Genomic DNA, 72,089 nt, shown 5'->3' with positions numbered 1-72,089 from the left:
CTGTCACACTCAATACTGTTGGCCGGAAGTGGTATTTCCCGGAGTTGTTCTTTTAAACAATATTTGCACGTCTTTTTAAATTTGTGTGTGACCGTGCTTGACGGCAACTGTCTCGTAGCGTCACTTTAATTTTTTGAATGGCCGGAGTTGTTTCCCGGTGCATGTACACTTTTATTTTGTATTTATTTTGTAAAGTACATTATTTCTCAGTGTGATCACCACATTCTAATACATAAGTGACTGTACTTGTTGGACGAAAGCCAACAAGAATGTTTTTTTTCTTGATTAAGCAATTGTCGGACGATAGCCGACAATAATGTTTTTTTTTTATTTACTAATGTGATGGAAATTTTCTTATGCAAGAAACATATTGGTCACTAACCGCTAGAATGCAGCGGTCTGTATGTACCCCGCTGGGCAAAGGCAGTCCCGTGCCTGCGGGAGGGGGATCATGGTCCCATTTGAGTCTCTATCTCTTCTGCCTTGGGTGCGACCGTAGGGCGGCAGCCCAAGAGGAGAAAAGTGGGAGGAATGTAGTGGGTACAATAGTTTTATTTTAGTTGTCTTTTCCTCCATATAATGTCAATGATTATGTTGCAAAATGTACGTTCTCTATATAAAATTAAAAGCAATTATATGTATTATTTGGACAAAAATAAGATTATTTTTATTCTTATATTTTTAACCTTTTTGTCACTTAGATATTATTTTAACGCATTTGTAGTACCTTAGAAAGTTACATTTCTTGTGATTTTTATTTTAATATAATCAAGAGGATTTTTATAACCTTAGAAAGTTAAATTTCTTGTGATTTTTATTGTAATATAACCAAGAGGATTTTTATTGTATATTATGCAGTCACATGCAGAGGGCGTAGGCCTTCTCATCTGGGCTGCGAGATGTATTTGTATGCAGTTATTTTATTTCTTAAAATTTGTGAAAATAGGTTGGAAGGTGGGTACACTTGTCCAATTATTGTGCAGACAAGAAAAGGAGCAAGAGTTACCGGACCTTATTGTGAACTTTTATTTTTAACTCTTTATTAACAAAGATTATGGCTCATATGCGTTCATATTTGTGCGAAGGTGCTAAACACAAATGGTCATTTAATGGAGATGCATTAACTTTAGTTGTGGTTTATGGCAGGCGTTGCGCCAAAAGAGAGGTCGGACGAAAGCTATGCCTGACTTAGGGGAGTTGGGTCAAGGTGCTTACGCAAGGGGCACTATTACTTCATCGGTGGGGGCCGGTACGATTCCTTCGCTGTGTGGCGTCGTCCAAAAAGGACAAAAGTGGGAGGAGTGTTGTGCCGGTGCCCGGTCTACAAAAATGCGCACATACCTCGTGATTGGGAACCAGCGACAAATCGGTATAGTGCATGCTGGGCAGCACGAGATAGTACGCTCTCTTATGCACGGTTGACTGATGCGAGTAGACGTATTTTCCCAAGCTGAGTATTGCTTGGAGTAATTGTGAGCCTGAGTGAGTAATTGTGAGCCTGAGTATAGGTTATATTGTATTATATTGTATTATATTGTATTTTATGTGTTCAACACGTATTTACCTGGAAGGCCATTCCCAGAAGATATAAGTGAGTCTGTGACTGTGTATGTGAGTCTGTGAGTTGCCTGTGATTGTGTAAATGACAGGCATTTCCCTGGAGGTGTATTCCCAGAAGTATATGTGTATGTAAGCCGGTGACTGTGTGTTTAAGTACGTATTTGCCTGGAGGTGTATTCCCAGAAGTACATGTATAGTGCCATTTTGTGACGTGCAACCGACGAGTATAGCCGACGAGTTCCCTCGAAGACGACGAGGACGATTGGTGCCATCCTGACGAGCATTCCAGTCGATGCCAACGTGAGTATTGTATTTAGTGCCGTTGCAAGTAATTGCTGTAGTTGTTGTGAAAGAACCCACAAAGAGCTAACCGTGAAAACACTACACAGCCATACGTTACCAAGTATTTATACGAATACTCCACAAAAATTAAGTTGTATAGCCTATCAGACAAGCACAGCGCAATATGTTCCATACAAAAAACTAAAAAGTTATCTGATAATATTTTTAGTAACATTTATTTTGCCAGCTAAGGAATCTGAACTTTTAACAACTGCTAATCTACAAAATGTAGATTTTTATCGTGGTGTTGTGCTAAATACTGACAAAGGTTGGTTGCAATTATATGTATAAAATGGGTTAATTAGATTTTTTTATGAATTATTACCTTAAATTAAGCTCCGATAAAGATTGTTTTTCCACACACGTGTGACAACCGGAAGTAAACTAACACATTGAATGGGAGGTAACTTCTCCAAAAACATGCAAGGTTACATTGCACTGAGTTTTTTTGTAGCTTGAACATTCGGTAAGAGAAAATACGAAATTGGTGGAATCATCCTTATAACATGAAATTTAAGAGATTTTTTTTCACAAACAGAACAGCACTCCTCCACCAGGTTAGTTTTTTATACAGCCTTCTGTCCGCACATCGAGTTTCATCATTCCAGCTTAAGTACTTTGAAGTATTTAAAGAAAAGGAATGTTATCTTATAAGTTTATAACACAAATCTAGCTTTTCCTATAATATTATCAAAAAATCCTAAAAAGGGTACAAGAAAATACCTATCAGAAGACATGTAATGGAAAACCTATATCACCAACATAACAAAGAAAGCTTACTCTACTCTTGGAACCTCAGTAACTGCCCTTTAGAAATGTCGCAAAAATGCCTACATAGGGATTGTCCTTTCAAAGCTAGAATATGCTAGTGTTGTATGGGAACCATTCCACCAAACAGACATTGACCACCTAGAGGGTGTCCAGCGATTAGCCGCAATGTTTATTAACAGAGACTACCGCTCCAGACAGCCTGGTGTCTCTCACCACTCCAAGACAGATGACCTGTCCACAGGTTGATGCACTTGTACAAGGTGGTAAAAAGGCATGTACGGGTACTTGCCATTTTTATTGAATGCTGCTTTTAGCCACTAAGGCCTAAACGCACCATCAGGGCTAAGCAATATGAGGGCTATATCCATCAAAACATAGTGTGTAACCTAGTACATAATGATTCCAAGTGCTTAAAAACAGTTCCAGCAAAATCTTTAAAAAATCATTTGTTGTTAAAATTGTACTTGACTGGAATAAACTCAGTGATGACATAGTGAACTCTTCAACAATAGATATTTTCAAAAACAGTGTATGAAAACATCAATAGTGTAAAATAGCGCACTCAATCACCCTCCCAGAAATGGTATCTTCGATGTACTCATCAAGAAATCCAGAGTTATTCTAAATTGGTCATTGACGACTAATGTACTACTTTAAAGTACCACAGTTCCTCTTAAGTATACTGCAATGTACCTTGGGTATGGACATTACACTAAAGGCACCCGCCCATACTCCCATGTACTTTTTAGTATATTTTCAGTATCTTGGTAGTTTGAAGTATACCAGGGTACTACGAATTGAGTGCAAGTTATAGCAGGATGCAGATTTTGAAACCAAACCTCTATTCGTGTATGACGAACCAACCAGAAGTAATGCACGTATTCCCCATATGGTGGTCTGTTGTATAAGAACTCCAAATGTTCACTCCATAGAAGCAGGTAGAGGAGTAGAAATACTTAAGATGTTGGAAATTGAACTTTATTGCTTTATAAGTTGAATCCTCTTGCCATGGTTTGCCTTGCATCCACAAACAGGGAAAACTGGCTCCTTGCTCACGTTATCACATGGAACACATACATCAAGTGTCTTTGTGGAGCTCTTTTGCCTAGGTAGAATAATACGTTGCGACCAAGTGACATCATAGCCGCGGGACAAGCCACATAATCAATAAATAAAGATGCACATACATGCATGTCTGTATGTTTTGTTACACTGTGATAAGATTTTTCCTTGGCAATGAGTAAATTCAATGGTAACATTATTCGCTACGAAATAGCCGTGTATTTATAACAAACCAATGAGTTAGCACTAACAGTCTAGTTTATTTCAAAGGCAATAACAACTTCAAATACTGAAAACAAACATATGGCAGGACTGGACAATATATTTTGAAGGAAAAAGACACATGTTAATCTAATATAAACTATCTTAATACACAGCTTGAGATATGTAGAAAAGGCTCACCAAGAATTAATGACATGAAAAATATTAGTGTCCAACGCGTAAATCTTGTTGGAGTATTAACAGAAACTCCATATGTTCTATTAACCTCACTAAGTTACTTTCGATGGTAGGATGCAGGTTTTAGTTTTCAATTATTTCTGTAACAATTGGAAATGCAATGTAGGTGTGACATCAAAAGAAATAACATGCACATTCACCATAATTTTTTATGGCTCTCTACCCAAATACCAAGTTTCATCGACCTAGCTCAAAAACTTTTTTACGTTGTCCCAGGATCAAGATTATAGTTTTCTTTTATATCTGTAACCATAGCAACCACAATTGTAGTCTGTCAAATAAAACTGAAATAACATGCATATTTTTCACATACAGAGTTTCATACACTTAGCTTTTTGAGTAATTCAAGATCCAGATTTTTTGGATTGACGGAGGAGGGATAGAGGGACAGACAGAAAATACTGAAATAACATACATATTCCTCAATTGCCTTCTATCCACATTATGGAGTAAAATCAACATAGCTTAAGTAATTTTCGTAATCTGTTGCATGATAACAATTTTGTTTTCACTAATTTCTGTAACCATACCAACCAAATTTTTTGTGTGACGAAAAACTGCAATAGATTGATATTCCCTATATGGCTGCCTTTCCACTTGACGGTTATAAGTTTCATCAGTGTAGCTTAAGTACTTTTTTAGTTTTAACGCTATCACAGGATCCAAATGATTTGGATGGACTGATAAATAGATGAAACTTAAATGACCCTCAATCCATATACTGAGTTTCATCTGGCTAGCTGAAGCACTATTTGAGGTATCCCAAAATCAAGATTTTACTGACAGAAGGACAGACAAACCAAAACTGAAATAATACATTCCCCATATGGCCGTCAATTCAAATACCAACCTAGTTTACCTACTTTTTGAGTAAATGCATGATCCTTATCATGGTGAGTAAATGCATGATCCTTATCATGGTTGTTAAATTATTTCTGTAACCACACTAACAACTTTTTTCTGATGAAAAAAAAGTGCACATTCCCAATAACGCGCACTTGTTGAATTATTGCAGGATCCATAATTAGTACTTTTATCTGTTACCATAGCAACCAAATTTTTGTCAGATAAAAAATATCAGATAACTTGCCTGCTTGCCACATTGTACTCAATCTAAACATAAAGTTTCATCAACATATCTACATAAGTACTTTTTGAGCTATTGAAGCCTTCATATTCTTATGGATAGGCTCAGAGCCCACAGACAGATCCAGGTTAAATCTATAGTCCCCTCCAGCTACACTGGTAGGGGAGTAAACATACAAGAAATTACTTACATAACATGAAAAGTATGAATAAACGCTTCTACAATACACATACTGCTATATTCATGAAGTCTGATTTTGTTCAAATTACATACAAGGTTAACATCAAGGCTTTTAATACTGATAGAAGAATACACATAGCCAGTAATGTTTACATGTATATACACATAGTTCTAAGGGTAAAATGAACTGATTTAAACAAACTCAAAAATGTCCTCACCAGTACATGGAAAATATGAACAGCCTTTAATACTGATGTGAGGCCTTTATGAAGGCTATACAGGCTACCCCTAATAAAAATTGTGTAATGATTTAAAATTGGCCATCAATTAAATTTATGATTATATGTTTTGCATTTATAACATAAATTTTGTCATTGAGATTTCTTAATTATAATTCAAGCATGTTTTATAGCAAACAAAGGAAGAAATACATGTAAAGTCAATATTCGATGAATGAAAAAAGTGGAAAACACCCTCTTTTTCATTTTTAAATTTCATTGTAACACTGTTATTTATTAAGATAATCAGGAACTTAAAAATTTCACCTATACTTAAGTGTTAATTGCAGATCAACTTGTAAAGGTGCACGCCAACAATTTCAACTGACAAAATTTGGTACATTAAGAATTAACTGTTTCACATTTAAAATGAATAAGATATTGTAATGAAAAAAGTATAATGAAAGTAAAATCTTACCCATTAAACATTAAATTTAGTGATTAATTCTGTAAACATAATGCCATAAAAGGTTTAAAAATTCAACTGCATGGAGTATCCATAGAGTGTACTGAAAATAAGGATCAGGTAGAAATAAACCTTACAATCCATTACATTTTAGCTCTGCTCTCGGAAAACTAGGCATAATGCATGTGCGTTAAGAATCGTCCATTATTATGGAATGTTTCATTCAACCCTTTACCACTTATATGCGTATTTGTACGCATTTGTAGTCCCTTAAAAAGTTAAGTTTAATTTAAGACCTTTCTTACTAGATTCAAGTTTTAAATGCTTCATTTCCAACCTTTAGATACTGATGAGCAGCAAACAGCATAAAACCTGAACAGTATGTGAGTTACTTGCAGGCTGTTCTGGTTTTATGCTGTTTGCACATAGCCATTTTCACTTTGCCTCTGAGTGGGTCAAGGAGAGTCTCTTCTTAATGAAAATCAAGACTGGGTGGAAAGTATCAACCTTGATAAGCCTGAGCAGATTTCACAGGCTAATCTGGGTTCATACTTTACCCATGTGCATTGAATCCAGTTTTCCAAGTTACTGGCTCATTTAAATGATAATTTTTTTATAAACAAATAAAATATTAACTGACCCTGTGAGTACCCTGTGAAACATATCTTAAGTATTTCAGTAATAAACATATCATGTCGTATCTTTATAAAAATAATATTACTTATGATGAAATGCATTATATTAATATCATATGTTACTAACTGGATCTACTGCAAAATTTAAACATATATTTCTTTAAAGCAAACTATTGTTCGAAGTTTACCAAGCAAACACAAATGGCAGGAAAATACAATGAAAAACTAGCACTTCTTTCTCTCATGAGTGTTAATTGTGTAGAAATTCACAATTTCAGTAGTGGTAAATAATGACTGATTTGAAAGCAATACCAGATGAACAAACAAACATTTAAGTTATATGCACATGCATTGTAACATAGAGTTCAGATCAAATTAATAATAAACAAGAGCACCGCCTTGCAGGTGCAGACCGCTCATCTATTTTCTTTTTAAAGGTGAAGGGACTCTCATTTTCAATCACAAAGGAGGGAGGGGTGGAGTGAAGAGGGGTGCATTGTGTGGGGGTGTGGACATTTATTACATTATCTTCCAAAAATGCGAAAAAAAGGAAAAAAAAATGGGGGGGGGGGGGGGGGGGGGGGTGGGGGGGGGGGGGGTAGGGGGGTGGGGGATTCTTGGTGCGATGGTTGGATGGCATTTCAAAACATAAAATAATAAAAATAAATATTTGTGTTTTTTAAACCGTTTCAAAAAAAAATTAGGGGGGGGGGGGGGGGGGGGGGGTTGAGGTGGGGGGTATAGTGTGAGGGTGTGGTGGTAATTTGTGAGATGATCTTAAAAAAAAAAAATTTAGGGGAGGGGGAGGATGGGGGGGGGGAGGATTTCGGGTGGGGGAAGGGGAGTGGGGGGGGGGTTCTTGGGTGCGATGGTTGGACGGTATTTCAAACATAAAATATCAAAATAAATAGTTTTGTTTTTTAACCGTTAAAAAAAAAAAATTGGGAGGGGGTGGGGTGGGGGGGGGGTATAGTGTGAGGGTGTGGTGGTCATTTGTGAGATGATCTTAAAAAAAAAAAAATAGGGGGGGGGATTCGGGGGGGAAGGGGGGGGGCACGGGCGATGGTTTGGGTGGAGTCTATTGTGGTATGTCAGGTAAGAGTAGTTTTGTCAAAGTATCAATCAAATCTAATCATAAATAAAGAAGTTATGGCAATTTTAGCAAAATTTAATAATTTGACCTTGAGAGTCAAGGTCATTCAAAGGTCAAGGTAAAATTCAACTTGCCAGGTACAGTAACCTCATGATAGCATGAAAGTATTTGAAGTTTGAAAGCAATAGCCTTGATACTTAAGAAGTAAAGTGGATCCAAACACAAAATTTAACCATATATTCAAAGTTACTAAGTCAAAAAAGGGCCATAATTCCGTAAAAATGACATCCAGAGTTATGCAACTTGTCCTTTTACTGTACCCTTATGATAGTTTGCGAGTGTTCCAAGTATAAAAGCAATATCTATGATACTTTAGGGGTAAGGTGGACCAAAACACAAAACTTAACCAAACTTTCAATTTTCTAAGTATAAAGGGCCCATAATTCCGTCCAAATGCCAGTCAGAGTTACATAACTTTGCCTGCACAATCTCTTTACGATAGTTAATAAGTGTTGCAAGTATGAAAGCAATAGCTTTGATACTGTAGGAATAAAGTGGACCTAAACACAAAACATAACCAAATTTTCAATTTTCTAAGTATAAAAAGGGCACATAATTCTGTCAAAATGCCAGTCAGAGTTACATTACTTTTCCTGCACAGTCCCCTTATGATAGTTAGTAAGTGTTGCAAGTATGAAAGTAATAGCTTTGATACTTAAGGAATAAAATGGACCTAAACACAAAACTTAACCAAAATTTTCAATTTTCTAAGTATAAAAAGGGCACATAATTCTGTCAAAATGCACGCCAGAGTTATCTAACTTTGCCTGCCCGGTCCCCTCATGATAGTTAGTAAGTGTACCAAGTTTTAATGCAATAGCATTGATACTTTCTGAAAAAAGTGGACCTAAACGCAAAACTTAACCAAAATTTTCAATTTTCTAAGTATAAAAAGGGCACATAATTCAGTCAAAATGCACGCCAGAGTTATCTAACTTTGCCTGCCCAGTCCCCTCATGATAGTAAGTAAGTGTACCAAGTTTGAATGCAATAGCATTGATACTTTCTGAGAAAAGTGGACCTAAACGCAAAACTTAACCGGACGCCAACGCCGACGCCGAAGTAGACGCCGACGCCAAGGTGATGACAATAGCTCATAATTTTTTTTCAAAAAATAGATGAGCTAAAAAGGTACTAAAACAGTGTTGGTTTATATACATGCATACTTTCAGTATTTATGCAACAAAATAAAACTGTAGGCATATCAGAACTATACATTAGCTGTCTGAAAAAATGATATCATGAAGTAACTAGTAGAGTTCATTTATTAAACAAAATACTACAGACCACTTAATAGAGACCATGTGAAAATTGGACTCCATGCATTGTTCTCTCATGAACTCATGAATGCAAAGGTAAATCACTCTGTTGTTTCAAATTAAGATCGAGCAGTAATTCTAGTATCCAAAATGTTATAATATGAGATTCTTGTTCTGTAAATTCATGAAACATCGTTGAAACCTTAAAGATCTTGTTTTGTTATACTTATTAGCAACACATCATGTATGTTATAAACAAGTGTTTGGTTTTATGTAAAAATCTGAGATTGAGAATATTTTGTTGTCATAGTTCTGTACATTTTTAAACATAAAACCTACTGGTATTTACAAACAAAGTGCCAAATAATAACACACTGTTTACGACCCAATACAAAATATATGTGACTAATTGGTGCCGATATCAAATCACACACATGCAAAACAAGAGGCTAAGGAGCTCATATGAGACCCAAGGGTCAAAACAGAATTATTTTGCTAACTCAGGCTAGATATTAATAGGAAAAACTACTCTCCCCCCCCTGGCAGACATGTTTCTAAAATTCCAAGAACAATTTGTGAACTCTGCCTGGATATTATAAGAACAAATGTTCTGAGCAAGTTTTATGATGAATGGGTATAAATGTAACTTATTAACAAGGGTTTATTATAGCAATACAAGAAAAACTGGTTTTCCTTCTGACAGCTTTTTTTCTCACAAAATAGAACAATTTTCAGAGAGGCCAATGCTATCATACAATAGGATCAAATACAATTAAAATAAACGATAAAGCTTATATGGGTCTAAGCTGCCTCTTAAAAAATTACATGTACCTATTTGCAATGCGTTATTGATGAATGAAAAGTTATACATGTCACTATAAAATATAAGAAAATAAGTAGACCAAGATCTATATCGACATTAAACTTTTCATAAAAAGTAAATGGCTAGTAAAATACAGCAACACATAATGTAAGAGATAACATTAACAAACTGTGAGCAAGCACACAAACAGCTGCCTAATGATTTTTGCAGAAATATATCAGTAAGTTACCATTAAATCTCAAATTCATAGTAGGCTAAAATACTTAACTTGACATTTTACAGGTATAAATGATAACAAATCTTTTCTAAATTATTTAAAAAGCAAAACAAAATCATGCCATTATACTATAATTTTACAAAGTATCTAATATGCCATCATTTACAAAGTATCTAATATGCCATTAAAAACAAGGCTTAATTAATGGCTTTCTGAAAGAAGACAGGCATCATCAATAAAATATTATAATCCTAACATAGCTAAAGTTAAAACCACTATTTTTCAGCAGCATGTTTGACACAAAAACATTTGCGGTACATTACAGGTGCATGTATAATCAATAAGTAATCTATAATACACAGATTTCAGTGTTGAAATATACAACAAATAAATAGCTAAACAGAGATAATGCCACAACACTTGACAACACAACTCCAATTGTTCACTCATCCAAGTCCTCCTCCTCCTGGGACAGTCGCCCAGAGTCGCCAGTATCTGCCACCTCCAGCGTCATCTTGATCACGTCAGTATGCTCACCCATATGCAGGTTCAGTTCTGCCTTGTTGATGGTCTCAAAGCCACACTGACAGCAGCGAAACGTAACCCAGCAGCACGCCTTCGCGCTCTCGTCTAAATCTTGTCCTGTGAGATCCAGACCGTTCACCTTCATCTTCTCCATGATGAGATTTCTAAAGGACTCCACGTGGTCTTCATTGGTGTCAGAGACGCCTTTAAGACAGTCAAAGTCTATAGCTGCATTGATTACGTCATTGGTGAACTCGTAGCTGTAATGAAGGTCTGGGGCGTGTCTCCACATGTGTGACTTGAGGGAGGGCAGATGGTGGCACACATACCCACACAGGTTACACTTGTATTGCTCCAGGGGCTGGGCCACAAAGCGCTGATCGTTAACGTGACGTTTCATGTGAGACTTCAGACTGCGTATAGAAACGGCAACAAAACCGCACATGTCGCACTTCAGCGGTTTTGATTCGCCATGAACCTCTGAGATGTGTTTCCTTATTTGCTCTATTGTTCCATCAACATAGTCGCAGTATGGGCATCGTTTTGGTACAAGAACTATTGCTTTACCCATGTGAATTCTTTGGTGGTTTTTCAGCTCTCTCCTTCCATAACTGGTAAACTCACATTCATTACACTTAAATGGGCTAAAACTCTTATCAGCACAATCTTCACGAATATGAACTCTCATTTCCTGACTACTGGTAAACTCTGCATTGCATAAGTTACATTTGTAGGGTGGTTTGGACATGTGACCCTTCACATGCATCTTGTAAGTCACCGAATTACGAGTCTCAAAGTCACAGTAATCGCACATCATGATGTCCTGGTCATTATGCATGCGCATGTGAGCGCGCAACTGACTCTTGTAGTTGAACATGGAGGTGCAGAGCTTGCACTGGTACTTGCGCACCTTGCAGTGTTGTATCATGTGATCCTGCAGTGCCTCGCTGGACTCGGCTATCAGGTCGCACAGGGAACACTCAAACTGCTGCTTAGGCTTGTGTAGCTTCATGTGCTGGCGCAGGAACTGCGTGCTCTCGCTGGTATAGTGGCACAGCTTACAACGGTACTTCACCTCTCCTGCCTTCACAAACTCCTCCACGTTCTCAATACCGGAGGCAGGAGAGTTGTCTTCCAACGAGTTCTTTCTGCAGATAAATTTTCAAGCATGTCATACTGAAAATTGTTGTCCATCAATAGTATAACAATTTGTATGATCTTTGCCACTTCTACTTTTAGATATTAATTTATTTTTTTTATTAAAAGTGGACTTGATGAATGAATACAATGTTTATCATGTACAGTTTGTAAATTGTACAACTTAAGAACATGTCATTGAGGCTTCAATAAGGTTTTTTAGTAAGGAGCTAAAAACGAAAACTATATGAACATTAAATACTTCCTAGAACCACATGCAAAACTTGTTCACAGATTAGCGTAGCAACAAACTTAGAATATGAGAACAAAAGACCCTGGTGTAAAGTAAAACTTATAAGGAAACATTTCTTAATTGTCATTCTTAATTATTAAAAAAGCCCTGACATACCTGCTTCTGCGTTTGTACTGCTTTTTTGGCAAGGGCTGCACAGGTCTCTCCTCCTCCAGGTCAGACTTGGAGCGTTCCCTGAGCTGCTCAATCACCGCCAGCAGGGATGTTGATATCCCTGGCTTCCTCATACCAACCACCACCTCAGACTCACCAAAGCTGTTTGAATCCTCGTGACCAGGGGAGGAAGCATTTGAATAGTTCACTGAAGGAGGTTTAGAAGATGATTGCTGGTTCTGTGGGCAAGCTGGGTTGAAATTGGGGCCCTTCTTTAACAAGGACAGCAACGTAACTGCAGAATCTTCCCTCTCAAGTCTGGCTTTCTTGGGTGCAAGGCTATCTAGAAAGCCATTTGCAAACTGGTGTAATCTCTTTCTGCCATTTTCCACTGCATGCTCACTGCTGGAGAAAACCCCACTGGAGGAAGAATTGTCCTGAGAGTGGGTTGCTATGGTGACCTCAGTGAGCCCGGAGTCAGGGGAGTGAGCGCACACACGGGGGCTGTTCTGCTGGCTCTGCATGCAGGTGTAGCTGTCACTGCTTGACTCCAGGTTGTTCACAGTTTCCACGACAACGTTCTGTACAACAGGTATTGCTCCAGAAAGTGTCTCTGACTCATCAATTGTAAGTTTTCTTTCCTCTTCCTCCTCCACCTCATCACATACTATTTCATTCGTATCTGACAGTACCACTGTATAGTTTATTTTATCTTCATCGCTGGGCACTTGCTCAGGCATTGGCTCCACGAAGGGTTGGTCAGTAGTTTGCTCAGTATCATTGTTCTCTGTGTCACTGTCTGAAACACACTGGGTTTTTTTTGCAATCATTTTTGCCAAAAAGGGCGCAACATTGCTCACAAAGCTGGGTGTCTTCTCATAAATAACCACAGATGGGAAGTTTACCTGCTTTGGACCCTTCTCACTGGCACCTTCAGCTTGCTGTGAGTTCTCCAACTCAGTTACTGCTCTACTGACTTCATCTATACCACTGGCATTTTTACATACTGGCAATTGTTCATCTTCATACACACTCAGCGGCCCATTCTGGAACATGGGGTAGTTGACGTTCTTGTTCCCTGTGTGCCTCCAAATGTGTGCCTTGACCGTCCTCTGGGAGTCGCAAGTGTATCCACACAGGGTGCATCTGAACCTTCCAGCAGTTCTGTCATGAATAAAGCCCGTATTAGGATTTGAACTTGCCACAGATTTGTCTGTTGTGTCAAGGTAATACACAACATTCTTTTCTGGTACTTTGGTTTGTGGAGTTTTTGCAAGAGGGACACTACTTTGTTTCTGTGGAACGCTTGATTCAATAGCTGACACGACTTCATGAGACGTGTTCTTTGCACTTGGTGAACTAACACAGTCAGTGAACACCAGTCTGGGAGGTGGGGATTTCTGGTTCTCTGGTGGCAGTTTGGCTGGAACGGTCAAGGTTGACCCACCAATCTTTGAACCTGACCCATCTTGGACAACATCTGATCCTTCCCTAGAGGCTATGGTTGTCACTGAAATTATAATAACTATGTTACTTCTATAATACTTCAAACAATTTTGTGCTTAAAATGGAAAATAGTAGATATAAAAATACAATGATAAAATTTTAAGCATGGTTTTAGATATTTTGACCTATGTCTTGGGAGAACACAACAAACCTGCGTATATGTAAAATTCTTGTTCAATAATAAACTTTTCCCTTTACCATAATTTGTACTTAATTAAATCTGATAATAGCAAATAAAATTGCCTATCAATACTGCAAAATCAACAATATGAATAATAAATAACAATAACACAAAAAAACTTGTTGCACAGGGTTATTCACAAAATTTGTTGTTGAAAAATAGGTGAAGGGTACAAAAAGGATCTTTAAAAAACAAAATGACCAAAAATTTTAACCTGTAGAGTCTGATGTTCTCGAGCCACCAGGCTGTGAAGGTGCTATTGTTGTGGTAGAAATGTTCAACTGTCTGCTAGCATTAATAGCGCTGGATTGAGCCTGTTTCACTTGGTCCAGACTAATTGGCAAAGCTGTGATGGTCTGTACAGGTCCACCACTGTGAGCAAATGGGACCACCCTGAGACCAGAGTGGATCTTATCACTATCAGTCGATGTTGGCTGCTTTGCAACAACTCCTGAAATGGTTTGTTTAAAAAAACGTTTTTGCATCTCACTATGATTCAATGACAGTGTTATTACTATTAGCGAGAACGAATATGACAAAGTCATATTAATGTTGAACAGTTCACACATTCACACAAACTTATAGTGACTTAGGTTTGACCAGTGTTCATTTACCCGCAACAACCAACTGGCTTCGGATATGGCTTTGGAAGAAAAATTCCTTGCAACTTGAGTAAGAAAATTTAATGAAAATGGAATATGACAATGATAATGAAAAATTTTCTGTTGAACTGTACATGTATGAGACGGAATTTAGATATTGTCAGTCAGATTTTTCTGAATCTGACTCGGACAGTGAGGCGTCTTTTGCCGATGCTCAAGATTACAATTCTGTTGGGAATACTTTTATTGTTTAATGCGCATGCTGTGAACAAAACACAATTTTAATTCATATTATTGATTGTAATTCTACAGTGCATTGAATACGAGTACATTGTAAGGTGACAAATTATGGACACAGAATGGATACAGTCTAACCTGCCTTAGCAACCACCTTTGAATAGCAAACCCAGTCCATAACGACCACATCGATTTTCTCACAAACGATTTCACTCTATATTATACCTGCAAATAACACCTACTTGCAAACAACAACCAGCGACTGCCATTTTAATTCCCAAAAGTCCATTTTGATAGCTTACAACAACCACTTCAATCATAACACTCAATGATTTCACAAATTCAATAAAACAATTGCCTCCATGATGCTGTGATAGTCATTTAATAAACATCTTACCAGAGCACACGTCGGACACCATGGAGATATTGGCAAGAGACAGTTTACTAAACTCGATAGTTTTTTGTCTATATAACAGACATTGCTAATTGGTAGCCATCTGCTTTTTAATGAAATTGACAGTTTGTCGAAAGTATCAGAAATTGCTTTTTTATTTTTGTGGCTACCATGCTTTCAATAATCTTAGGATATTTGTATCTATAAAATAGCATTTTTCATTATAAACATGAAGTTCACCTTTAATGATTCATTTTAAGTAAATAACAAGAGATGTGTTTGTCAGAAACACTATGTCCCCTTCTGCGCCGCTTTAAAGCTTTATATTTGACCTTTGACATTAAAGGATGACCTTGACCTTTTACCACTCAAAATGTGCAGCTCCATGAGATACACATGCATGCCAAATATCAAGTTGCTATCTTCAATATTGCAAAGTTATGGCAAATGTTAAAGTTTGACGCAAACAAACAAACACACAAATCAACAGACAGGGCAAAAACAATATGTCCCCCACTATAGTGGTGGGGGATATAAAAAAAACATGGTAGTTTAAAAAAATGTTGACTACTTTCTTAACCACAGGTTAGGAAGAATTATTAATTAGAGCAGTTGAAAAAGGACTTTATGTGCTTCAAAAAGAATGATGCAATGCAGTTTTTTTTGCTCCAGAGAAGAATAAGTTAATTGCAATTTTCTTGCATGTAATATCAGAATTATACATCAATTGAAATCCCTGCCAATGCCCAACACACTGTTAATAGTCTTCATTGCATGTGCCAACCCAGACACCAACAAAACTATCAGGCTAGTTTTACCTTTACTGGATTGTGCAGCTTTAACAATAGTTGACACCACTGGTCTGCTGGCCGACTGCAAAGCCGACGTAACAGTTGTCAACGCCCCCTGTACAGCTGCATTCTGAAGGGTTTTCAGTAAGCTTGGATCTGTCACTGGCACCAGGATAGGTGAATTCATGTCAATCTTAGCATTACCAACATTTCGATGCATTGTTTGGTTGCTGTTGGTAACAGGTACCAGAATTGGGGCCTTCGGTAGGGGTGTTAATGTTTCCGATGGTAGGTCTGTGTTGGAGGACTGAGATGAAGATTTGGTAAAGCTTTTGCTTATCTGCTGGACATATTCCTCTCCAAACTGTGTTTTCAGATGCTCCAACATGTGTCTTTTCACTACTTCAGAGTCTTGTGCAACAAAGCCACATTCAGAACACTTGATGAACAGAGGTTTCACCAAGGCAGGCTGTGAGACTGCTGACAAACTTTGGCCTGAGCTCCCATTATGTATGCTGCTGGAGAATTTGATGTTCGCAACTGACACATCAGTAAGCTTTTCACTTTTAGGAACCGCAGCCACCCCAATTACCTTAACCGGACCTCCATTGTTAATTTGGATTAGACTATCTGATAAACTATGCGACTTGGCATGATCTCTGAATGCCACAGAATCAGCTGATTGAAAGGGACATCTGTCACATTTGTATATAACAAGTTTGGACATGTGTTTTTCATTAAGATGCTTGAGAATGTCCGGTTCATTTGCTGCCACATGGTCACACAAGTCACAACCATACAGACGCTCAGTGTCATGTTCCTTCTTCAAATGCGCGTCAAGTCCGTTCTCTCCGGAATCATATACAAGCACTTTGCACAGAGGGCACTTAACAAGCCGTTTCGAGTTATGGAGCTTCACATGGTTTGTCAGGTGACCTTTCTTTCTGAAGGTTGCGTTACACACTTGACACTGGAAAGGCCGTTCATCAGTGTGTACAATTAAGTGTTCACGCAAGGCATGACTACGTTTGCCAGCATAGTCACAATATGGACACTTGAACGGGCGATCATTACTGTGAACTAGATGTAAATGTTGCTTCAGATAGTTTTTGTTGTTGCTGTAATAGTCACAAAAGTTGCACGGGAACAACTGTTCTGTAGGTTTGGTGGGCGAAACTGAGGTAGACAATTGCTTATGGCCTGCTTCATTTACATTCTTTAAACTAGTAACAGAAGACACAGTTTTTGCATTTGGAACAATCTTCTCAATGTTGTTTGCACCCATAATTGCCACTACTGTATTTCCTGAACTTACACTACACGTGGATACAGGCAAGAATTTTGCCATGTTAGATACACTAACATACCTTACAGGCATCTGATTACTTTGGTCCGAAATGTTTAAATCATCTACCATTGAGCATGATGAAGACTGAGCATTTGATGATAAACAGTTCTGAGATTTGTCATTACCTTCTTGAAGTTTTTTAAGAATAAGAGATTTTGTTTTATGTGAGACGGTCACTGAAGTAGTGCCTGGTTCTTCAGGTTCAGATCTTACAAAATTGAATTTTACAATGGATCCTAGAGATTCTTGTTTTGTTACAGAAATACCACTCTTTTGACTATCCTGACTGTTTGCTTTATCTGCTTCATTTTCTAAATCAGATTTCTCTTCATCAAGTTTTGAGACAGCATATTTAAGGTCTTCAAGCACTTTCAGGAACAGTCGCTGCTCATCTGAAGAGGCCTCATGACTCTGAGATTCAAACCTCACATGATGTGATACAGGCTCAGTTTTGGATTGGCTTGCCATTGCAGAGACATTCCACGAGACCGAACCTGGAAGTCACAACAGTCTGAAAATGAAATATACAAAGATATACATGTACCTTATTTCCTTAACTGCTTAATATTTTCGTTGGTGCTTGTATACATTTGAGTAATAAGTACTTGATGCTAAATCAAACTGAACACTTCTTTTTCCAAAATAGATGGGATGTAAAATCAATACTACATGTATATCTTGGCTTTCCAAAAGGATACTAAAATATCTCATTTCCTACTTAATTCTCACATTGGGCAAATTGGGTACCATGAATAATAGAGCGCTAAATACTGGCACTACACGATTTATTTATTATATTTCTTTACATCTGAATGGTTGGAGCATGGGATCCCAGCATTCCAGGATTGATTACTTCTTGAGAACATTTGATTTTTTTTTCAAAAACTTTGTTTAAGACTATTCCAAATACTGTCGATAAAAGTCTGTTTTTCTTAATATGACAACTATGTTAAAGTGTGTGAACAAGTTTCATGAACAAAGCAATTATTTCCCTTTATGTTATTATCCTTAGATATGAACGTATATAATCCTGGTAATTTTAACTGTCCATTAATTTCGATATACCCAACCAACAATAAGTCTGTAATTTTAGTATTATATTGCATTCTGACATATATCCAGCAATTATTAATATTACAACATTCGAAAACAAGGATATCTGTAAAACTGATGGATGCTCCCCAATCATGCTTTGTCGATAAATGGATTTATTGTGTTGAAAAAAGTGTGACCTTGAGAATATCTATTATAAGCCTCGGGGACCTTGACCTTGACCCAAGTGACCTTAAACCTCATCAAAAGGTAGAGGTCCATGCAAGGTACCTAAAAGCCAAATATGTAAAAGATCATTGAAATATTGAAGGCGCTTTGAGAAACTGTAAGGAAAGTGTGACAGAAAAAATCTATTACAAAAAATGTATTAGCCTCGGTGACCTTGACCGCAGTGACCTCAAACCGCATCAAAAGGTAGAGATTCATGTAAGGTACCTACATGCCAAGTATGTAAGAGATCGGTAAAATATTGAAGGCGCTGTGAGAAACTGTAAGAAAATTGTGATGAAAAAATCTATTATTAGCCTCCGTGACCTTGACCGCAGTGACCTCAAACATCATCAAAAGGTAGAGGTCCATGCAAAATACCTACAAGCCAAATATGTAAGAGATCGATAAAATATTGAAGGCGCTGTGAGAAACTGTAATAAAAGTGACTGAAAAAATCTATTTTTAGCCTTGGTGACCTTGACCGCAGTGATCTCAAATCTCATCAAAAGTTAGAGGTCCATGCAAGGTATCCTCATGCCAAATATGTAAGGATTTGGTAAAATATTGAAGGCTCTGTGAGAAAGTGTAAGAAAAAAGTGACGGAAAAAATATAATATAAGCCTCTGTGACCTTGACCTTGACCCAAGTGACCTCAAACCTCATGAAAAGGTAGAGGTCCATGCAAGGTACCTACATGCCAAATATGAAAAAGATCGGTGAAATATTGAAGGCGCTATGAGAAACTGTAACAAAAGTATGAGAAACTGTAAGAAAAAAGTGAAGGAAAAATATATTATTAGGCTCGGTGGCCTTGACCTTGACCCCTGTGACCTCAAACTTCATCAAAAGGTAAAGTTCCATGCAAGGTACCTACATGCCAAATATGTAAGAGATCGGTGAAATATTGAAGGCGCTATGAGAAACTGTAACAAAAGTATGAGAAACTTTAAGAAAAGTGTGAAGGAAAAAATCTATTATTAGCCTCTGTGACCTTGACCTTGATCCCAGTGACTTCAAACTTCATCAAAAGGTTCCATGCAAGGAACATACATGCCAAATATGTAAGGGATCGGTAAAATATTGAAGGCGCTATGAGAAACTGTAACAAAACAAGAAATGTGTTTGTCGGAAACACTATGTCCCCTTCTGCTCCCCTTTGAATTATATTTATTTTTTACCTTTGACCTTGAAGGATGAACTTGACCTTGACCTTCCACCACTCAAAATGTGCAGCTTCATGAAAACGCCGCTTTGAAAAAGTGTTTTTTTTACCTTTGACCTTGAAGGATGACCTTGACCTTTCACCACTCAAAATGTGCGGCTCCATGAGATACACATGCATGCCAAATATCAAGTTGGTATCTTCAATATTGCCAAATTATTCATAAAATGAGCCATTTTGGCCACATATACTTGACCTCTGACCTTGAAGGATGACCTTGACCTTTCACCACTCAAAATGTGTGGCTCCATGAGATACACATGCATGCCAAATATCAAGTTGGTATCTTCAATATTGCCAAAGTATTCATAAAATGAGCGATTTGGCCACATATATTTGACCTTCAAGGATGACCTTGACCTTTCACCACTCAAAATGTGCGGCTCCATGAGATACACATGCATGCCAAATATGAAGTTGCTATCTTCAATATTGCAAAAGTATTCATAAAATGAGCGATTTTGGCCACATATATTTGACCTCTATTAAAAGGCTCTAACCTTGAAGGATGACCTTTAACCACTTAAAATGTGCAGCTCCATGAGATACACATGCATGCCAGGGGTTTTTCAGCACTGTCTGCGCCTCTGGAAAACGGAAGCGTTCCCAAAGCAAACGGACCTGTCCCAAACCGAAATTATTAAAAAAAATCCCAATTTCAAAAAAAAAAAAAACAAAAAAAAATGTTTTTTTTAGAAAGAAGTGTCTTATGACTTATGATATATAAGAAAATCAATGTCCAACTGATGTGTATCATACCAACAAGCACTGCTGTGGTTGAGCGAGGATTCAGCAACATGAACCTGCTGTGCTCCCCATTATGCAGCACATTCACACAAACCAAACTTACTCATCTGATGCTTACCTGCATTGAAGGTCTAGATCTGAATGCCAAAACATTGGAGGAGCTGTGTGATGCTTTCAAAAACAGAAAGCAGAGAAAAATTATACTGTAACTTGTGTGACTAATCAGTGTTTGTTTTGGTAAAAAATATCTGCTATAAGTTTTTGACTGTACAGTTCTTATCTCAGAGTGTAACTGTAACTGAAAAACAAAATTTCAGTACTTGAATAAACGCTGAGCAAGCCCAATATTGCATGTGTTTATAATATAAAGAAGACAAAATAACAAATAAAAACAAATTTATTTGTTAAACCACTGACTTATTTAAGCATGATAAATTCACAATGTTTTCCCAAAATGAGCCGTTTCATCGAAGCAAAAATTCCGAAAATGGATTATTTTGTCGATAAAAAATTTCCAATTTGGTCAGACTCATTTTCCCAAAATAGGCAGAAAAAACCCTGCATGCCAAATATCAAGTTGCTATCTTGAATATTGAAAAAGTTATTGCAAATGTTAAAGTTGGAGTAAACAGACCAACGTACAGACCAACAGACAGGGCAAAAACAATATGTCCCCCACTATAGTGGGTGGGGGACATAAAAATGTGACGGAAGTAAGGACAAACTGGCAACTGCATGTATATGCTCCCCATATATATATATGGGGAGCATAAAAACCCTGTTCATGTTGATTAAAATCCACCAAAACGAGGATCTTGTTCAAATTATACTTTCAAATCCATGTAGAAAATTGCATCAACCTTAACCAACCATCAAGGGACATGTGGGTCGGGAGGGGGTAAGTGAATTGTAAGTCAGTTTGGTCGCATTGCCCATATACCATAAACACTAACCTAGATATAAGCCTATTATTAAAGAAAATTGACACTACATTAAAGGGATCTTTTCACGGTTTGGTAAATTGACAAAATTGAAAAAAGTTGTTTCAGATTTGCACATTTTCTGTTTAGTTATGATATTTGTGAGGAAACAGTATTACTGAACATTTGCCGTGATCTAATATAGCCATTATATGCATCTTTTGACGATTTAAAAACTTAAAAATTATAAAGCGTTGCAACACAAAACAATTGAATAATTTGGAGAGTTCTGTTGTTGTCGTATAAATTTGTGAAACTACCAAGATTGCTTGTATAACGTATAAAATACGCGTTTTGTGTATGCTTGGCAGGATAGCTCAGTTGGCTAATGCGTTTTTACTTTAGGATTCCGGGGGTCACTGGTTCCAGCCCTGCTGCTGGCTACTTTTTTTTTCCTTTTTAAAATTTTATTTTTGATTTTTTACTGGAGCTTTTGAAATTTAATGCTTACATTTATCAATATAAAACATTTAATGACAAACTTCAAAACATGCCAAAATCTGTGAAAAGGCCCCTTTAACACAATTTGTGATAAAAAAAACTTAATTGATGGATGGCATAAATCATACTAGGGACCCAAAGGTCCCTGATCATACCCAACATCGCACGATTACACGTGCCATCATTATGTGTGTAAATGTGTACGCATGAGAAAGTTCAACTTGAACGAGCGATTAGCATAACTGATCACGTGACCTAACTGAATAAGGTCATGCAATCCTATTATTTGAATTTACTTTAAACCGCGAGCAAATTTCAAATACACTGTGCAAAAACAAAGAATGGTGGCACGACGAGCAATGCTCGCGTTAAACTTGTTTGCGTTTTATTCAAACAGATAAGAGGGTAAAACTAAAAGGACGCGCGCGAAACGCGGTGCGAATTGAAAGCCACGGAATGGAACCTTGCCTGGCACATTTCTAAAACAACTTTTAACCTTAACTTAAAGAAAGACATGCGTAAAAATATGTTGTTCAACTTTTATAATGCATCATAATTCGAAAAATCTCAAAGACAGACGTCTTACATACATCGATGTCGTCAAAACTCGTGCTGAATTTTCACAACATGCAACATGGCGAAACTACATGATCACGTGACATTCTTGTACACCAGACAAAGTCACATGGTCTGAACTATCGTTTTGAGTGAAAACGCGTCTTTTATTCAAATATTATATTTAATCAAAGAAATTATTCACTATACTGAAATATATGTAAAATTCACTGTGCGACAGACATATATATAATTCAGGATAAAAAATAAAATTCAATATGAAACTGGGAACCACTTCACCGGTGCTCACTTCCGGTTTTGCCACGTCCAAGTTTAACTTGATAAACAAACGAATTTAAAGATGTCCGAGAAGCTAACCAATGTGATTTCCAAATTTTACGATGAGTATTACAACAGTACTCCGAAGAGACTTAAAATCGTGGACGCATACCTGTTTTACGTTTTCCTGACAGGAGTTTTTCAGTTCCTGTACTGTGCATTGGTTGGCACATTCCCCTTCAATTCCTTCCTGTCTGGATTCATCTCTACCGTCGGTTCATTTGTCATTGGAGGTGAGATGTATTAACAACATTTCAAAGTCCTTGTCATCTTAATTGATCTTCAATTTTTATACAGTGAATGGCAGAAGGCATATGCTGGTCAGCTCAGTTGGTAGTTCTGGCTACCATAACTTTAAACGCGCTTTTTATGATTTTTGACTGGCGCGACATTATGGTTATGGACCAACCCCATTAGGAAAGTCAACCAGAAAATCCCCAAAAGTTGACAGTTAACAAAGACCGGTCCAAAACAGCTTTTAAATGCAGTTATTGGCCCAAATCAACCACTTGATTGGAAAGATTGAAATTTTTCACATTTAACTGATATCAGAGCTCATGATAAGGGCTGTACAGCCGTAAATACGCCTTTTTCATGAAGATTACGCATTTATTTTTATAAACTGGATGTATAATTACAACATTAATATCCATTTTACGCAATTACGAAAAAAATCTGGCCGTACCAATACGTCTGTGTCAGCGCGGCATGATTTGTTGGTATCTAACCTAACGGCGCTTTTCGTAAATATAAATTACCGAAAAGTTGTAGACTGGGTTCATATATTATTGTCTTTTCTGTCGCGTGATTTCCTGTAACTTGTAAATCTGTCAAAAACATTATGTCTGCGCGCAATGGAATGCAGGCTTAACCGAAAGCGGTTCAAAACAACACTTTGTTGTTATATAATTACTACATACGGTGTCGTCTAACCATCCTGACATTAAATCTGATAAACCCAGAAGAAGAAATTGTTGCCCCAATATTAAACGATTTGATTGCATCGGTGGCTTAAAACATTAGAAAACAGGATGGGAAACGGACGAGACAGTGAAATAAGTGTTCATTTACTTAGCTTATTAGTTGGCTTGTGTTTTCTTGTCAAGAAAAATGAAGAAATAGTATTAGTCATGAGTTTTAATGTGTAGTTGTATTTGCATCATAATTAAGAATGGAAAACCTAATACAGAAACTGTTTCAGAAGCTACATATATTTATTATAATTGCTGCAAATGTTTCTGTTAAGTCAGTTATACACCCTTCAATATCCAAAAACACAGGTAGTACATTACTACCTGTATTTTTGGATATGGAAGTACAGGTACTAATTGATTTTAAGTGTTACTCTTTTTCTGTCTGTCATTGGCAGTACCGTTACTAATTTCACAATTCCTTATCTGGAGCTCTGTGATATATTCTTTCACAAAATACTATCTTAAAAATTAAAAATTTATCTAATCTGCTCTTACATATCGAGAAAAACAGCGATGTGACAGACTTTATTGAAATGCGAATCTCCCGAGATTTAACGGTCATATGACAGTATTTCTATTTTTAGTAACATACCATGTGCACAAGTGTTTTCAAATTGAGAATGACATTTCCCGGTATTTTAGATTATTCTTAACAAATTGTTGTGTAAATACAAACTCAAAGTAAATATTATTTAAAACTACCATATTCACACTGAAATCAGATTTATATGTTGTTAATCACAAATAATAGATTTCAGAAAACGAAAGTAATGTTTACAATTTCAGCATAAAATGTCAAGGTCGATCCGAAAGTAACCAAATGAAAAATTGTCACGTGACAAAGCAACAATGGCGTCAAAATTGTGAATTTCAGACTGATGAGAGTTATTTTCATCTATTGTAAGATGCATTTGAAACATTTGAACCTTAAAATATTCCTCGATGCAGTAATTTATATTCATTCACCAATATATGTAGAAATGTATCCAATAAAATGAGTATTCTTTGATTTATAGCGTGACATAAATATGTTACGACTCTGGTTGACTTTCGATACGGGGTTGGCTTCAGCGTACAGGTATTTCAATACTATATAAACTGTACGCTGAAGTTTCTTTAGCTACTCAGTTGGTAGAGCACTGAACCTCAGTCTACAAGTTAAATTATTGGGGATTGAACCCACAGGTACTTGAAAAAAAAATGTTGGTCCTTATATATATATATAATAAAAGTAAAGGTATCCAACGATGATTTCACAGGTGTATTGAATAACACAATGCAACAGCATAAAAGATCAAACAATGTACACATATGTCATCGTGGTTGCCAGCAGGAAGCGTCCATCTATGATAAAACACCTTTTATTTGATGAAAATCCACCAAGTATGTCCAAAACAGCTAAAAGATTCACAAATATGACACCAAAATCAACGTGTGTAATTCCGGACGTCCAGCTGTCAGTAACGAATGAAGGCGATTTTCAGTCTATTTTTCTCAATAAAACTAGAACTTTGCTACAAACTCCACGATCTTTTTTCATTTACTAAAATTCCCTTCGAAATACATTGTTAATAATGTATAAGGATATTATGCACATCTTTTCATTTTGTTCCTATGTCAAGAATTTTGGTTGCAAATATATAAAAAAAATCTGACAATGATGGAGCCAGTAGGGGACATATATTGCTTGGTAATAGTCTTGTTTTAAATGTCGCTCACTTTCCAGCCATAGTAGCAAGAAATTGATAAGCATTTTTTCCTATTTATATTCGCTCTTTATCGCGACTTAAGTCGCTGCCAATTTTCATAGCTAGAGCTGTAATTTTGTGACCTAAGTGAAGAAATTAAGCAGCGAGTTACGTCCAGATATAGAGCGAATATTAATACGATATAAACGCTTATCACTGTCTTGCTGATATGGCTGGAAAGTCCGTGGCATTTTAACAATAAATAAAAGTAATAAAGGGTGTAAAACCGCGAAAAATACCTGTCTTGGCATGGACAATGTTTCTGTTCAGTGTTAACAATGCATAAAAACTGAAAGAAATAGAAACTGACTTTTAAAAAAATACAGTCAATGTGGAAATTTGTTCTGCTGTAAATGAAATGCAGCATCATGATTCATTTAGTGATTTTAGTGTTTTTCAATTAAATTTAATGTTTGATTGGTTAAATACTTGATGAACCAATGTAAAAGTAAACTTTGTAATAAATTTTCACTAACCAATTAATTTCTTGTTCAAATTCTTAATTTCTTCCCAGAACAATACAGTGACAACTGTCTTCTGTGTAAAGTTAAGGTTTATGGTTTGTCGAATATAAAGTTAAAAATTTGAAAAAAAAAGCATTTTCTTCGGGCTCAACTATGGCTATATTATTCAGATACTATTTTACTTTTATTGGCATAGTACATGTAACATATTCTATTTCCTAAAGTGCACATGTTTGTTACAGCAAAATGTATGAATTTAAATTCAGATATTTTATATTTTACTTTCACTGTGTTTCAATACAAAAACATATTCTGTGGAATGTAGGACTCACTCTGTTGGGCATTTGGTTGGTTTGTTAAACTTGTTTGAATAAGTTTGTGTAGCATGCTGCTTTCACTAACATTCTTAATGTTTGGCTTCGTTTGAAGCAAGATTATATCATGTTACTTTTGTTGTTTTTGTTTTAATTTAGTGAACACTTCAAGAAGTATTATGTCACAGTAAGACAAAATGAAACACAATTATTTGCTTACTATGTTTGTATGTTTCAGTTTGTTTGCGGCTCCAAGTCAATCCACAGAATAAAACAGATTTCACTGGCATTAGTCCAGAAAGGGCCTTTGCAGACTTTGTATTTGCAAACCTGGTGTTGCATTTAGTCGTCATCAACTTTATTGGTTAAAAGGTATTTTTTTAATGATTTTTTAAACATCAGATTTCAATGAAAAACTGACAATTTACATTATAACGACTTTTCTATTAAACTTTTGCCGTGCCCTTAATGGAAATTAGTTCTTAAGGCCTGTCTTTCCCTTTCTCTGATACAAGTGGGGGAGTTTTAAGTTACTGGCATAAGTATGAGCAATTGGGACTTATAGACCTGCTTACTCAGGAAGAGTAAGTACCCGGTAGATGAACAGAAAGCTCAACAGACAATACTTAAATGATTTCCAAAATTTACCAAATAACCCTGGCACTCAAGAGACAACTGTAAAATCATTAATATTTGTAGGCATGAAATTTCATGTTTATTTAAAAAAAATAATACTTTCTTTGTCAAGTACAGGGCTTTTACCTTCTGTGAGAATGGTCGTTTTACACAATTTGGGGAAATTTGTGACTCAAACTTTCATAATTGCAAGAAGTTTGAGACTAAAATTTTCACAATTTCAATAAGTTTACGACTCAAATTTTCACAATTTTAGAATGTTTGCGAATTATTTTTTCACAATTTCAAACAGTTCGCAACAATTTTTTTTACAAAATTGGGGGAGGGAGGGGGGCCGCCAGGGCGGCTTCACAAAAACAGAAAACAGCCCTGAGAGCATTAGTACATTTAGTCCATTTACTATAATGTGAAAATAAAATATTATTTTTTTCTATTTCTAGATCACGATGAATGCTTCAGAGGGATTTACAACATTACACCATGAACATTAGTAGTGATTCTGTTTATTTTACAATAATGTGACATTAATTTAATAAAAATCCATTTTATGTGTACATAGGTGTTTTTTTGAGTTCATTACATTTATACATGTGTGCGTTTAAATTGATTAAAGAAATTAAACAAATGTTGAAACCTGACATTACCAGTTAAGCCTGCTCTATAATGAGACAAATGGCACAATGCGAACAAATACTAGTAGATGGTAACTTCATCAGCTGAAAATCTTCACTGCTTTACAAGAAAGCTTGTAATGGCTGTTTTAATGCCCCCAGAACATAGGTTGTGGGGGCATATTGAAATCACAATGTCCGTCAGACAGTCAGTCAGTTAGTCCGTCCGGATTAGTTTCCGCTCAATAAGTCAAGCAATTGTCATCAGATCTTCTTCAAACTTCATCAAAATGTGTAAGGCAATAATATCTAGGTCAAGTTCGATAATCGGCCAAATTGACCAACACACTCCTGAGTTATGGCCCTTGATTCATTGTAAAATTTGTTTTTTCTCGTTTCCGCTCAATAACTCAACCAATTGTCATCGGATCTTCACCAAACTTCATAAAAATGTGTAAAGCAATAAAATCTAGATTAAGTTTGATAATCAGCCAAATTTACCCAGGCACTTCTGAGTTACGGCCCTTGAATCATCAAAAAATTGCGTTTCCGCTCGAAACATGCTCATAACTTCTATGTCACTTCAGATGTAACCTTCATATTTGGTTTGCATGTGTATATGGACAAGGCCTTTCCATACGCACACAAATTTGACCCCTTTGACCTTGACTTTGAACTTAGGTTTCGCATTTAGGTTTCGAAATCTGTGTTTAGGTTTCAAAAAGCGTTTTTGGGGGCATATGTCTTCGATGGAGACAGCTCTTGTTTTAACTGCATCAAATTTTGATAGTGGTTGTATTAGAGTATGTTGGTTTGTACACAATGGTTTATTGGTTCTTCTGACTACATAAAAAGCTTGCCCTTTGTTGACTTGAGCAAACCACTGCCAACTTTCTTAAGTGATTAAATTAAAATTTGAATTACCGATATGCATGAACGTTAAATGTGCAAGAAGATTTTTACCCGCAGTAACCCACAGGTTCCTCCACTATGTGCCCTTGAACAAATTAATGTGACGGAAACAATATTTATAAAATTTAGTATATGTGTCTAAACTGCCTTACCCAAATAACCATTATATAATGTGTATTTATTTTTTTTATCAATGACTGATTAAGAACAATTAATACAATTTCAATGTTTTAAATGTATTTATTTACTCTCATACAAAAATTATACATAATTGGTACATGTAGAGAAATGTCAGTATTGATTGCCCTAATTTTCAATACAGGGCAGTGCCTTTAAATACAAATGTTTTAAGGATACAAATAACATGATTAATTTTAGGTACACACTTATTTGCAATGGCCAGTACAAGACACTTGCAAAACGAATATTCTATAACTAACACTTTACCTTAACAAACCATCAGTTAACCCATAACAGAATAATTCTTCAAACAGCTTTTTAAACATGTATACTTTAAAAAGGATCAACATTTGATTAGGTTAATTATTTTCTACTGATATGGGCATTTCACATTGTAATTTTTAAAATTTATTGTTTTCCATTCTTGTGTAGGATTTAAATAACAAGAATCCACAAAAATGTAAAACCTCTACTGATCCAAGGCATGTTTATTTCCGATTTAACCCTTACCACTTACGTATTTAAACACATTTGTAGTCCCTTAGAAAGCTAAATTTAATGGAAGACCCATCTTACTAGATTCAAGTTTATAAGGCTTCATCTCCAAACCTTAGGTACTGATGAGCAGCAAACAGCATTAAACTTGAACAGACTGAGTTATTCGCAGGCTGTTCTGGTTTCATGCTGTTTGCACATAGCCATTTTTACTTCACTTCTAATGGGGGAAAGGGTAAAACTGGTTTTCACCATCAGTCATCATTATATCAAAATATTGATTTGTTAAAAACATTTTGCTGCATAGTATATTTGCAGACTTGTCCATGTTTACACTTCATTTCAAGTGATATTATGGGCATTTTTTACTGTTGAATTGAGCTGAAAAGAACTAGAAATGGCGCGGCAGAGGCCGACGCGTATCCCCACGCCGAATGTTTGACCTAGGTGTGCCCCAGGGTTGGTAATGGGGCCATGCATAGCTGAGATTGACCGTATTGTCATAAGAGAAGTTCATCATCAATTAGAAGTGAATTGGTGTAGAAATGAAGAAGTTATAGTAAAAGGCAATTTTGGGTGGGTGTGACATATGTGGGCAGGGCGCCCCAGGGTTGGTAATGGGGCCATGCATAGTTGAGATTGACCGTATTGTCATAAGAGAGGTTCAGTATCAATTTGAAGTGAATCGGTGTAGAAATGAAGAAATTATAGTAAAAGGCAATTTTGGGTGGGTGTGGTCTATGTGGGCGGGGCGCCCCAGGGTTGGTAATGGGGCCATGCATAGTTGAGATTGACTGTATTGTCATAAGAGAAGTTCAATATCAATTTGAAGTGAATCAGTGTAGAAATGAAGAAATTATAGTAAAGGCAATTTTGGGTGGGTGTGGTCTATGTGGGCGGGGCCCCAGGGTTGGTTATGGGAACATGCATAGTTGAGATTGACCCTAATGTCATAAGAGAAGTTCAGTATCAATTTGAAGTGAATCCGTGTAGAAATGAAAAAATTATAGTAAATGGAATTTTTTGGTGGGTGTGGCCTATGTGGGCGGGCGCCCCAGGGTTGGGATTGGGGCCATGCATAGTTGAGATTGACCCTAATGTCATAACAAAAGTTCAGTATCAATTTGAAGTGAATCCGTGTAGAAATGAAAAAATTATAGTAAATGGAAATTTTTGGTGGGTGTGGCCTATGTGGGTGGGGCGCCCCAGGGTTGGGAATGGGGCCATGCATGGTTGAGATTGACTGTATTGTCATAGGTGAGGTCCAGTATCAATTTGAAGTGAATCGGTGTAGAAATAAAGAAGTAAATGTAAAATAACCTAAAAAAATGAGTGATAATTTCTGACGCGGCCCCACCCCAACCCCTATAACTTTTGACCCAGGGGTCAGATCAAAATTCCAAATAGTGCACCGTCGCACATATGCTCATAGCTACCATGTGTGTAAATTTCAAGGTTCTAGTGCTTTTAGTGTAGGAGGAGATAGTGGCCAGGACGGACGGACAGACGGACGGACAGACGGACGGACAGACGGACGGACGGACGGCGGAGATCACCACAATATCCCCACCTTTTTTTCAAAAAGCGTGGGGATAATTAACAGGTCAAAAGAGTAAGTTAAAATGTGGTTACTGACCAATTATCTGCAACTCATCTTGCTACCAGTTGTTTATAAAAATATATTTTATATTCAATATTTTACGTGACTCACCCAGTCCTGTAAGCCGAAATGATCCGTAAAACAAAATGGTGTCTTTGTGTTGTATAAACGAATCTGCACTAAAACTAAATTTTGGTTCACATTGTACATGCGTGATCAGTTGTCAAACGAAAGTACGGTTGATATTCAAATGCATTAGTTTTTTCTTTCCTGGATATTGTTTTAGTATGTTGATGCTGCATTAACAAATATACCAGTATATATATGAAGTGAAAAAACCCAAAAATAAACAACGGTTGCGATAGACACCTATAAACTGTTAGATGCCCATGATATCACTTAATAAAGGTATTTTTATTTAGGAGAAAATTGTGCATTTAGTGTCCATTAGCCACAGTCTACTTTCTATAACAGGATATCATAATTCTGATCATCTTCATTATATGATTAAATGAAAAACATATGTAATACATGTATGAAAATATTTGAAAGATAAGCGACACACAAATGTGTGAATAAAGTAATAAACATGAAGTAAACAGCCATAATTTGGTAACACAAATGATTTAAAAGGCCATTTAAATCATCAGCAAATTCTAGTAGAGGCTGTTTATAATGCTAGGCCCATGGGCTCCTTTTACCTCCGAGAAAAAAAACGAGTTGCATTGATTCATAATGGTATTGCATTGTTGCATTGACAATTGTTTGCATTGACATTAATTGCATTCATTTTGAAGGTAAAAAATGTAAGATATACAGAGCAAATATAAGAGGACATTTTTGGTAGATTATATGCAAATAATAATATACAACTATAATAGTTTTGTAAAGTATAAATAATTTGTATGATATATAGATGAAAGCATACAATTCCATCAAACTAGTATATTAACCTAGGATAAAGGTAATTATGCAATCGGCAACTACATTTTGACAAACAAGTATTCAAATAACAATGCTTATTGACTTTTTGTTTATACTCCCATCAAAGCCAATTACTTATTCAAACATAGTGAACTGGTAACTTACTCATAAAATTCCTAGTAAACCATTAGGAAAGTAGTGAAATTACCTACATTTCATGCTTCATAAACACTCCACTTAAAACAGATAATGGTGGATGTGTTCTAAATGGAATCCTCATTGATTTCAATACATGTTATCAAGATAAATTGAACTTTTATCGAATTATTTTTTTCCATAGTATAAGCACAACCAAATTGATTTTTCATAGTTTTTTTGGTTCTTCTAATTAGACTTTCATCAGTCTTTAAAATCCAGTTATTGCCTGCTACCTGTCAATTTAATTATCAATAAAATCTACAACACATACTAAGACTATAAGTTTATAACTTTACAGTAAGTCAAAAGGTTATGGTAGTATGATTAAAGAGAATATCATGATTACCAAAACATAAGAGCATTCCAAACACAGTGCGCTCAACTTTCCTTCGGCTTTGATTTTATAATGGACATATTCTTTCATTCGCCAAATTAAATCACCACAAAGGCATATTTGAAGTTAAATATCTTTAGTAGTTATCAGTGCTTTCCACAGGCAATTTAACGGTCCCTCAGCAGGGCGCCTGAAATTTTCCGATCTGTGTATTCTGACCGTTATTGCAGCTTAAGATTAAAGCGATATCGAATTCGCCGAAAATTTTGATAGCCGATTTACGATCGTTTGTCGCTTTACCCAACTAAAGCCGGCCTTAAGGGGAAGCGTCGCTGTATTAGAAAAATAATATTGGCCAATGAGAGCGCACGCTTTGTATGAGCGACAGCAGTAGGCAGGCAATACCTGCAGTTAAATCATGCAGACGACTCGTGACGTACATGTAATTGCCACAGAAATCTTACTAAGAAAGAAAAGTTACTTAGAAGACTGATGATGGCAACCAGCCGTAAACCTCGTGGACAACGTGATTTTCATGCATATTTCCGACAAAACATTTATTCGACTCGTAAAGTGTTTAAAACAAATTTTCGTTGAATTCATTACGCAACTGTTAATATTTGTTAAAATTTCAAATGGGAATAATTAAATTTGTACTCCGAAACCCATTCCCGTAAGTCGATGTTAACGCGTTTTTAATCCGAAACAAACTTACTCCGAAATACACTTCCGAATGTAAATGTTACTGCAACGTTAAAATATTCTTGCTTCAAATTAGCAGTGCAAATTTATTTTGTGTCGAATCTTTTTCTCAATTAAAAAGAGCGCGAAAATTATGCAGCATGTACAAAGTCGCGTCATTTGCATATAAAGCGTGCATGTATTGAGCGTTTTAACAAGCTTACAACACATCAGGGGATTGACGCTAGTTCAGAGGCAATATTTCATCAAATCTATAAATAGTCACTTAAAATTTATTAGATACTATAGAAAAATGGCAAGGTTTGTGTAAAAGCAATAATTGAGAGCTTTTATCGTAAATATTTACCAAAAAGTGATTTATAAAAACGGAATAAATGAGAGTTATATCGGGTAATAAATAGAAACTTGAATAGTAGTAAGTATACAGTAATAGAGTCGGGTTGAAACGGATGTATTGGGGAATCGTTCGAGTCGGGATTTTACTATCTATGCGGGCAATTTTTAATACAATTAAACAATATATATTTTTAAATGACTCGGGGATTTTCTTGAAGAGTCATAGCGTACCAAACGCTTTTTTGCTTTGAGTTATAACGCATCAGAGAACGTCCATTGACACGTTAAATTAAAAAAAAAATCAACCACCCCTATCAGCCCCAGAGCGCCTGACAAAAATCCTGTGGAAAGCACTGGTAGTTATAGAGCATATGTAAACTAAAACATGAACATACATAAATTAAAACTAGAAATATGAACAAACCAAGAAATATGATTTTCACATTTTTACCACTTAATTTAGCTGAATTTAATTATCTTTGTAAGTAAGGTCTGCATATAAATAAAGAACCAGAAAATCAGAGCACAATACAACATCCAGGCAAAAGTAAATGAGTACAAATCATGTCATTTTCTGTTAGCAGCAGAGACTTTGACCAGTAAGGTCAAAATATACAATACCGTCCTAGGTCTGCATGTAAGCTATCACACAATTACAGCACTATACCTCCATCTAATGCAAGTAAGGTATATTTGTTTAGCCCAAAATGCACAAAGGTTTGTAAGATACATACACACAATTACAGAAAATACCGCTAACCAAAAGTCAATGAGCTGATATTTTTTTTACATTTATGATTATGGAGATGTTTATTTACCTGAATTCCAAAGCACAGAAAGGGGCATAATTCTGCTAAAATACAGTTGAGAGTTATGGAACTTGGTCATAATACCTCACACAATTACCGAGCTTTGTGTCAAGTTTTAATTGAATACCTGTAGAAAAAATGGTGACGAGGGGGTGTTGTATGTTTACCTTAAATTTTGCCTACATTTGGGTAAGGAAAATAGCTTGTACAGGTTGGTGAATAGTCGAGCTAACAATAAGCAAATAATTAGCATGACAGAAGAAAACTCAAATCATTTATCACAAAAATCAACGTATGCAAACGCCAACCAAGTATACTCACACATGAATTAACTTAAGTGTTATGATGTTACATGACACAATGTAAAGTAATAGCCTTCACCCTATACGTTTAAGTTAAACATAACAAGAAGATTTTAACTTATTATGTTAAAAAATCTGAACATCTTACTAAATAAAGGCAAATACTATACATCCTACCACACTCAGATCTTATTTCATTGGTTAAAAATTTCTTAATGCATATTTTCACATAAGCAAGATGAAAGATATCTAGGTTTCCTGTGCAGTAAGTGCACTTATAACAATTATAACAATTGAAACAATTCAAATTTACACAATATGCTTTTAAATGAAACCCTATCACAAATCACTGTCTGAATTGTGCACACCATTTGTCTGTCCAAGAATTCTTCTTGTAGCTGCATTGTACGCGAGCTCCCTACGATGCCTCAGACCATCCAAATTGCTGCCATGGTTACCAGTGTTGCCTGGGAAACCAGATTCAGCTTGAAACGAGGCCTCTTGTTCTGTCAAGGTGTGGCTGGTTGAAGAGTCGGGCATGCTGGCTGGATGATCTGGATGCAAGGAAGATTCTTCGCTGACTTCCACAGACTTTGAATCATTGGACTTCGACAAAAATCTCCTGAAATATACAATAATATAATATTATATAATCCAAGAATACTTTTATAGTTATCAAATGAACTCTTTATAACAATCTCATTTGACATAACAATAATAAACAATTTGTGTCACTTACATACACTGATGCTCTGTAAATATGTAATCTGACCAAAACACATCCACTACGTATTCTACAGTTGACAAAATTGGTTGAAGTCAAAATTCCTTTCTTAATAATCACATACACATTGATTCTATTAAACAGTGAAAGTTTCAGCAAGATTTGCCCATTTTTTACAGGAAATTTATAGCATATATACTATGGGATTATTTATACTAAGATGGAACTCCAAGCCGAAATTCATTACTTTACAATTTTTGCATGAAGGTCATTCAGCTGTGAATGTTTGAGCAAGATCCAACCAGTACTTAAAGAGGAGTTAAACCGCCAGTTTCGAATGTATGTGCATGTGCATACAGACGGTTGGACAAATGCAACGCTTAATAAAAACCAACACCACTTGCAAACTGGTTATAGCAGAGTTTCATGTTGTGTAAATGGGTTAATGTAATAATGCACTAGAGGCTATATTTTTATAATTTACCACTCGCCAGCTGTCAATCAAACTCACGTAATAATCAGATTTAGTTTATTGCGGCCACATGGTCCGACAAAAAAAGACTGTCGGAGTAATGGAATAAGCGTTTTATGAAAACACAACTTAGTGTTGCGTATTTGGCGACTGGTCAATTCAACTGCTAACTAACGAATGCCAATGACTTACTAGTAACAAGGAATCAGGAATATCAAGAAGGCAGGACTTACAATGTTCTTATATCACTTGACATAAGAATGGCATATTGTAAACACATTACATTTTGAAGATGTTTTATTACATGTAAAAATAACACTGAATAATTATTTTTGTTATTTAGTGCAAAAATAACACCAAAGAATTACTAACCTTCTAGCTTCTTCCAGCATAGTGTTTTTCCTATCTTCCAACATGGACTCTCGTTCATTGCCAGACTTTGAAAACCTGCCACTATAAGTGGACGGAAGGTCATTGGAACTGTAAATACAATAAAAACATTTTCAATTTCCGCACCTACGTAAGAAAAAATATTTCAGGTTTAAACCATTTACATCTGGACTGATGGAATATGGGCCAATGTAACTGTACACTTCAACACCGTTATTTGGAACACCGATAATCCGAAGTCATCGTTATTTCGAAGTATTTTTTTCGGTCCCGATTTTGGTTCTTCTTTGTTTTATGTAAAAATTCATTGTTAATCCGAACTTTGTTAAACCGAGAAAATCATTAATTCGAAGTGATTATGTCGGTCCCAACACTATAATTCGCACCTTATCATCAATCTTTAATCCAAAGTCAAAGCTGCAAAACGCTGAGCATAATTTCACACCTTTGTCTTCTGTGCGTGGCGCGTCAAAAGCTGATAATTACAATTTTGTCGTCGCGCGTAGCGTGTTTATTTTATAATGTCGTCAAAAGCCGATAATTACTATTTATGTAGTTTTGCATTCTTTAGTAACAAATAAACGTGTCACGTTAGGTCTGAGTAAATGTGGTCCAATGAAAGCCATCTTATATAAACTCTACCTTCTGCGAGCAAAACATGGGCGGAAGTGAGTTCTTCAATGTCCTTGACAAATTGGAGAAATATGTTACACGTGTCCAGTTTAGTTCTGCTAAGGCCAGTGTTCTGAGAGACATCGCGTCTTATTTTAAAAAAAAGTTAATTCGTTTCCGAAAATGTATTCATCTGTATTTACATGTATGACAATTTGTGCTATTCGTTATATTTGATATGTTCTGATAATTAGTGCATATTCATTATATTGGATATGTTCTGTACTTAGAGAAAACATTAAAAGAACAAGAATCGTTTTATTCCTTCGTTTGTTACAAGTAGAAATCTATTGCAATCTGACTAGTTTACGTATTTAAGTAAAACAATCATAAATAGTAGCGTGAAACTGAACCATGCAAATTCCACAACGTTTTTATTATAACAGAATCAAAGAAGTCGTCTGTCAAATGTTTATTTCGAATTATCTTTAATCCAAAGTTTTTTTAACGGTCACGACGACTTTCAAATAACGGTGTTGAAGTGTATATCCTTATTGTATCTTCAAAAACAATGCAAGTAGAATGTTCATCAAAACAGTGTGTAATAGAAAAAATTCTGTACATATGATTGAGAATCTAACAAGTAACACTCGGCAAGTTATTAACAGTAATAAAACAATTACAGTAATTCAAAGATGGCAAAAAGGCAAGCTAAACAGAAGAAAAGCAGAAAACAATTATAAACTTTAAAACAAGGGACAAAATTGTCACAAAAGCAGGTTTTCAATTGAAAAAAGTCTGATAAAGGGAGACAATTCAAAATGTGTATTGTTAACCCCCTTGTGTAAAATTGACCTTGATTTCAATTAGAAAAAAAAGAGATGTGTTCGTCAGAAACACAATGCTCCCTATTCCGCCGCTTTGAAATATAAATTTTTTTTGTTTTGTTTTGACCTTTGACCATGAAGGATGACCTTGACCTAAACATCCACCACTCAAAATGTGCAGCTTCATGAGATACACATGCATGCCAAATATCAAGTTTCTATCTTTAATAATGCAAAAGTTATGGCCAACGTTTAAGTGTTTTTTTCGGATGGACGGAAAGACTGACATACACACATACTGACAAACTGACAGACAGTTCAACTGCTATATGCCACTCTACCGGGGGCATAAAAAGTCTGATAAAGAAACAACTCAAAATCAAAATGTGCATTGTAACTGATTGTTTATAGTTACATAGTTGTTTCAAAATCTATTTTTAGTTGTGGCAACATTGACCTTGGAGATATTGACGCAATTCTTTTGTGCGACACACCGTCCAATGATGGTGAACAAATGTGCCAAATGATTTTAAAATGTCACAATGAATGACATAGTAATGGTCCAGACAAGCTCATTTCTGGCCATTTTTGACCTTCAAACTCAAATTGTGACCTTGACCTTGGAGATATCGACGTGATTCTTTCCCGCGACACACCATCTAATGATGGTGAACAAATGTGCATAATGATTTTAAAATCTCACAATGATTCACAAAGTAATGGCCCGGACAAGATCATTTATGGCCATTTTTGACCATCAAACTCAAATTTTGACCTTGACCTTGAAGATATCGGCATAATTCTTTCGCGCAACACACCGTCTAATGATGGTGAACAAATGTGCCAAATGATTTTAAAATCTGACAATTAACTACAAAGTTATGGCCCGGACAAGCTCATGTATGGCCATTTTTGACCTTACACTCAAATTGTGACCTTGACCTTGGAGATATCGACGTATTTCTTTCGCCGGACTCACCGTCTAATGATGGTGAACAAATGTGCCAAATGATTTTAAAATCTGAAAATGAACGACAAAGTTATGGCCCGGACAAGCTTGTTCCACTCGCCAGCCCGCCTGCCCGCCCGCCCACATTCGCCAATCTAATAACCAGTTTTTTCCTTCGGAAAACCTGGTTAAAAAATTGCATACACTCTGTCCAACTGCAAGGCCTGTGCGTCCCCCATCTCTCTGGGCAGTGAGAAGTAGCGCTGCAGATCTGCATCAGAGCTCCTCGTAGAAGTGGACACCTGCAACACAATCAGCCTTCATTGGCAAGAGCACATAAATAACAAGACTATTGTCAAGCAATGTAAGTCCCCTACCGGCTCCACCATTGTCATAATTTTTTTATATTTTTTATATTTGTTGCCATAGCAACCAGAATTTTTGACATAGGAACAAAATGAAATGACGTGCATATTGCATAATGTCCTTATTGCCATCTATCCATGTTTCAAGTTTCATGAAAAAATATTAAGAACTTTTAAAGTTATCGCAGGATCCAGAAAAGTGTGACAGACTGACTGACTGACACACAGAGCGCAAACCACAAGTCCCCTCCGGTGTAACCAGTAGGGGACTTATAAGTCATTTAATTAAGCCTTGTTCTGGGGGTACTTACTTGGTACTTAATGCATGTGTGTCAAGTGTCCTCCCAGTCCACACAGGCTAATCAGGGACGAAACTTTCTGCTTGTAATTGTTGTATGGCATTTTTGTTTGAAATCTTTTCTAGTTAAAATTTAAGTTTAAGCAGAAAGGGACGTCCTTGACTGCACAGGCTAACCTGGGACGGTACTTTTCAAACAAGCATTAAACCCTTTTATTTTAACCCCGTTTTAGTACAAAAATGTTAAATTTTTCTTATGTATCTATTTGGACAAACTAGTTTTATGCTTAAACACTAATTTCAGTAGCATAATAGTGTTTATTAAGTCAAACATAAGTATTCCCAATAAACAAGACATTGAGGAATAAATTCATATCAGTTAGATGGTGAGAAAAAAAAATCACAAGAGAAGTATGTGAAACTGATTGATATTAAAAGAAGAAGAGACAAAGTAGACAATGTGTCTTTATTATCTTCTAAAAGAGCAATCCCCATAGAAATTAATATCTGCAGTGCAGTAATATAGTTTTAATTTTAAATGCAAAACAAAGTAAATAATATTTTCTTTTATGTATAAGAAAACACAATTACGATTTATTCATGCATTTGAGAACTCCAAATCCTCGTTTATTATCCAATACAATTATGTTTTTGTAAACACATCATTCTAATGACCTGGTAATTATCTGAGTCATCTGAGGTGGAGTCATCATCCCCAAGGGCAGTACGCGTCAAGAGGGATCCAGGCTGAAATGGGAACACAGCACATTGGACCTTAAATCACTAATTGATATATGAGAAGGAGCCAGGCTGAAATGGGAACACAGCACATTTGACCTTAGATCACTTATTGATATATGAGAAGGAGCCAGGCTAAAATGGAAACACAGCACACTGGACCTTAGATCACTTATTGATATATGAGAGGGAGCCAGGCTGAAATGGGAACACAGCACATTGGACCTTAGATCACTTATTGATATATTAGAGGGATCCAGGCTGAAATGGGAACACAGCACATTGGACCTTAAATCACTAATTGATATATGAGAAGGAGCCAGGCTGAAATGGGAACACAGCACACTGGAACTTAGATCACTTATTGATATATGAGAGGGAGCCAGGCTGAAATGGGAACACAGCACATTGGACCTTAGATCACTAATTGATATATGAGAAGGAGCCAGGCTGAAATGGGAACACAGCACACTGGACCTTAGATCACTTATTGATATATGAGAGGGAGCCAGGCTGAAATGGGAACACAGCACATTTGACCGTAGATCACTTATTGATATATGAGAAGGAGCCAGGCTGAAATGGGAACACAGCACACTGGACCTTAGATCACTTATTGATATATGAGAGGGAGCCAGGCTGAAATGGGAACACAGCACATTTGACCGTAGATCACTTACTGATATATGAGGAGCCAAGCTGAAATGGGAACACAGCACACTGGACCTTAGATCACTTATTGATATATGAGAGGGAGCCAGGCTGAAATGGGAACACAGCACATTGGACCTTAGATCACTAATTGATATCTGAGAGGGAGCCAGGCTGAAATGGAAACACAACATACTGGACCTTAGATCACTAATTGATATATGAGAGAGAGCCAGGCTGAAATGGAAACACAACATACTGGACCTTAGATCACTAATTGATATATGAGAGGGAGCTAGGCTGAGATGGAAACACAACACATTGGACCTTAGATCACTAATTGATATATGAGAGGGAGCCAGGCTGAAATGGGAACACAGCACATTGGACCTTAGATCACTAATTGATATATGAGAAGGGAGCCAGGCTGAAATGGAAACACAACACACTGGACCTTAGATCACTAATTGATATATGAGAGGGAGCTAGGCTGAGATGGAAACACAACACATTGGACCTTAGATCACTAATTGATATATGAGAGGGAGCCAGGCTGAAATGGAAACAGAGCACATTGGACCTTAGATAGTGTTTTCCCAGGCCATTTTAGCGTGGCGAAAAGCCACGCCGCCCTCCCGGATCGCCACTCTGCCCTTTTCAAAGACAAATTTCGCCACGCGCCCTTCTTATCAAAGGCAAATTTCGCCACGCGCCCTTATCAATAACATCTTTATTGCCTTACGATCTAACTTGGTCCGCAAAATCAGCTTCCTTGATTGTTTGTGACGCTCCGACCTGGTGCTTGATTTACTCGAGAGACGTCAACGTCTAATCAACTATATTTATCGAGTAGATTTAATCTATAACAGTGCTCGATTTATTGGTAGTCAAACTGACTGCTCCAAAGCTGTGAATTAGTCATGCGTGAATAACCCCGTGTCATCGATAATGCCGAAGGCTATGTTATACCAAGCACACTTTTCGGTCGGCAATGTGTACTCCTCCACGATACTTCGGAAACTTTTGATGAAAAACTCGACGTTATTCTTGTACATGGCATGCATTATTCATTTATATCAAAACATATATTTTTACACATAATTACATTTAAAATCACAAACAAATTTATTCTTTATCGTTTTCGTCTTTAAGATAATTAGATCTAATTATGGAAATTATTACTGAGACGTATACTAATTTAACAAAATGCGAATCGCGTATACGATTTAACGTTGCTATGCGCACCTGTCGCTTACATCATTTGACATTTTATCAACATGGCGGACTATACAGAATTAAATTGTGACTCGGCAAAAATGGCAAATAACGTCGTAAACGATCGAATTAACGATGGAGATTATACATTAAGAAGGAATTAATGAAATGTCTGTGATAATCAACGATGCATAAAAATGTTTAAGATAGCAACACCATTATTTATTTATTTATAATCTACTCGGTGGATGTATATCACGGAAACGAGTGTTTGCATATTGTTAGCGATCAATTTACTCGCAATGTTATTTTTAACATCTGTCAAGATTATGGTTAGAAAATGGGATAAGACAAACATGGTTTCATTTATATGTTAGTGAATCTGTGTATAATCAGATTCATATGCATATATTGCTTTATTCTGTTTGTCGTGCTGTACAGTTTATTGAAACAGCATGGAACTTAAATGTACATTGCAAGGTAAATATATTAATATAAATCATTGTAAGTTTAATACATCTATTACCATTAAATGTGCTTGTTTATATGTTATTTTTTTCCAAAACTGCTTCTGATGTGATTACATGTTTACCCGTAATCCAGGTATACAGGGAACGTTTTTGCCCTTTTTTGCCTAAACTGCGCTAAAATGCGCTTTTTGAAAGTAATGCGCCATGCCCCTTTGCCCTCCTGGGAAAAACACTACCTTAGATCACTAATTGATATACGAGAGGGAGCCAGGCTGAAATGGGAACACAGCACATTTGACCTTAGATCACTAATTGATATATGAGAGGGAGCCAGGCTGAAATGGGAACACAGCACATTGGACCTTAGATCACTAATTGATATATGAGAGGGAGCCAGGCTGAAATGGAAACACAGCACATTTGACCTTAGATCACTTATTGACATATGAGAGGGAGCCAGGCTGAAATGGGAACACAGCACATTTGACGTAGATCACATATTGATATATGAGAGGGAGCCAGGCTGAAATGGAAACACAGCACATTGGACCTTAGATCACTAATTGATATATGAGAGGGAGCCAGGCTGAAATGGAAACACAGCACATTGGACCTGAGATCACAAATTGACATATGAGAGGGAGCCGGGCTGAAATGGGAACACAGCACATTAGACCATAGATTACTAATTGATATATGAGAGGGAGCCAGGCTGAAATGGGAACACAACACATTGGATCTTAGATCACTAATTGATATATGAGAGGGAGCCAGGCTGAAATGGGAACACAACACATTGGACCTTAGATCACTAATTGATATATGAGAGGGAGCCAGGCTGAAATGGGAACACAACACATTGGATCTTAGATCACTAATTGACATACGAGAGGGAGCTAGGCTGAAATGGGAACACAACACATTTGATTGTAGATCACTAATTGATAAATGAGAGGGAGCCAGGCTGAAATGGAAACACAGCACATTGGACCTTAGATCACTAATTGATATATGAGAGGGAGCCAAGCTGAAATGGGAACACAGCACATTTGACCTTAGATCACTAATTGATATATGAGAGGGAGCCAGGCTGAAATGGAAACACAACACATTGGACCTTAGATCACTTATTGACATATGAGAAGGAGCCGGGCTGAATGGGAACACAGCACATTGGACCTTAGATCACTAATTGATATATGAGAGGGAGCCAGGCTGAAATGGGGACACAACACATTGGACCTTAGATCAATAATTGATATATGAGAGGGAGCCAGGCTGAAATGGGAACACAGCACATTTGACCTTAGATCACTTATTGATATATGAGAGGGAGCCAGGCTGAAATGGAAACACAGCACATTGGACCTTATATCACTTATTGACATATGAGAGGGAGCAAGGCTGAAATGGGAACGCAGCACATTGGACCTTAGAACACTTATTGACATATGAAAGAGGGCCGGGCTGAAATGGGCACACAGCACATGGGACCTTAGATCACTTATTGACATACAAGAGGGAGCTAGGCTGAAATGGGAACACAACACATTTGACCTTAGATCACTAATTGATGTATGAGAGGGAGCCAGGCTGAAATGGAAACACAGCACATTTGACCATAGATCACTTATTGATATATGAGAGGGAGCGAGGCTGAAATGGAAACACAGCACATTGGACCTTAGATCACTTATTGATATATGAGAGGGAGCGAGGCTGAAATGGAAACACAGCACATTTGACCTTAGATCACTTATTGATATATGAGAGGGAGCGAGGCTGAAATGGGAACACAGCACATTTGACCTTAGATCACTTATTGATATATGAGAGGGAGCGAGGCTGAAATGGAAACACAGCACATTGGACCTTAGATCACTAATTGATGTATGAGAGGGAGCCAGGCTGAAATGGGAACACAGCACATTGGACCATAGATCCCTTATTGATATATGAGAGGGAGCCAGGCTGAAATGGAAACACAGCACATTGGACCTTAGATCACAAATTGACATATGAGCCAGTTTCTAGAAAAACCAAGCTCAATGCATATGCGCAAAATATCATCCCTCAATAGCCTGTGCAGTCAAAGTACAATCACTGATTAGCCTGTACAGTCAAATTATCATCACTGATTAAAATTTGCACAAAAAATATCATCAATTATTGTGCAGGCTAATCTGGGATGACATGATCCCATACCAAGCGATTAATTTCCTTTAAAGGAAACATCAATCCACTCTTGGCAGAAAGTGTCATCCCAGATACCAATGTGGATACATGACCAGGTTTGATGTATGAAGTTCTGAAAGACTTAATTAAGATTAATATTTGGTTGCATACCAAATAGAAAACACGAGAGAAGAAGTAAAATTACTTACACAATATATGTGCTTTGATACCATGTTGCATATTTGCATAATGAAACTGTCTGTCAAACGAACTTTTCTCCACTCAACATTTAATAATTTTCTGCAAAAAGAGGGCATTAAAGGCCCGATGTCACTCACCTCAGCCATGCAGAAACAAACCTGTCATTATGATTTTTTTAATTCTATGTTTTAAACTCTGTTTGACACACACTTGATATGGTCTGAGACACTATATAAAGTAATACACAAAACTCCTGGAAGTCTATAGTGTGACACCTGGGGCATGGTCTGTTTTGAAACCAGGGGCATGATTTGAACAATCTTTCCAGAGTATTATACTTGATAGTTAATACCAATATTAAACCTCTGAGCCTTGTGGTTCAATGAAAAAGATTTTTTAAGATATTTACAATAAAGTATACATAAATCAGGTGAGCCCAGGAGCATTTTTGGGACCAATGATTTCACCAATCTTTTTAGAGGACATCTAGATGATGGAACACACCAAAGGAAGGACTTTGAACAAGGGACAAAATTGTCACAAAACCAGGTTTTCAGTTGAAAAAAAAAGTCTGATAAAGGGAGACAATTCAAAATGTGTATTGTTAACCCCCTTGTGAAAAATTGGCCTTGATTTCAATAAGAAAAAAAAGTCTCATAAAGTCAGAGACAACTCAAAATCAAAATGTGCGTTGTTGTTCATAGTTGCAAAGTTGTTTCAAAATCTATCTATTTTTAGTTGTTGCGACCTTGACCTTGGAGATATTGACGTAATTCTTTCGCACGACACACCGTCCAATAAAAGTGAACAAATGTGCCAAATGATTTTCAAATGTCACAATGAATGACATAGTAATGGCTCAGACAAGCTCATTTATGGCCATTTTTGACCTTCAAACTCAAATTGTGACCTTGACCTTGGTGATATCGACATGATTCTTTCGCGCAACACACCGTCTAATGGTGGTGAACAAATGTACCAAATGTTTTTTAAATCTCACAATGAATCACAAAGTAATGGCCCGGACTAGCTCATTTATGGCCATTTTTGACAGTCAAACTCAAATTGTGAACTTGACCTTGGAGATATCAACGTAATTCTTTCACGCAATACATCGTCTAATAATGGTGAACAAATGTGCCAAATGATTTTAAAACCTGACAATGAACGACAAAGTTATGGCCCGGACAAGCTCATTTATGTCCATTTTTGACCTTCAAACTCAAATTGTGACCTTGACCTTGGAGATATCGACGTAGTTCTTTCGCGCGACACACCATCTAATGATGGTGATCAAATGTGCCACATGATTTTAAAATCTGACAATGAATGACAAAGTTGTGGCTCGGACAAGCTTGTTCCGCATGCCAGCCCGCCCACCCGCCAACATCACCTATCTAATAACCAGTTTTTCCTTCGGAAAACCTGGTTAAAAAGGGTCACCCATGGATCATTCCTGTTAGTTTCTAATAAATCTGCCAAGCAATTAAGAAGGCAATAAGGTTTAAAGAAAATTGTTAAAGAAACCATACAACAAACAGATGAACAGCAACCTATCACAATAGCTGACAATGACAACTAAACGTTAAGGTTAGCTAAAAATTAAATGTTTTTAGAATTTTTTTATCTATGATGAGTGTAAACAAATCATCCGAAAATCATTTTACTATTTCGGGTCACCGTGACCTTGACCTTTGACCTTGTGACCTGAAAATCAATAGGGGTCATCTGCAAGTCATGATCAATCTACCTATGAAGTTTCATGATCCTAGGCGTATGCATTCTTGAGTTATCATCCGAAAACCATTTTACTATTTCGGGTCACCGTGACCTTGACCTTTGACCTAGTGACCTCATAATCTATAGGGGTCATCTGCGAGTCATGATCAATCTACCCATGAAGTTTCATGATCCTAGGCGTATGCGTTCATGTGTTATCATTCAACAAGGGACAAAATTGTCACAAAACCAGGTTTTCATTGTGAAAAAAAAATCTGATAAAGGGAGAAAACTCAAACTGAACTTTTGAAATGAACAAACAAAATTAACCCCCTTTGTAAGTTTGTTTTAAAAAAAAATCTATTTTAAGTCGTGGCGACCTTGACATTGGAGATATTGACGTGATTCTTTCGTGCGACACACCGTCCCATGATGGTGAACAAATGTGCCATATGATTTTAAAATCTCACAATGAATGACATAGTTATGGCCAGGACAAGCTCATTTATGGCCATTTTTGACCTTTGAACTCAAAGTGTGACCTTGACCTTGGAGATATTGACGTAATTATTTCGCGCGACACACCGTCCAATGATGGTGAACAAATGTGCCAAATGATTTTAAAATCTGACAATGAACGACATAGTTATGGCCCGGACAAGCTTGTTCCGCCAGCCCGCCAGCCAGCCAGCCAGCCAGCCAGCCCGCCCGCATTCGCCAATCTAATAAACCAGTTTTTTCCATTGGAAAACCTGGTTAAAAACCATTTTACTATTTCTGGTCACCGTGACCTTGACCTTTGACCTAGTGACCTCAAAATCAATAGGGGTCATCTGCGAGTCAAGATCAATGTACCTATGAAGTTTCATGATCCTAGGCCCAAGCGTTCTTGAGTTATCGTCTGACATCCACCTGGTGGACGGACCGACAGACTGACCGACCGACCGACATGAGCAAAGCAATATATTCCCTCTTCTTCGAAGGGGGGCATAATTAGTACCACATTCACAATAACAGCAATGGTGTTGGTCATGTATTTACAATCCATACCGGTGGTGCTAGCAGTCTGCCTTCAAGGATATTCTCAATGGTGAAGTCCACAGATCTGGTGACACGCAGGTCCTCTATCACAGCATTGCGAGGCATGTGGGGGAACACTTGTAACACCTGGCGAGCCTAGCAAAATAACAGGGTCTTTTTAATTGGAAAAACATATAAAACAAGAGGGCCATGATGGCCCTGAATCGCTCACCTGACTAACCAAATACCATCCCAACCCAGTTTTCATCAAGATAAACATTCTGACCAAATTTCATAAAGATTGGATGAAAACTGTGACCTCTATTGTCTACAAAGATTTTTCTAATATTTAACCTATTGACCTAGTTTTTGACCCCAGGTGACCCAAATACTATCCCAACCGAGATTTCATCAAAACAACCATTCTGACCAAATTTCATGAAGATTGGTTAAAAACTGTGACCTCTATTGTCTACACAAAGTTTTTCTATAATTTGACCTAGTGACCTAGTTTTTGACCCAAGATGACCCAAATACAATGCCAACCAAGATTTCATCAAGATAAACATTCTGACCAAATTTCATAAAGATTGGATGAAAACTGCAACCTCTATTGTCTATACAAGGTTTTTCTATTATTTCACCTAGTGACCATGTTTTTGACCCCAAATGACCCAAATACAATCCCAACCCAGATTTCATCAAGATAAACATTCTGACCAAATTTCATAAACATTGGAAGAAAACTGTGAACTATACTGTCTACACAAACAAACTGTTGATGATTTTTCAATTATTTGACCTAGTGACCTAGTTTATTACCCCAGATAACCCAAATACATTCCCAACCTAGATTTCATCAAGATAAACATTCTGACCAAATTTCATAAAGATTAGATGAAAACTGCAACCTCTATTGTCTACACAAGGTTTTTCTATTATTTGACCTATTATGTGACCTAGTGACCTAGTTTTTCACCCCAGATGACCCAAATACAATCCCTACCCAGATTTCATCAAGATAAACATTCTGACCAAATTTCATAAAGATTGGATGCAAATTGTGACCTCTACTGTCTACTCAAACAAATTGTTGACGGACGCACACACACACGCACACACAACAGATGCCGGACATCACACGGTCACATAAGCTCACCATGTCACTTCGTGACAGGTGAGCTAAAAAACAGCTTTTGATGCTTGAATCTGAACAAATAATTTATACAAGCTGCAGGTCTAATTATACCTTTATCGATAAATGAAAGACTACAAACAATTTATTCTGAATTAATGGCTTAACAAAAAACTTTTTCTAACTTAAGTCGAAACCCGATGGCTCGAACTCGTCGGGTCCGGCAACAAAAGTTCGAGCCATCCAGAATTCGCGCCATCTGGTTTCTAATAAACTTTTGTTAACAAACATTTTCACCTCCAGTTGAAGAGTACACATATTGCTTAAACATTGTACTACTTTGTACTACTGTCTGCTTTTGATTTAATGTGAACCAAATATATACTTATATACTTATATACTTTTATGTACCAATATTTAATGTGATCTTTTACTCAAATCAATAAACGATTGAGTCGATGACATGTTTGCAAGCAGTTTTATGACAATTATTGCGTGCCTTTTATCAAGCAGTCCTAATTTATTAACAGTTTATGTGTTAAAATTGTGACCGAGACTGTGAAAACAGTTTGAGCCATGAGATAATTCGAGCCTCGCAAATTCGAGCCATCGGACAAAATTATATATGAATATATAGCAATAAAAAATCGATGCTTTGGTAAGAGTTCGAGCCAACTGGAAATTCGAGCCAAGCGAGTTCGAGCCACCAGGTTTCAGCTGTATGTTTAATAAAAGTCTTTACAATTCAACAAAATACTCTAAAACATAACAGTTAAAATACATCTGACTCCTGAAAAGTAAGAGCCAACAGGAGAATGGGATCTTAAGATTCTGACAGCACTACTTTGTTGCATGCCTACCATGTTGTCGAGCTGAGAGGTCTGCACAGGCCGGTTGTTGGCCAGCATGTTGGTGTGTGTCACCTCCACTGAGAAACTGGGCAACCAACTCACATAGCGAGAACCTGAAAAATGAACAAAAGCTGAGCTAAACCCTACCTATTACCAACAAGGTACTGATACCTGTTTCAATGCTATTTGTCAGTAAGGTAAGAGTCATTAACTAGTAGTCCAGACTTATTAAATTGTCAAGATAGAAAAAAATACAGCATTATTAACCTGCTAAGGAATATTGCATTAAAGTTTGAATTGTGTACATGTATGTTTAATGTAGGAATAATCATCAGTCTATATGTTGAATATGGGAATAATCATCAGTCTATATGTTGAATAAGAGAATAATCATCCGTATATATGTTGAATAAGGGAATAATCATCAGTCTATATGTTGAATAAGGGAATAATCATCAGTGCATATCTTGAATGTAGGAATAATCATCAGTCCATATGTTGAATGTAGGAATAGGCATCTGTCAATATGTTGAATGTAAAAATAATCATCATTCTGTATGTTCAATGCAGGAATTATCATTAGTCTATTTGTTGAATAAGGGAATAATCATCAGTCTATTTGTTGAATGTAGGAATAATCATCAGTCTATATGTTGAAAAAGGGAATAATCTACAGCCTATATGTTGAATGTAAGAATAATCATCAGTCTTTATAATGAATGTAGGAATATTCATCAGACTATAATTATGTTAAATAAGGGAAAAATCAGTCTATATCTTAAAATGTAGGAATTATCAATCATCAGCCTATATGTTGAATGTAGGAGTAATCATCAGTCTATATGTTGAATTCAAGAATTATCATCCGTCTACATGTTGAAAATAGGAATAATCATCAGTCTGTATGTTGAATGTAGGAATTATCATCTGTCCATATGTTGAATAAGGGAATAATCATCAGTCAATCTGTTGAATATAGGAATAATAATCAGTCTATATGTTGAATAAGGGAATAATAATCAGCCCATATGTTGAATAAGGGAATAATCATCAGTTTATATGTTTAATATTAGAAAAATCATCAGTCTGTATGTTGAATGTAGGAATAATCATCAGCCTATATGTTGACTGTAGGAATAATCAATCTATGGACAGACAGACAAGACAGAGAGACGCACAATGCAAATCAAATAAAAATCCATTACTTCTACATGAAGAGAAATGCTGCCTCATAACTTAAACTGTCAACCCTTACCGTCAAAGTGAAAGAAATGGTTGGTGGTCTGGTTCCCGAGCTGTGGTGGCTGGGCGCCGGCCTCGTTGTCAATGACTCTGTCGGAGATGTTACCATTGGGGTCAACAGCCGGCCGATCACTGAGGGACTGGCGACATGTGGGGCACGATGTGTCCTGCTCCAGCCAGGATCGCAGACAGGAACTGGGGCAAACATGGAATATCATCACTTGTCAGCAAATCACACATACTTTTAGTCTGATCACAAATTTTTCAAGGTTTTTGTTTATACATTTCTTATCAGTGCCACCAGTGCTCAACCTTTTTTTGTGTCTTTGATCTTTATCTTGACAGGAACTGTCCCAAAACAGCGATCTCTACTATTTTTGTGCTTTGTAAGTATTATGTGCATTTTCTGTCAGTCATATGATTTTTACAACAAAGACATATATTTTAACTTAGTCTCTGTAGTAGTTACATGGTATGCATAAACTTTAACCTGACAAATGATATATTTAAACAAGAAAATAGAACAGACCAATCAATGTGATTTAAAACTATTTACCAATTAATTAAGCTGAATTTAATAAAATTTGAAAATTTGAACAAGGTTTGCATATAATCTTCCTACAAACAAAGTTACAGCGTAATACCTCCATCAGGCATCTAAGTATGGGTTAAGTTATTAAACGAAAATAAACAAGAGCTGTGTTCGTCAGAAACACAATGCCCCCTTCTGCGCTGCTTTAAAGCCATATATTTGACCTTTGACTTTGAAGGATGACCTTGACCTTTCACCACTCAAAATGTGCAGCTCCATGAGATACACATGCATGCAAAATATCAAGTTGCTATCTGAAGCGACATAGAAGCTATGAGCATTTTTTGAAACCTAAATGAAAAACCTAAACGCAAAGTGTGACGGAAGGAAAGACAGACAGACAGATGGACTGTCCGATCACTATATGCCCTCCTTAGGGGGCATAAAAAGACGTTTATATGCAACCAGTGAGGGAGTCCATTTGATACACAATTAATACAAATGTTACTAAAATGTTAACATCAAGAGGCTATGATTGTCAAACTTGTGAAAAAGGTGTCCACAAGGCAGTTTCCTGGCTGTTTCCATTTTCTCCCAACATACTGCACAGTCATCATCATTAGAGCTGATTTCTTCTGATGTGGCCATGCTAAATCTAAAACATGCATTCGATATTGGAATATAAGCAGCATTTGAGTTATCATGAAAGGTTCCTTTTTGTAATACACATATAAAGAAATAAAACTCAATCGAAAGAAATGTAAGTTCATGAAACACATTTTACTCAATTTCATTCAAATATTAAAGATAAAATATAGGTATTATGACAATGAATCCTCAAATACCATCATTCTACAAACGTATAACTGGCAGATTATTTACAATGAAAATGCTATATCAAGTACAAGAGCTATGTTTAAGTTTTCATAATTACTAGATACATTCTGGCTTTTCTATAGACAAGTAACTAATTTTTTCACAGCAACATATTAACACTGTCAACAAATGTTAAAGGTCTGCATAGTAACAAATAGTTTGAAACATCATGTAAGAATGCTAATTGTTACATGATGGCTGCATATAAGCAAACAACTTTGTGTTGTTCTGATTTATGGCCTTTATACCTATGCACAACAACTAATAAATCATTATTAACTGGCCCATGAGCATTTATCAATCAACATAATCGCACCTCTGCTCCATGTTCCTGACTACCCGTCGGTAGTTCTTGTGCCTCTTTACCCGTCGCTGGAATTCGTAGAACAAGTAGCGTAGCTGCATGCAGATCACCAGACTCGCCATTGACAGGAAGATATTACCCCACAGCTGAAACACATTCACAAGATTGACAGCATGTCCACAGCTAAGATTTTAGCACGACGCGGATGGCGGACGGTAGAGGCCGGACAGCGAGCTGGCTTTGACAATACCTCGAGTTTTCTTCGAAAACAGTCCAGCTAAAATTACTTTGATGACTACCTTTCAAATATTACTCATCCATAAATGAAAGGGTTATTTTTTAACAATGAATCATGTATGTGTTCCAATCCATTTATATTAAATTTACAGAGCATGTTTTACAAATCAGTATGTGCTTAGCTAGTTTAGCTACGCTAAGGACTGTAACTCGCTATGCTAGGAACGATTACTGCTGCATGTCTGCACTGGAGACGACGAGTGTCTGATATACTACTGCATGGGTGTATTTACCAGCATGTAAGTCGACATTGGCCAGTCTTGCAAGTGTTAATCATTGAAATCTGTACATATTGGCTGTTTTCAGGGAAAACGGGGCTTAATGCATGTCAAATAAGATTAGCCTGTGCACACTGATTAGCCTGTGCAATGCGCACAAGCTAATCAAGGACGACAACAGCGAACAACTTCAGTGCCTTCAGCGCTTTGATGAATACATGTAGATACAGAGCATCAGAACAAGAACTACAAGGTGTAATACAAAAAGCATACCAGCATGTGTAAATGATGTCCGAAGTCCACTGAAAGTGCTGCAAGCTCGAAGATGAGCTCTGTATAGTAGACGTAGGTGGCCCTGTTCTCCCAGACTCCCTCGAGGTTCATATCTATCAAGTGCAGACAATACCTGAAATATAGGGACACTGTGGTGAGAGAGGGGTAATGGGAGGAATGCAATTTGAAATGAAATCCATTTAGATACAGACAAACGACAATAACAAACAAAGAGAAAATTACTGATACAAACTGTAACAACAAAATTGAAATCACTTGAGTGACTATAAATTGAGGAAGGTCTAATAGTGAGTAGAGAGTGAATTACTGATACAAAATAAACATAGGAAGGCCAAGTAGTAGTTATTGCACAAGTATGCAATCAATGTGAACAAGAAATATTACGACATCACACAACCAGGTTTTTTACATTTTAGTCTGTATTTCAATTTAAATAATGGTGTGATCCCCAACTAGATCAACATGGATTAAAACACACAAATAAAACCTTAGCACAACATCCAAACTCAAGTTGCTAAGCAGAAACAATTCTGTATCTTTTAACTTACAGTGACAATAACCTTTATCCAACTGGCCTCAAATGAACTCCTCTGCTAGGTATACATATACCCAACCTACACACACAGTTTATTAATCATTTTGCCACTTTTTAAAATATATAAAACACATTTAAAGATATAAAACCTCTTAATAACATCTTCCTATACATGTTACATCTGATAAACACGTATAATTATCAACACAAAACAAACACTTTATTTACCTTGCAATCACATACATAGCCCTGATTGCTAGTAGCACACACTGAAAGTAATGAAGGAATACAAGCTAAATTCATTTAAAATGGTTATAGACATTTTACTTTAATTTACTAACAATAATTGGAGGACACACCTACAAATACAACATATTTACCATCATCTAAACAATATTTGAGAAAACATATAGCTCTACCATTAAATGACATGACTTAACAAGGCACGTCTGGTTTACCTTATTTATTATTGGATAAAAGGTACATGTAAATATTTACTGGTATACATGTATGCAATCAATGTGAACAAGAAATATTACGACATCACACAACCAGGTTTTTTACATTTTAGTCTGTATTTCAATTTAAATAATGGTGTGATCCCCAACTAGATCAACATGGATTAAAACACACAAATAAAACCTTAGCACAACATCCAAACTCAAGTTGCTAAGCAGAAACAATTCTGTATCTTTTTGTTGCATCAACAGCGATTGATATAACTTGTGTCCACAACACTTCACATACAAGTACTGTTTTGTTCAAAGGTTATAACAGAACTTTGGAAATGAAATGTTAATACAAGCATTATTCATCTCCATCCTTTAAGTCTCAAGGATCAATAAATGAATTTTGAAGTTAGCATAATAGTTTATTCAGTAAACAACAAGATGTGTTTGTGAAACACAATGTCCCACTATACAACGTTTGACCTTGAAGGATGACCTTGACTTTGACCCTTTACCACTCAAAATGTGCAGCTCCATGAGATACACATGCATTTCAAATATAAAATTGCTAGCTTCAATATTGCAGATGCTTCAATATTGCAGAAGTGACATTACATGAGCAATTTTGACCCATATATTTGACCTTGAAGGATGACCTTGACCTTTCACCACTCAAAATGTGCAGCTCCATGAGATACACATGCATGCTAAATATCAAGTTGCTATCTTCAATATTGCAAAAGTATTCATAAAATAAGCGAATTGGGCCACATATATTTGACCTCTGACCTTGAAGGATGACCTTCACCTTTTACCACTCAAAATGTGCAGCTCCATGAGATACACATGCATGCCAAATATCAAGTTGCTATCTTCAATATTGCAAAAGTACTCATAAAATGAGCGATTTTGTCCACATAATTTTGACCTCTGACCTTGAAGGATGACCTTGACCTTTCACCACTCAAAATGTGCAGCTCCATGAAATACACATGCATGCCAAATATCAAGTTGCTATCTTGAATATTAAAATTATGCAAAAGTGTACATTAAATGAGCGATTTTGACCCATATATTTGACCTTTGACCTTGAAGGATGACCTTGACCTTTCACCACTCAAAATGTGCAGCTTCATGAGATACATATGCATGCCAAATATCAAGTTGCTATCTTCAATATTGCAAAAGTCGTTGCAAATGTTAAAGTTGGCGCAAACCAACCAACCAACCAACCAACAGACCAACCAACAGACAGGGCAAAAACAATATGTCCCCCAATACTATAGTAGGGGACATAAAAAAGCCTAAAAGGCCCAAAGTAGCTCACCTGAGATACAAAGGAACTAACCTGCTCAGTGCAGCCCCAAGATATCAGTAGAACAGATGTTCTGACAAAGTTTCATGCAGAGTGAACTATTAATGTAACTTTTAGAGTGCTAACAAGGTTTTACTATAGCCATATTAGGATAAATTCCCCGACCCCTGGCGGCTATGTTTTTCAATAGACAGGAACTTTATATTTTTGAGCTGACCCAAAATAGCATTAAAACAAATGTTCCAGGCAAATGTTACGAAGGTTGCACAATAAATGTGGCTTTTAGAGTGAAAAAATGCCCCACTCCCATGCGGCTATGTTTTTCAACCAACCAGAACTATTTTCAAACTCGTCCAAGATATCATTGGGACAAATTTTCTGACCAAGTTCCATTAAGACCAGACAATAAATGTGATCTCTAGAGTGTTAACAAGGTTTTACTATAGCCATATTAGGACAAAATGCCTGCTCTCTGGGGGCCATGTTTTTCAACCAACAGGAATCATTTTTAAACTTGTACAAGATATCATCGGGACAAATCTTCTAAGTTTCATTAAGATCAGACAACTAATGTGGCCTCTAGAGTGTTAACAAGGCTTTACTATAGCCATATATAGCCATAATAGGAAAAATTCACCGCCCCCTGGCGGCCATGTTTTTCAAGCAACTGTTACCATTTTCGTCCCCATACAAGATATTGCTGAGACGAATGTTCTGACTGATTTTCATGAAGATTGGACAATAAATGTGTCCTCTAGAGTGTTGACAAGGCAAATGTTGAGGCTGCACTACGCACAACGAACCACAACAGACAATTATTTCCTTGGTTTTTTATTTCATACATGTTATTGCCAAAGTCAAGTACATGTACAGACATTACTTGTTAGACTACTATAATGCATGGTCATTAACTGATCTATCATCCTTTTCTTATATTTAGATCAGCTTATGATGTTTAGCATTAACTGCTCACAAAACAAATGTTTTTAAGGTTATACCCCTACCTCAGCTGCCATAAAGGCAAAGATGGTGATTCCCATCTGTATTCCAGCTAGAACACAAAGGCCAAACAGTCCACAGCATGACAGGATGATGACGCAGAGCAGTGACAGCAGCTTCACATGGACCAGCCGTGGAGTTGTGGGAGAAAATGATACCTACAATATCACGATTAACACATAGACATGTAAGTAAGGATATCTACAATATCACACTTGCCACATAGACATGGAAGTCGGGATACATTCAATACCACACTTGCCACATAGACATGGAAGTCAGGATACCTACCAGGACTCAACATTAACCTAAAAACCAACTTGCCCTTTCGGGCAAGTACCTAGAAAATCTACTTGCCCTGAACGTAAAGCCGCTTGCCCAAACATGAAAAATCACATTAACTGTAAACCTCATATTTTTCTTAAATAAAGATCAAAATGAAACACCACAACACCTTTTTTGGCACATTTAACAAAATGATTACAGCAATTTAAGTCTAATTTAAGTCTAAATTAAATGCTCTTTGTTCTTTTTTGCACTTGCCTGGGCGGACAACTAGATTGTAAAATAACTTGCCCGGACCCAACTTTTACTTGCCAGGGGCAATAGGACAACCATTAATGTTGAGCCCTGCCTACAATATCACACTTGCCACATAGACATGGAAGTCAGGATACATTCAATATCACACTTGCCACATAGACATGGAAGTCAGGATACATTCAATACCACACTTGCCACATAGACATGTAAGTCTGGATACCTACAATATCACGCTTGCCACATAGACATGGAAGTCGGGATACTTTCAATACCACACTTGCCACATAGACATGGAAGTCAGGATACATTCAATACCACACTTGCCACATAGACATGGAAGTCTGGATATCTACAATATCAACTTAACACATAGAAATGTAAGTCCAGATACTAACAATATCACACTTTTCACATAGAAATGTCAGTCCGGATACCTACAATATCACACTTGCCACATAGACATGGAAGTCAGGAATAGCATTGAGGACAGTCGGGAGGCTACTTTCTACTTCAATGACTTGTATAAGGTCATCTTTTAAAAATATCTAGGCCCTATACAAAGTTGTAATTCCAAGCCAATTTCATGTCTGAAATAATCAGGTCTTATAACGCCATAGGTTTAAAATTGCGTATTGATGTTAAACCTCAAATCACATTGTGATACTTGTTTTCTTTTTTCTTTCAGAATTCAGTTTCTTGTCAATAAGTCTCATTAAAGATGCTTAAATGAAATTACTATACATGTACATGCTGTTTTTCTTTCAGTGTAGGCATTGGGCACAAGTCTAATGGAAGAATCTGAAAACAAGAATTACCAGGTGATCTTGCCTTAAAAGAAGTCAACAATTCTCACAGAGACACTTACATATTCAAACCTGTCCTTGGCAAGCTGCGTCAGTAGATGGTAGAAACCAAGAATGGTGAACCAGGCCACCCAGAGGACCACTTCCTCCATCGTCTGTACGTTCATCACCCCAAACACAAAGATGAACTTGTAGAAGAGGAAGTTCCAGAACTTGTCCTTCACATGCTGTAAAGACCACGACAGGTGTAACATGTACACGAAAAGCATACCATTGCCTTGTTGCTATGTAATTAAAACACTTGTATTTATAACAAATTGAATAAAACCTATATTTTACAAATAAGTTAGAACAATTTAAGGGATGAAAATATGGAAGTGGTACTTCCAACAACAAACTACTATCTGTGTTATATTATGCTTTATTTAGGTAACAGATTGTAATAAAAGAAACCATTAATTTGCAGAATAATAAATTAACGTAGAATTGGAAGAAGTAAGCAATTTATAGTGGAAAGATTGTTATTTTAAACAAGATGGCCATGATGGCCCTAAAGCACTCCCTTAGGTTCAAGGTACACCAATCATCTAAGCCTTAACCTGGTGACCTAGTTCTTACATCACTTGAATCTTATTCAAACATGGCATTTATATCGTCATATTGTTATAAAAGATTAATTTAACCTTGACCTTTGTGGTAGGGAGACAGATGATACAAGCCACACTTCTTAGTATTAATGATCATCATTTTGTAGTGATTTATTTAAAATGTGCATGATGAATAAAAAAATTACAGTCTGAGCATGCTATTTTATGGCCTTACATGTATCTACACATGTTACAAGGATTTTCAACATGTTTAATGGCAAAATTTGAAATTAGACCTCTAAGTGAGACCTTGACCTTTATTATTAGAAGTAGTAGTTACACTTATTCTTACTGATTACATAATGTGTGACACAGGTCAGTAAATTAATATTGTATGAAAGCGCAGCTAGAGCCCAATACAGATTAACTACCCAGTATCATACTATTAGGTGTAAGTGAGAGGCTGTGCAACAAATTAATTATTAGAACCCTTCATTCTTCTTTATAAACATAAAATGAGAAAAGTTCACTATTCTGTTTTTTATAACATTGTCTTCTTTCCATCTGCGATGTCATTTAGTGTTACACATCTTATATGAAAAGCTACTTACATATGGAAAAATATACAATCAGCATGTTACCTGATTGAGCCAATCATAAATGAGTATTTTGTTTTAATGATGACAGACATCCTGACAGATGGATGCCAATTACTCAACAGTGCCAGGTGAGATTTTGCTGGTTTCTGCACATGGCCTCCATTGTATACTTTAACATATGCAGAAAGTTTGATGACAAATAAAAACCGATTGCTAAAGAGGGCAGATACCAAAAATGCAGGATTTATACAAATGGTGCCTATAGAGTGGTAACGAGCCACCTAAAAGTTGACAACTGGCGACACCGAATGGAAGCGACAGCTACCAATGAGCAATTTGAGCTTAGATGCACTAACAATGGCTCAGAAATCAATTGTAAAAGTATCTAGTTTTTTGCTATTCTTTTTACCTGTTGTTCGCTGACTCTTAACTCCCCAAAAACTACTTTTTGAACAAGCTTTCCGAGCAGGATAAGGCAGCAATATGCAGTGTTGACTAGTGTCTGTAAGAAACAAACATTAACATGTTAATGACTAATATTATGAACAGCTTGGCAATAAGCCTGAAAGAACTAGACTACATGTATTATTGGTGATAGGTAATACACACATACAGTACTTGCACTTGTCGAAATGGATGTATAAGTATAGAAATCATACTTTCGGTTTTAAAATTAAAAAATATAATAAATTACTTGCTAACTAGGCTATAGATTGAATGACAACTTTGCACACTTTTAAATTGCATCTATATGTATTGATTAACATGTACTTCATTTCAAGGTACACTTGTGGCTTTAAGCAAGGTCACTTCAAAATTAACAAGTGCAAATAATTTGTTCTTAATCTTATTGACTATTAATAAATGCAATGACATGCAAATTTCAATGTTCTTATACTATAAAGTAATCATAACTTGGAAATAATATTGCAAAACAGGTGTCAGTGTCCAGTTGTGTAAGCTAAAGCAGATATGTGTTCGTGCAAAACTGTCTCACTACAGCCAAAGAGACCAGGTGAAAACTCAGCACAACTTATGGGGCTCTTAACAACAATAGTAAGATAATTTCTTATTTCTTAATATAGCAATTTTGTCTCAAGAGCCCTGTCACCCTATGATAAAAACAATCGTGGATTAATTTTGGAAATTTCCTTCATAGCATAAATTGCACTGATCAGATTTTGATAAGTTCCTTCCATGGCAAAATAGGCAATGTTTACCTGTCTAAAGCACAAACTCATGAAAATGGTACCATTAAAGCAAGAAATAATTGCTTCTTATTGACTTTATTATTCTTTTGTATGCTCTATCCACCATATTGGGAAACTGTTGTAATTATGCCGACAAAATGTGTGGCTATCGGTTAGGTTGCAGTACACCAATCTTTTGCACATCATGATATTTGATGTAACCTAAGTCGATAATGATGTCAAACAGTCGTCAAGTATTTGCACAGTTCCAAATTTCAAAATTAAAATGTCAGCAAGAATAATATGTTGTAATAATAACATGCAAAGGATAACATCTGTAGGCAGCTATTCAGGTAAATTTTATGTGTTTTTGCAGTGATTTTTTCACCCAATTGGGAATGGGTACAGTACCCATGCCATTGGGAATTTTTCCCGTCATGAAATCACCAAATTGGGAAAGAACGAGTCGCGAAATCTTCCAATTGAGAAAAATCAAGTTGTGAATTGTACCAATTGAAGAATGGTATTTTAATGGCTTTGTTCAACTTTTGTCAGCTTTAAATGACTCAGGAAAGCATACATGCCAGAATTTTTTTGGTCCAAAGTGGGACATTCCATAAAAAATTGTCGGGACATTTGACCAAAAAGCAGGACACCTAAAACGATCTATCATTCCACCTTTACTGTAGTCAGTATAGTCAACAAAAACTCTTGATACTTTTATTCAAGACATAAAACATCTGATATGAAGCATGAAATCTAAAACATAACAATAACAGTTTTATTAAATAAGACAATAGCAAACAACGAAGATAATATTAATCTTTTTAAAGAACAAAATCTGGAACATTACGACAACAATACTCATTATATTACTTTCAATGGCAAACATTAACGCAGGGGAAGTTATCCAGTACACTGAAAGTTCGGGTTACAGTAAACTATCTACCGAACAGTTACATCAGCTTGATACGGAATGCGCGGCCGTACACATTTCCGAGGTAGGCTTTTGGTAGAAGCAAACCGTCTTTGTGTTCATTTTAACTGCCAATAACTTAATTGGAGTAGGGTCAAACTGTCATGCATAGCACCTCGTTGTTTTTATTACAATTACACCCAATTACACTATACAGAATGGGTATCACTTATTGGACTGTTTGTTGCGATTTTGGTATATCGCACATTTGGATTATCCCGCTATTTTGGAACTAAACATTGAATGTAAAAGACACATTTATGACGTAGAGTTAATTTTACAAAACAATTGTTTTGTAAACCGTTTCAAACAAAGACAAAAACAAGCACATTTTCAACATTTATTTCGTTATAAAACATACTATTGATAGCAATAAGCGACCACTATCTTAAAGACCACCATGGTGTGAATGCCTGATAAAATCAATAATTAGCCGATAAATCGCTGATAAGGTGTCATAAACAACACTGGTACACACGAGAAGTAGAATCGGATTGTTAATTGTGGGGCGATAAAGGGATTAGCGGTGGTAAATGTTAGCGAAACAGAGCTTGAATAGCGAATTTTATTTTAACGAATGTCTGGACAAATCGTCTCATATCGGGACGCCGGGACAAAGGGCCCAAAAGCGGGACTGTCCCGCCGAGATCGGGATGTCTGGCATGTATGCAGGAAAGCAACATAAACTTTTATTCACAGTCTTGCACAAACAACAACATGCTATCGGAACACAGATTGTTACAGAGTTCTCTCTTTTTATCTGCTTTAAATATATCAAGAATGGCGTCTTTCTGGGCTGATGAGAGTCCAGACACTCCTAGGCAGCATAGCTTTATGAGTACTAAGTGTGCCTTGTCCTCGTCTGTTTTGCTTGTCTGTGCAGACTTATTAACTTTTTACGAAGCCATAATCGCTTAATGATTTGCTTTTGACTTCACTTGTAGGCTTTAATTTCTTTCTGTAATACTTACTATTGTGACTCATGGTGAATATTGCCGGAAGCGTAATAAATTTCAGACTGGTTTGTATTTCGCAATAACTACACGTATTTAACGTGCAAATGTAACGTTTAATAATTAAACCAGTCAATGATTGAGAAGTCAAATCGACCGCAAGTTAAAACGGTCTCGAAATACATTAAATTGGCGTTTTCGGGGATTGTTTACTAAATTTTGTTTGGGATTTTTGTATTTTTTCAGAAATTGGGACAGGTCCGTATCATTTTGGAGACGGGTCCTTAGGTTATTGGGAACAGGTCTGTTTACCGGACCCGTCCAAAGAAGGAAAAAAATCACTGGTTTTTGAAGTACTCATCGCTTTCCTTAATTGGTAACAAAAGACATCTGTTAAGTGATGCGCGCAAAATCTGTGAGCAAAACTGCGATTGTGTTTATGAAGGGGTGCATATGTACAGTACAGCCAACGCGGCACAAACATAATCCGCTGCTACGCCACGGCCAGAAATTTAGTGTGCGGCGGCTGTGTCCAGTGTTCACGCGGCATATCGCCGAGGCACTCAGCATCGATCCGCAAAACGACGCAGAGTCTTTTATAACCTCGGGTACTTTCGCGGAGTAAATCCTCCGCATACATATGCGGCAGATTGAGTGTAAAGATATACACCTACATGTACATTTGTGTAGCATAAAAACCTAGATTTACGCTACTTTCATATTTATTATTTTCAAGTGTTAATAAGCGATTTGGCACGTAATGCGCTTTAACAAATTATCGTTGAATAAATTACGCACAATGTTAATGTTTCGTTCCATTCTGAAATGAGCTTTATTAAATTTGTAATCCGAAACACGCTTCGGAATTTTTATGCTCATGGACATTAACAAATTCTAGCGTCAAATAATCAGTGCTAAAATATCCTTTGTCTCCATAAATAGCGCGCAAAATTATGCAGACATATACAATGCCGCATGGAAAGTTTAGGTGTATTTTGTGTTGTATTAAAACATGTACATCACGTCAGGTGATTTATGCCTGTTCAGTGGAAAAAAAAACGCCCCATTGGACATTATTTCATCACATCTTTGAATAGTTATAAATGTAAAATATAATAGCAAAAAACAACAAGCAATTATAAATCCACCAACTGTTGGAGTCTTGACCACTTGTATGTGCCAAAACATAATTACGTGACATTTATGTGTGAAATACATACACTACGGGCGGGAAAAAACTAACTTGGTCAGACACATTAAATATGCTTATATGCTAATACATGTTGTCGTAAAAATTAAACCCAAAACAAAAACGTTTGTTGATCGTTTAATATAAAGACAATAATCATACAGCGCAATAAACGCACACAAAGTAACTTAAAGTACTTTAGCCGATTCTAAAAATGACAATGGCAAATGATTATTGGAATTTTATTAATACATGCCCGTGATAATCGTATTTTGTTTTTATAAATTCGATTTTTGAATTTTTTTCTTCTAAAATAATAATTATTTCTATCCGGATGACAGCAATTTCTTTAGAAACGGGAATGCAATCACTAAAAACAAAACAACAGCATGCTTTTAAAATAACTAGTTTAGCTATTTTGAATCTGCGCACATTAAATTAATTATGAGTTGAACTATTATTATAATTGTTATTTAAAATTTCTTTGACTAACTAATCATTAAAAAAGGATTTTTATTTGAAGATGCGCATCGACTCGGCGTCATGTCGCGGATCGCGGCTTGTCTGGGCATGTCTCGGTGGACAGATGGGAAGCTTCGTGGCGGAATGCGACTTGCCGCCGCATACTGACGTGGCTTCAACGGCCGACTCCTTGCACCTTGCCGCAGATCGCGAAATATATTTGTTCCCCGTTGGCTGTACTGTGCTACCTGAGCCGACATAGCAAAAATTATCAAAGGTTCATTTATATGGACTATTAGACTACATGCAAATCAGAGAACATTCACCAATGATTGTTAGGTTCCAATTTGGTCTTAATGAACAATTGGTTTCGCTAGAGAACAACCTCCCGAGCGTTTAATAGCGAACGTTCGCAAACTAAAGCGAACATTCACTGTAACTGAACGCACTAGACTTTGGTTTAGCTAGCGAACTACCTCCCGAGAGGGTTCGCGTTGGTTTGAGGTGAACCGAGTTGCCGCAAACCGAGCCTTCAAAAGCGAACGTTCGCTGTAAATGAACGCACTTCTGGTGCGGAACTTACTAGAACTCGACTCAACACCTGGCACTCTACTTACCCAAACACACCAGGCTTCTGCCGTCATCACATACACCATGTTCCAAAAATAGCTGTCATGAGGGAGAGAGATGTTCATGTAATGGACCTCCACTCCGCCGGGATCAGTCTCAACAACTGGCACATCCAAACCTTCATGTTGTGCTGACAAAACCACTTGGTGGGCGTAAAAAAGTGCACATGCAAGCAAAATTACGCTGAAACCTGTATAGGCTCTTAGGCTGGGTAAAGGAATACGTTCTAATAAAACCACTGGCATTATTTTAACCTTGATTTGATCCCAGCGATATTAAGATTACCGTCGAAATCATGAACCCGATTTATTACAACACTCAGATTTTTTTCGGCTCAAGTCAAAACGGCCGATAATTCAGCCCTAAGATAAAACGGCCTGACAATGACTACAACTTGTGCAGTCCTTAAATAATTGTGAAAACGGCCTCATTCGTTCGAAATATTTCCTAATAACATTAAATTAAATTAATTGTTTAACAATTATCATCTCGTGTGTTATAAAATAATATTGTGAATATATACTTTAATTTCATATATTGAGTAAATGACCTAAAAAAACGCATAACATATTGACTAGGTGTCCGCAAATTGTGGCAAACGGTGTCAGATGCCCCCCCCCCCCACCCCCCCTGGAAAATCGGTGCACGAAAAAGATAGATACCTGAATAGAACAATTTGGGTCAGACCCCTGGTTAGTTTCACAGGTGCATTCTTTATGAATGAAATCTCCAGTTGTAAAGACACACCTCCGCATTGGACCAATGAAATCACTCGTATGTTTAAAATGTCAGTTAGTTGAAGTGTATGTAAACAAAGGTTCAAACGGCGCTGGACAGTTAGTCTTGATGCAGAATGTAACGACAAGAACGGTAATAATGTTTTTTCATACGTTTTATTGAATTATGGTATCGAACTACATGAACTTTGTAGGGAAGTTGCCCTTTACTCCGTGAAGATTTCAGTCTTAAAGACAGCATGATCACTGTCAACTGGGTCATGCGAGTTGTGTATCGTGTTATTTCTTAAAAGTTGACCCAGCATTTGTAAAAATATTGCAAGACATATACATTTCCAGAAAGGAAATTCATTTATGCGTTGAATAAGACCGAGATCGTGAAAATCGCTGCACAATTGATGAAGATATGGCTGTTCAAAGCGATGCACCCCGTTTTGGGGTGATTTTGAGTTGCATACCTTGTTATATATATATTTGAAAGTGAAATATTTTTTTCAGAAAAGTTAATTTTTCGTTATAATATGATTATTTATCATTCAAAATGATGTTTTCACTATTTAATATCATAGCCACACGCTACCCACCTGTGGTTAGTTTCACACGAACATCAACTCCCATTTACATTTAAGCAAGTCGATCATGGATGCGGTTATTGCACAATTTATTAACTCTCAAAACATTGTTTTTAACAAGATTCATTCGTGCGGAATCGAGGGGAGTAGTCAATCAATTAACATTTATTCAGTCCCTGAATAGGATATGAAGGCGACGTTGGTCTTTGCCGAATTTCTCGATGATTTTTTTAATAAACATATAATTGTCGGTGTTGATCCGACCCCATGTGAACGCACATCATGCATAATCCTGAGAGCCTGTCGTCGGATATAGTGGATCGTTGCCATGTCTTGACTCGTCTCAGCATGCTAAATGATCGTTCAACCGTACAAGTGGGTTAGTAATATGATCATCGCCTCACGCACGGACGGAAGCAAATCCGTATTTGTCCAAGTAAACAAAATCTTACTCATTCTATTTGATGGATTCCTTCTTGTTCATGTCGTACAATGACATTGCGTCTTGTTCAAAATTTTCGATTTGATAAAATTTGACTGTCTGATCGATCGAATTTTTTTATGAGGTTCGGATGGAGTTGCTGTAAAATGAACACAGGCATATAAGATTCTAAAAATCGGCTTCCTAGAGACTGGATCAGTGAGTCCATGCACGGAATAAAAATCGTGCGTCGATAGTATTATTCACTGGTTCCACCAACATTTTCTCGGTGTTCTTGACGGCGACATTGCCGTGGTATTGTCATTGTAACACCAATATATTCGGCTGTTTTTAATTCCGAACCAAATATATCCTGCGAAAATCGATTCCGCATTTTCCGATCGAACAGCCTGAATTGCTTGCGTGATGGGCTCTAAACGGACAAATATTTGGCTATAATTCTCAAAGGTTTGAGGAGCGCTATGACAAATGTCGCCGTTCCACTTGCCGTCCATAGCTGATGTGCGGTCTGTCGTCCTTTCGTATTCTTTTCGTTTTGCGTTAAATATTCTAACTGATGGCGTATATTTCGATGAAATGGTTAGCGAAGATTCGTATGCTTTTTTACTTTGCAGTCCACCTTGTTTCGCTTTACAATGTTTTGTTCGGAACTAGCCGTCTTCTCTTAGGGCTCTCTCTGAAATACTTAATGATTGCTTTCACAATTCTTATGGAATGCTGTAAGTCAGAAAATGTTTTTTGATTATATATGAGAAAAGTCACTATATATGATCAAAGGAGAGAGAGATAGGTATAACCCACTCCAATAAAGCCAATTTAATCAATTCCACAAATCCTAACTCGTAACCTTCCATATATACTTCATGATGCAGGGTGACATGATCTAGCCTTATTCTCAAAATTTTCAAAGGGGGAAACAACGCTTGATCCCCAAGGATCATTCCTGCGGACGCCCATGCTATTAATAAATACATTTGTCAACACATATTTTATCAGTTGCGTGTTTTATATTATATTATAGACTACCTGTTTAATACAGAAGAAAAAAATCATGCATTACCAACACAATCATGCACATTACCATATATTTATTTAAGACAAAGGCTTAATACACCGATACGCGGTATCACCAGGCTATAAGATTTCTACACTTAAATGACTCTTTAGAAATACAACAAGACGTGAAAGTAAAGCGTTATTTAAAAATTCTCTTTAGGTGGTAATAATTATTATCATAATGTATATTAACATGCATGAAAATGAAAAGCAATACAGCTACTAATTATTTTCAAAGTTTGAGTGCGGTCGTGTCTCCTCTAAATGTCACCATTTTAATAATACATGGAGGCTTTTTCGGCGTAAGCTGCATTAAGCCAGCTTTTCACCCTGACTTGACCTTTGTAAGTGTCCAATAATATTCAAATAAAATTTCCCGCGGCTAGGTACGAATGAATACACTTCATTTATTCCATTGGCTGATTTGAGTATAACACCAGAACATAGGAAACATATCCGCGTCTTTGTAACACTGTTTTCCTGCATGAAACAATTTTATCTCTAATGAAAAGGCTCAATAGATAGAACAGTTTTACAATCAATTTTCGACATAAATACAGTTTGTGCGTTCACCTTTTATTTTCAGAGAATTGCCGGCGCAAAAGCGTTTATACTGAAGGCTATATTCTCATATTTAGTACTTACTTGCATTGCATTTCAACCCGCGAGGTTTCGGGTCAATTCGCGGCCAGTGTGTGAAAGTCAGAGTTTATATACAGTTCATCACCGGAGTTCGCAGAAGGGGTTGCGATCTTTTCATTGAAGGAAAAAATTGGAAACTATGCTATTTTTGTCTGATGGAGTAAATAGTTCGTTTAGTCGCTTTGTCGATATATCAATACATGTATTTTAGGCACAGCTGTTGCCTTGGTCGTGTACAGTTGGCGTAAACAAGCCGTCGTTTCAGCAACAGAATTGTTACCCAACTTTAATGCATCACATTCCAATCCGCAAGGTATCAAGGTCAGTTTGCGGTCAGTTGCAGAAATCTTTATATAAACGCCGTCTCGTAAACTTTGTGCACTTGAAGTCTGTTTTGATCAGAAAGATACTAAATAAAGATATTCGGCGATATTATTGTGGTATGTCAATCATCGATTTTTAATGTTTTCAACATTTGCATGATAAGACCAATTTTGATAAAATTAATTAGAAATATTTATCCATTTAGACCAGTTTATTAAGCATGAGCACAATAATTCACTATACTATAATTATTCAATTAAATCAGATTCGAGTATTGCCGGCTGACCTATATGCACTCGTTTATTTTCATGTTTCTTGTGTTTTTCTATTCTGTAAATACAGATATCTGAGTAATAATATCACTTAAAGCAAAATAAGCCACGAAATCTGGCGCAACACCCCGTAATTGATTTGCTTGTGATGTAGCTAAGAACTGCGCAGAAAAAAGGCATCCGCTACTTTTTATCTCATAGAGATAACTTTTGATCGTTCATAAACATCGACCACAATCAACGCCGTATATCTTTTTTAAAGATATTTCTTGTTAACCATAAGTTGTGCGTCTTGCCAAATTCGAAAAATGTGGATACGTTGTAACTTTTTTTTTTGGGGGGGGGGGGGGCGTTTTGTTGTAAGACGTTTTACAAAGAGCCGTTTAAATTGGAGCCGTATTACTTTACTACGTCACATAACGGAATGATACAAATAATCGATTAAATATCAAATTAATACTTAACTGTAATCATAATTAATAATTATTTATTGTATCAGCACCATTATCGCATTTTTTTCAATCTATTTCATAGTTGATTTCATTTTTTCGGTGATAATGCCAAAGACCTATAGAATGTATTTTATAGGTCTTTGATAATGCTTGATTAAAAATTTAGAATGTATACTGTACTTACTTAAAAGATTAACATTATATAAGTGACGGACTCAGCTAGTATCAGATATGAGTGTTTTAATAGGTATTGCTTTGATATTGCTTTAAAAGTACAACATGGCTTGATAATTTAGCCGTATTAAATTGGTGATATTATTTTATTGTAGTTAACCCATTAGTTTTTACTAAGAAATTTCGAACCATACTGAATAGGTCACAATAGATCCGTTTTTTTGCGCTTGTATGGGTTTAGGTCTGGTCTTTGCCGGCAACAGACGCGAAACACATTTTTGTACAAAATATAGTGAAATTTATAATGGTCATTCATTAGTTTACTGGTTAGTTTGGAAGTCATGAGGGAAGGGTGACCCCTATTTATTTCGAGGTCAAGGCAAGATACATGGGATTTTAAAGGGCCTTCTTCTCAGATTTAAAGTATCATGTACTGCATTTTGTGTGGTGTGTTGTCAGGTGTCCAGTCGTTACACCCCCTGGACGTTACACCCCTGGTCTTTACACCCTCTAAGCCTGGACGTTACACCTACCAAGATATTGATTAGATTAGAAAGGTGTAACTAACTTATGAACCACTAATTGGATTAGTCATGTAAGATGACACTGATGAGATTAATGTTTGCTCAAATTATTTAATTGAGCAGCCATCATCCAAACATTAATTTTTATTCCACCAGAATGACTGTAATAATATGTATCTAAATCATAAATATTTTTTTTCAAGGATATACAGAAAGAAAAAACTTGAAGAAATAAAAATAATGATAAATAAAATAAATATTTAGGATAAACAAAACACAATCTTAATTCATATACATTTATTTTTATTTCACCATAATGTAATAATATGCATCTAAATCATAAATATTTTTTTCAAGAATAAACAGACAGAAAAAAACTTTGAAAACAAAATAATGATAAATACAATAATAATTTAGAATAAACAAAACACAATCTTAATTTATATACATTTATTTTTATTTCACCATAATGTTATAATATGCATCTAAATCATAAATGCTTTTTTCAAGAATATACAGACAGAAAAAACTTTGAAAATTAAATAAAAATTTCCTTTAATTTTAGGGATTTATTATTACACTTTGATAATTAACAAATTATTTGAAAAGATCACACCAGAAATTGTTATTTCCTAATTAAAACTGCACATCAATGAGACAGACAAACAAACAATAAAAAAACTTGGACAGACCCCCCATTTGACACACATTAAAGCAGGAACATCATTAATCAAGTGAAGTGTCCCCATGGTAGGTGTGATCACACCTTAGTAACCTAATCAATTATGTTTACATCTTGGGAGGTGTAATGTCCAGGCTTAGAGGGTGTAAAGACTAGGGGTGTAACGTCCAGGGTGTGTAACGACTGTAAATCTGTTGTCATTGTTCTAGAGGCACATTTAAATAAATCTGGAGTAAACTTGGTCAGAATGTTTATCTTAACTAAATCTAGGCCAAGCTGGGTCAAGTGTGGATCACAAAACAAGGTCACTAGGTCAAATCTGAGAAGAAACCTTTTTATCACTGCTTAGGCCAAAATAAAAACTTCATTTGAATAAAACTTTGTAAGAATGTTTATTGTGACAATATTCAGGCAATGTTGAAATCTTAGACATGGCCAATAGGTTTGCAGCAGGAAATATTTCTTGGATATATAGCTGTGTCCATGATGGATGGATTTTTAAATAACTTGCCATAAGTTAGATCTAAGGTTAAGTTTGCAAATTCATGTCAGAAGTCAAATTCAGGAAAAGTTCAACAAGTAATCATCATTTGACAGTTTTTACCATTAAGGTCAACATTTTCAAGGTCAATCGTCTGGTTTATGCTTTTTCAACAGTATTGATGGATTTCCAAATAATTTGCCATAAGTGATCATGCTCATGAGACAGATTGTAGCAGGCAAGAAACAGGTCCCTTGGTCCAAGGTCAAGGTCACAATTCAAAGTGAAATGTTAAATTAAGGCAAGGTGTGTGTGAGAATTTATATATTAGTAGCATTAGTTTTTGAAGCGTGAAGGGATTGAATTAGTTACAAGCTTAACAAGATGTGAGTATAGGGCGTGAACCTGGACCTTAGGTCCAAGGTTAAGGTCACAATTTAAGTCTAAAGGTCAAATTTAGGACATATGCACCTGACACCATGTCTGGAGCCTAAATTTTCTGGCATGGAAATGGAAGAATTATTAAGTTACTTAGCAAAGTGATTATCATGAATAGAAAGTAGTGTAACATGCAAGGATAAGAACCCTAGGTTTGAGATCAAGGTCATTAATGAAGGTCATTTTGAAAACATTGAAGTAAGTACAAGATTTTGAAATAACTGTGCAGTACATGTATTGACAAGCTTACTGAGTGGCAAACACTATATAAAAGTCCTTAAGTGGAAGGTCTTTGCAAAATGCAAATTAGGTTTAATACTGACATGCATATGATAGTGAATTTTCTTTCTTGCTCACCTGACCACAACATGCTCATGGTGAGCCATTGGGATGCAGTGATTTCAAGTGTCACTGTGCAGAGTGTTGGTACATCAGTCAAATTTATCTTCAAAAACATTTTCTGAGCCACTAGGCAGAAAATGATGAAACTGCAAAGAATTTTTCCTTTGGTTTTCCTCCATGAAATCTTTTGATTTCTTATGGTCTGTTAGTCAATTATTTTGAGGGGCCCAGACAAGGATTTAAAAAATCTTCTTTTAAGAAAGCTTAAGACCATAAACTTTAATATTTATGCCCCCCCTTCGAAGAAGAGGGGGTATATTGTTTTGCTCATGTCAGTCAGTAGGTAGGTTGGTCCATCCGTTCGTCCACCAGAGGGTTTCCAGATGATAACTCAAGAACGCTTAGGCCTAGGATCATAAAACTTCATAGGTAGATTGATCATGACTGGCAGATGACCCCTATTGGTTTTCAGGTCACTAGGTCAAAGGTCAAGGTCACAGTGCAGGGGGTTTTCAGCACTGTCTGCGCCTCCGGAAAACGGAGACATTCCCAACGCAAACGAACCCGATCCCAAACCGAAATTATATTTAAAAAAATCCCAATTTCCAACAACAAAAAAAAAAATTATTATTATTATTTTCTTTTTTTTTTAAAGATTGAAGTGTCTTATAACTTGTGTGACTAACCAGTGTTTGTTTTGG

At 36.5% G+C, this 72,089-nt stretch overlaps 4 protein-coding genes and 1 long non-coding RNA gene across 9 annotated transcripts in view; 1 reads left to right on the top strand and 4 right to left on the bottom strand.

The window, feature by feature from the left end:
• Positions 1-2,305, bottom strand: part of LOC127858534 (pre-rRNA 2'-O-ribose RNA methyltransferase FTSJ3-like) — a 15,488-nt gene extending 13,183 nt beyond the window's left edge. The window contains exon 1 of the mRNA XM_052395739.1: positions 2,228-2,305. The gene's annotated coding sequence lies outside the window, so the exon portion shown is untranslated. The remainder of the gene's footprint in view (positions 1-2,227) is intronic.
• Positions 2,306-7,836: 5,531 nt separating this feature from the next.
• Positions 7,837-22,667, bottom strand: LOC127858532 (zinc finger protein 507-like). Of its 2 annotated transcripts, none has more exons than XM_052395736.1 (5): positions 22,603-22,667; positions 16,039-17,870; positions 14,202-14,438; positions 12,304-13,810; positions 7,837-11,905 (listed from the first exon to the last, which is right to left on the bottom strand). In XM_052395736.1, the coding sequence occupies exons 2-5, from the start codon at positions 17,825-17,827 to the stop codon at positions 10,675-10,677; spliced, it is 4,764 nt and encodes a 1,587-aa protein (XP_052251696.1). In that variant the 5' UTR covers positions 17,828-17,870; positions 22,603-22,667; the 3' UTR covers positions 7,837-10,674. The 2 variants fall into 2 exon arrangements, with proteins under 2 accessions (XP_052251696.1, XP_052251697.1); XM_052395737.1 differs by having other exon boundaries at positions 16,039-17,853; positions 22,603-22,666.
• A 9,566-nt stretch (positions 22,668-32,233) lies between these two features.
• LOC127858536 (E3 ubiquitin-protein ligase AMFR-like) lies at positions 32,234-64,602 on the bottom strand. Of its 2 annotated transcripts, XM_052395743.1 has the most exons (15): positions 64,238-64,602; positions 59,260-59,352; positions 57,727-57,891; positions 56,324-56,476; positions 53,784-53,824; positions 53,000-53,132; positions 52,224-52,357; positions 51,576-51,686; positions 50,513-50,694; positions 49,267-49,370; positions 47,302-47,427; positions 39,758-39,829; positions 38,624-38,721; positions 36,014-36,121; positions 32,234-35,067 (listed from the first exon to the last, which is right to left on the bottom strand). In XM_052395743.1, the coding sequence occupies exons 1-15, from the start codon at positions 64,493-64,495 to the stop codon at positions 34,785-34,787; spliced, it is 2,061 nt and encodes a 686-aa protein (XP_052251703.1). In that variant the 5' UTR covers positions 64,496-64,602; the 3' UTR covers positions 32,234-34,784. The 2 variants fall into 2 exon arrangements, with proteins under 2 accessions (XP_052251703.1, XP_052251704.1); XM_052395744.1 differs by lacking the exon at positions 39,758-39,829.
• On the bottom strand, positions 40,202-43,095 carry LOC127858555 (uncharacterized). Of its 2 annotated transcripts, none has more exons than XR_008038966.1 (3): positions 42,959-43,095; positions 40,799-40,861; positions 40,202-40,234 (listed from the first exon to the last, which is right to left on the bottom strand). It is a non-coding gene; the product is annotated as an uncharacterized LOC127858555 (long non-coding RNA). The 2 variants fall into 2 exon arrangements; XR_008038965.1 differs by lacking the exon at positions 40,202-40,234 and adding an exon at positions 40,577-40,609.
• A 4,262-nt stretch (positions 64,603-68,864) lies between the features above and the next one.
• The window catches only part of LOC127858547 (epimerase family protein SDR39U1-like), a 17,672-nt gene continuing 14,447 nt past the window's right edge, over positions 68,865-72,089 (top strand). The window contains exon 1 of one of the 2 annotated variants that reach the window (XM_052395761.1): positions 68,865-68,994. In XM_052395761.1, coding sequence (XP_052251721.1) covers positions 68,979-68,994 — 16 coding nt within the window. In that variant the 5' untranslated portion in view covers positions 68,865-68,978. Of the gene's footprint in view, positions 68,995-69,274; positions 69,295-72,089 lie in introns of those variants that run through there. The other variant, XM_052395762.1, reaches the window with a different exon arrangement.

Source organism: Dreissena polymorpha, chromosome 14 (genome assembly GCF_020536995.1).
Source record: "Dreissena polymorpha isolate Duluth1 chromosome 14, UMN_Dpol_1.0, whole genome shotgun sequence".
NCBI classification, from domain to species: Eukaryota; Metazoa; Mollusca; class Bivalvia; order Myida; family Dreissenidae; genus Dreissena; species Dreissena polymorpha.
Note: the sequence above shows the minus strand (reverse complement) of the source record. Positions and strands in the feature narration are given on the sequence as shown.

What these genes read in the sequence shown, in the direction of transcription:
- LOC127858536 (XM_052395743.1), bottom strand. Translation starts at nt 64,495, where the DNA reads ATGCCAGTGGTTTTATTAGAACGTATTCCTTTACCCAGCCTAAGAGCC. An exon ending in GACATCATTTACACATGCTG is followed by an intron (nt 52,358 to 52,999) that starts GTATGCTTTTTG and finishes AATGTGTTTCAG; the next exon opens with CTGTGGGGTAATATCTTCCT. An exon ending in ATGCTGGAAGAAGCTAGAAG is followed by an intron (nt 35,068 to 36,013) that starts GTTAGTAATTCT and finishes TGTATATTTCAG; the next exon opens with GAGATTTTTGTCGAAGTCCA.
- LOC127858532 (XM_052395736.1), bottom strand. Translation starts at nt 17,827, where the DNA reads ATGGCAAGCCAATCCAAAACTGAGCCTGTATCACATCATGTGAGGTTT. An exon ending in AGCTGCACAATCCAGTAAAG is followed by an intron (nt 14,439 to 16,038) that starts GTAAAACTAGCC and finishes AAACCATTTCAG; the next exon opens with GAGTTGTTGCAAAGCAGCCA. An exon ending in GAGAACATCAGACTCTACAG is followed by an intron (nt 13,811 to 14,201) that starts GTTAAAATTTTT and finishes TTATAATTTCAG; the next exon opens with TGACAACCATAGCCTCTAGG.